Genomic DNA, 72,089 nt, shown 5'->3' with positions numbered 1-72,089 from the left:
GTATTATTAAAAAAGATTTTTTTAAAAAAAATAACTTTTGAAATCTGATAGTTAGCCAGATTTTAAATTTTCACCACCTAGCACCAGCTCAACTTCTTTACTTTTCGAAGTTGAGCTGGTGCTATTCATGCAGCTGTTCTCTCTGTGTGTTCAGAAGAGAAGCTTTCTGACTATATAAAGTACTGGGGAACATTCTTTTTAATGTAACCTTCCTCTTTGTGTATACATTACATGTCTTGGTTCAAGTAATTAAATCTAGTTTTACAACTCGATGATCCAACCAATGTAAGAGTTGTAGCCCTTTGGCCCCACTGCAGGACACTGCAACTGCACTTGTGTCCACTAGTTTCTCATTAGCCTACATTGTCCACAAAGAGGAAAGGGAAGGTCAATGCAGCATATAAAACAGCCTGCAGAAAATGACTTTGTTTTATTTATTTATTTATTTATTTGATTTATATACCGCCCTACTCCTAGAGGACTCAGGGCGGTGTACAGGGCAATAAAATAAGAATTGCCCATCAGAATAAGGTATGGCTTGTATCAATACTGGTTTTTGACTAAGCCAATAGCTGGCCAGATTCACATTAAGACGCTAAACCACAAACTACAGTTTTTAAATCATGACATAATGTGCTAAACACAAATTTAAAAAACTGGTCTCATTTGGTTTAAAATAAGCTGTGAATTATGAATCATAATTGCTAGATCATGTGTTTATTCTAAACCTCAAACAAATGAAGAACATTTTAGCTTCTTACTATATGAGAAATGTTTCTGCTTCCTTCCAGAGTTTAAGTGTTCTTACTTTTCAGAAAATTATTTTCTATGTTCCCATTATAGTACTCAATCAGAAAAGCAGAAACTTTTGAGATACTTTTAACCATATATTCTGAAAATGCTTTTGAGCCTCTCTAATTGAATTTTTGCTCAAAACTGAAGACTGCTAACACTACAGTTTGGGGGGGGGGGAAATTATCAAATGCACATTCTATGTAAGTTAGACATTCAAATGATAGGCAGGCCAAGTGGCTTGTGGAAACAACTTTAAATACATTTGGCCTGGTGACAGGAAATGGTTTTAATCAAGCTGAAATTGATTTGAAAGTTGCTTTACGTCTGACAATGTGGGCCCATTAATTTCTGTTTGTCTCTTTATTAGCAAACAGATTGGAAAGAAAGAATTTAAAACAAAACCTTGCCAAATCTGTTTTTTTTTTCAAGTTGCATACAGTTTAAATAGCAGCCTTCCCTCTCATAAGCCCTTTTTTCCACTTCTTACAGAGAAAGGCGAGAAAAATTAATCAGTGGTCTCTGATCTTGAGGCTGAATTAAGAGAACCATGGCTTTATCCTCTCGCTAACCAATGTTGTGAATGTAGCCAGCATACTAGTGACTTAGATTTCACATCCTGATGATGAGTGGCTTCTTATCAAATACCTCAAGCCAGATATTCCGTCTGCTGGGAAAAAAGTTTCTATCCTTGTAAAACAGGGAGCGAAGGCCATGGAAAGAGAATGAATAAGAAACAAGGTTTCCATCTCTCAACAATGTCTGATGAACATAGGGAGAAATTGGAGAGGCCCAGGAACCTTGAAACAGAAGATCATTCGCTTTAGGAATGTACAGTTAAAAATAGTTAAAACTCAGAGCCAGGAATTTATGCTAGGTTTTTTGTTTTCTGTGTTGTACTCAGTCTCAGATTCTTCATCTCTCTACGTATTCTGGAATTAGGTTTTTAATCATAACTTTTCTTCACATTTCAGACTGTGCAGGTAGTCCTTGACTTACGACCACAACTGAGCCTAAAATTTCTGTTGCTAAGCGAGACATTTCTTAGGTGGGTTTTGCCCCATTTTATGACCTTTCATGCCACAGCTGTTAAGTGAATCACTGCAATTATTAAGTTAACAAGGTGGTTGTTAAGTGAATGTGGCTTCCCCATTGACTTTGATTTCTCCATTGAAGATCACAAAATGTGGTCACATGACCCCAGGACACTGCAACTGTCATGAATATGAACAAGTTGCCAAGCATCTGAATTTTGATCACATGACCATGGGGATGCTGCAAAGGTCGTAAGTGTGAAAAACGGTTATAAGTCACTTTTTCCAATGCTGTTGTAACTATGAACAGTCACTAAACAAACTCTCATAAGTTGAGGACTGCCTGTATTCGCAAAGCTATAATTTTTTCTTTAGCATCTTTCTGTGATCTGTAATTGTTTGAACATTGCCTATAATTATTTAGGGTATACAATTCTTTATTTGTAGCAGACCTGCACTGTCTGGTAGTTTTCCAAAGTATCGTATTTTCTTTTTGGATTCTTAAAACTAATTTGCAAGCTGCTAGACTATCATCATCTGAGCATTTCCAGCACCTTCCACCCTGAATGCCTGTATTCTAATACCAAATTTTAAATGGGGGCAGATTACTTTTGTAGTAATAAAATGTGCTTTTATTTTCAGTCATATTGATATATCTCTCAAAGAACAAGGGATCTAGTAACAATCTCCCAATGTAGGTGGTGTTTGACTAACAACTAACAACTGAGCTGACTAAGAACTCAGTTGACTATCAACTGAGATGTGATCTCAGAACCACTGAACTATACTTGGAGCATCTGGGGACTACTAAAGGACTGGAAAAGAGCTGATGTAGTTCCCATCTTCATAAAAGGGGGCGGGAATAGATCCAGGAAACTTCAGACCTATCAGCCTGACCTCAATACATGGGAAGAGTCTGGAAAAGATAATCAAGCAACGAATCAGTGAACATCTAGAGGCAAACAAAGTCATGTCTAGTTTAATGAAGAGAAGGACGAGGGGTGACTTGATAGCAGTGTTCCAATCTCTCAGGGGCTGCCACAAAGAAGAGGGAGTCAAGCTATTCTCCAAAGCACCTGAAGGCAGGACAAGAAGCAATGGATGGAAACTAGTCAAGGAGAGAAGAAATCTAGAATGAAGGAGAAATTTCCTGACAGTTAGAACAATTAACCAGTGGAACAACCTGCCTCCAGAAGTGGTGAATGCTCCAACACTGGAAGATTTTAAGAAGAGACTGGACAGCCATTTGTCTGAAATGGTATAAGGTTTCCTGCCTGAGCAAGGGGTTGGACTAGATGACCTCCAACATCCCTTCCAACTGTAATATTACTACTACTACTACTACAATTGTTATTGTTGTTGTTGTTGTTGCAACTGGGACCAAAATTTCCTTTCCCAAGTAAAGCTATTTTTAAGCTAGTTGTGCCTGATTTTACTATTTTTTCTTGCCATAGCTGTTAAACTAATTGAGGCAGTTGTTAAACATGCTATTAAGAGAATCCAGCTTCCCCTATTGAGTTTGGATGTTGGAAGTCCACAGGGAAGATTGCAAATGCTGATCACATGACCCCGGGATACTGCAATTGTTGAAATGCATGGCAGTTGCCAACACCCGAATTTTGATCATGTCACTGCGACAGTTGTAAGGGCCAGGACTTGTCACAACATTTTTCAATGCCATTGTAACTTTGAACAATCGCTAAACAAATGGCTGTAAGTTGAGGACCACCTGTAATACTTGGCCAAGAGGTAGCATCACTGAATTGTTTTCAATTTTGCATTTTCACATTATCAGAAAAGCAACACATGTTGCACAAATCTCATCTCTCATATAGTGCAATTAGGGAGTAAACAATAGGTGAAATGGGCCATGAATGATATGTGCTGGGCACAGTAACTACTAAGTCATTACTCTAAGTCAAGGGTCTTCAAACTTGGCCCTTTTATGAATGTGGACTTCAACTCCCAGAATTCCTCAGTCAGCATGCCTGGCTGAGGAACTCTGGGAGTTGAAGTCCACAAGTCATAGAAGGGCCAAGTTTGAAGACCCCCTGCTCTGAGTCATTACTCTGGTGAGACCAGCGCATGGAGACCTAGAGAGCTTCCAAGACTTCCAGTTTTCCACTACAGATAGTCTTCAACTTACGATTGTGGTTGAGTCCAAATTTTCTGTTGGTAAGTGAGACAGTTGTTAACTGAATTTTGCCCTATTTTACGACCTTTCTTGCCACAGTAGTTAAGTGAATCACTGCAGTTGTTAGTAATCCAGTTGTTAAGTGAATCTGGCTTCCCCATTGACTTTGCTTGTCAGGAGGTCGCAAAAGGTGATCACATGACCTCAGGACATTGCGACCATCATAAATAGGAACCAATTGCCAAGTAGGTGAATTTTGATCACGTGAGCATGGGCATGCTGCAACATAAGTGTGAAAAACAGTCATAAGTCACTATTTTTAGTGTCATTGTAACTTTGAATGGTCACTGAATGAACTATTGTAACTTGAGGACTGCCTGCATGCTGGTCTCAAGGATGGTGACACCTGGCTTAGATACCTTCTGCATGTCTATGCTGCCAGAAATCAAACCACATTTGACAAGTGCTTAAGTCTTAAAAAATGGAAAAGAATTGCTTGTGTCAATCCAAATTAATCAACTAGGGACTGAAATTAAAAATCACCTTTCTTGCAACAATTTTTTTTTAAGTTTTGTGGAAGTTTTTAAGAAGAGACTGGACAGCCATTTGTCTGAAATGGTATAGGGTTTCCTGCCTGAGCAGGGCGTTGGACTAGATGACCTCCAAGGTCCCTTCCATCATCATCATCATCACTACCATCATCATCATTATTATTATCATCATCATCATCATCAATGTGGAAGGGAATAAGAAAGAAAAATCAGGTTCCAACTCACCATTTTACTATTCCTCTTGCTAATGTGACTAGGAGAGACAATGCCTAGGTTTCTAAAATCTATTTTCACTTTATTCACTAAACGGTGATTTATGCAATTGATCCATAATCAATCCAATTGATTATGTGGGGAGTAGGAATTACTCTCTCCCCAGCAATTCCTAATTTACAATTTACATCTGCAAAATTATTTCATTTGTGATGACTATGTACAAATGTATACCCCACATGATTCATGTTGCTTTCAGGATTGTTATTTTTCTTTTAGGCTTTTCTCTCTCAGCAGTTTTAATAACTATGCATATCCATGTTGGACCATAAGAAAGTTGGATCATAAGAAAGGCTGAGCGCCACAAAGAATTGAGGCCTTTGAACTATGGTGCTGGAGAAGACTCCTGTGAGTCCCTTGGACTGCAAGGCGATCAAACCGGTCAGTCCTAGAGGAGATCAACCCTGACTGCTCTTTAGAAGGCCAGATCCTGAAGTTGAAACTCAAATACTTTGGCCACCTAATGAGAAGGAAGGACTCACTGGAGAAGGGCCTAATGCTGGGAAAGGTTGAGGGCAATAGAAGAAGGGGACGACAGAGAATGAGGTGGCTGGATGAAATCACTGAAGCAGTTGGCGTGAGCTTAAATGGACTCCAGAAGATGGTAGAGGACAGGAAGGCCTGGAGGAACGTTGTCCATGGGGTCGCGATGGGTCGGAGACGACTTCGCAGCTAACAACACATATCCATTCATATATTCTTATTCATATTCATTCACACAGCCATCCAAGGTTAGTTATGATTTGGATGTGACCGCATTGCAAAGATAAGAAAGAGCAGGCCACTTCTGCTTCCTGCCCCACAAAATCTATTTTGTTTGAAATAAACCCTGTTTATTTCCAGGAAGATACATGCATATACATGCCCTATAAATGATGAAATGCTATCTATAAAGTGCTTTTCAACAAGCATCACCAAAGCAGTATATAATCAATTAGGTTAAAAGAAACAAAGCTAACCTTTCATCATCTTTATACTTCAGTGAATCTGAAGTCTATTCTCTAAAAATGAGGAGATAAGAACCATTTAAAATGTAAAGAGATACAGACAAATGCTACAACAATGGAGGCTTCAATCCTTATACCAGAAGAGACTTTATTCATTTGTCAGAAATGGGAGAGGTATACATTTTTCATGGGTCCCCACTGCAATTCCACTACTGCTGAGTTATCCTGCAGCTGCTGTTTACATTTCAAAACCTTGCATGTTAAGGTCATTTGCACATTCGACATGTCTGGTTTGTTTTTTTCAGTCAGACAGGTTATAAATTTGTATATTTTAAATTGTTCAGAATTTTTGTTTTCATAAATTACATGGCCACAGCTTCTCCGTCTGCTATTTATTAAAGGAACCCAACTTTTTTTTCAGGCTTCACATGAGGGGAGGGGGGAGGGGAGGGAAATACTGCTGCCTTAACTTATCCAGTCATTAAAAGATTGAAGTTTAAAGTTGAGACCATTTTTAAAGAAGCAGCACCTTGACTTCTGGCTCACACAAAAAGGCTAATGGGGCCGTGGGGGTGGGAGTCAGACTATTTTAATCCACAGCAAGGAGGTTCCAGAAGTAATAGCACAGCCTTTAAAAAAAGCATCAGGAGTTCAGCAAGGAGGTTCCAGAAGTAATACCACAGCCTTTAAAAAAGTATCAGGAGTTCAGCCTGGTCCTTCCTCTCAACTTTGCTGCCCTGGGTTGATTTACCAACATTGCAACCCTGTTTTCAGGAAAAGCCCTGTTTCTAAAAGGCCAAGGAACACAGAGGCCTCCAGCTCTGGATGGCAATGCCCGGGCCTTGTGAAAAACAGCCCATGGGACAGAATTAGCTTCCTCCATCAAGCCTTAATGACTACAGTAGTCAGAAAGGAATGCTTGGAGATTTATCTGAAAGAACTAGAGATCAAATAATGGATGCCTAGCTTGTAATGAAAAGTACCTTACAAACAGAGAAAGCCTGCTAAGTTGCCAAAGATAAAATGTCCTGCTTTTTTTTCTGTCAGGGCCTTTTCTCCCTGCCTAGTTCAAGTACCCTCCACGTATCCTTGAGCCAGCAGAAAACTAACTCTGCAAACAATTTTCTTATCCCCATTTTGTTGTTTAGTCGCTAAACAACATGGCCCCCCATGGACTATAGCATGCCAGCCCCCTCCCCCACCCATTCTCCACTGTCTCCCAGAATTTGCCCAAATCCATTTTTCATTGAGCCAATTACCAAGCCCAAGTGAGTCTGCTCCGGCTTGTGGCAGGGTTTCGGTGTATGGATTTTGCCTGTCTTGGACCTAGTACAGTAAGTGAAGCATTTGGTGGATTCCTCCAATATTGCTCTCCTCAGCAGGAGGGAAATCATCAACCAATCACAGCAGGTCTGTAAGCAGTTTGGCTTTACAGACCTGCAAATCATAAATATGAGAATTGGATTTAAAGTTACTTTTTTATTACTGTTGCAAAAGTGGTCATTGTATGAGGCAGTCACTAAGTGAGGACAACCTATTGCTCTCTTTGACTCTATGGCTATTTGCACATTGTTGCACATTCTGGTACAATCACTGCTTTGTACAAGCCCAGTTTTGCAGTCTGTTCTTGTTTATCTGTAGCCCCAGGCTATAATCGACCACATAGCCAATCAGAGGCCATCCTGGCCTTTGCTACCTTCCAGCTGGCTGGGTGATTGGGAATCTGGCATTCCTTACATGCTTCCTGCTTCTGTAACACGGGATATTCCAGTGGAGTTTTTGAGGACAAACAGCATCTGTTATGCCAACCTGCCTGGAAACAATGCCTGTGCCCTTGCGTGTTACTGCCAACATGGCTCATATAGCTCAGGAGCCAAACACTTAGCCGCAGCATGCTGGGAGATGACCATGATAGTTTAGTGAGTGCAGGCAAAGTTATATTACCAAGCGTGATCAAAAACTGGTGGTACAATATGTTTATCAGGCAAGCAATGATAATAAAAATCGGTAAGATGGCCTGGAAGTGCATAGTTTGGTTCATTTCCATAATTTATGTTAAGAAGTTACTTGTTTATCCAGCTCTAATAGGAGATAATGGGAAGAACCATAGGCTATGGCAGGGGTCGGCAACCGGAAAAACCAGTTCCATCACACAAACAAAAAAGTGGGAGCCGCAAAACTGCGCGCGCGTACGTCCACTCACGCGCATGCGCAAAAACATTTTGCGCATGGGCAAAATGGGAGGCACCTGCGCGGCGACAGGTCTCCCCTTTGGAGAGGTGCACGCCGTCCCGTTCGGAGACCTGCCGCGTTCGTCAAACATCGACGAACGCGGCAGCTGTGCAAACGGGATGGCGGCGGTTTGGAGAGTGCGCGCACACCTCTCCCAAGCCGCCGCTGTCCGGAGACCTGCCGCGTTCGTCAAACATGGACGAACGCGGCAGCTGTGCAAACGGGATGGCGGCGGTTTGGAGAGTGCGCGCGCACCTCTCCCAAGCCGCCGCTGTCCGGAGACCTGCCACGTTCGTCAAACATGGACGAACGCAGCAGCTGTGCACACGGGATGGCGGTGGTTTGTAGAGTGTGCGTGCACCTCTCCCAAGCCGCCGCCGTCCGGAGACCTGCCGCGTTCGTCAAACATGGACGAACGCGGCAGCTGTGCAAACAGGATGGCGGCGGTTTGGCGAGTGCGTGCGCACCTCTCCCAAGCCGCCGCCGTCCGTCGGCAGGTCTCTGGACGGCGGCAGTTTGGGAGAGGTGCGCACGCACTCTCCAAACCGCCGCCATCCCATTTGCACAGCTGCCGTGTTCGTCCATGTTTGACGAACGCGGCAGGTCTCCGGACGGGACGGCGGCGGCTTAGAGAGGTGCGCGCGCACCTCCACCCTTCAGAAAGGTGCACGTGCACCTCTCGGAACGGGTGGTGCCACTCTCCATTTGGAGAGGTGCACGCGCACCACTGCCCGTTCGAAGAGGTGCGCGCGCACCGGGCGGTTGGGAGCCGCAGGAGACGGCTCAAAGAGCCGCATGGGGCTCCGGAGCCGCGGGTTGCCGACCCGTGGGCTATGGGAACTGATAAAAGGCAGATGAGCCTCAAGCATTTCAGAAAGGACCCTCCTGAGATTCTTGGGTCTCAAAGGTGAAAGGAAGAAAAGTACATTCAGACTTGCAATATTCTGTTACTGTAAGTTTACAATGAAGTATATTTAGTTCATCTGGGCATGCTTCCTGTCTGGACATACCTGTTGTAAGGCTAACATCATCAACGTTTTGCTTTGTAAAATAATGTACAAAGAATGGGAAGTCCTGAGCTTTCAAAACAACTGACAGTAACTTCTAACGTGGCTCAGTTCTCAGTGCTTTCACCTGACCCGTTCTGACTTATTCAACAAGTCACAGCTGACTGCAATGTGCAAGTCCATCCCTGGTCTTAAGCCTAACTCAGGGGTCTTCAAACTTGGCCCTTTTATGACTTGTGGACTTCAACTCCCAGAATTCCTCAGCCAGTGTGCCTGGCTGAGGAATTCTGGGAGTTGAAGTCCACAAGTCATAAAAGGGCCAAGTTTGAATGCCCCTGGCCTAGCTGCTTGAATTCAACCTAAGCTCTCATTATTGGTTTGGCTTTGGCTTAGTGCAGGGGTAGGCAACCTCGGCTCTTTTATGACTCATGGACTTCAACTCCCAGAATTCCTGAGCTGACTCAGGAATTCTGGGAGTTAAAGACCATGAGTCATAAAAGAGCCGAGGTTGCCTACCCCTGGCTTAGTGTAACCCGGAAACTGTGGTTTGTAAATGGTTTAGCACAAAGTTGAAACCCATCAAATTTGGACAGCAGTGATTAAAAAAAAATCCAATCACTTAGCTCACTCAAAACAAAGGGAGTATGAGCATAAAGTAAGTATAGGCATGCTGCCTTAACATGTATTATCAGCAGCAGCTCAACAATAACTTTAGTGATGAAATCCAGTAAGTGTATCAAGTTATATTCTTATTTTTTGGACACAAAAGGCTATTTTGTACCATGTATGTTTACAGTGATCACTTTTAAACTTTCCAGCTTCTAGGAATTTGTGCCTTATGTTTTGCAGTGAGAAAAAAGAATTAATATACACCCAGAGTGGAAGTCACATAGAAACTTTTCGCTTATTTATCTTTTTTCAAGTGTTCAAGGATTTGGAGTAGTCTTAGCACTTTGAGCAGACAGGTGTGATGTATGTTTAATGGTGTTTTCAAAGGAATCCTATTAAAACGTCAGAAATATCCATGAAAACATATGGCTAGCCTCGGTAATTGCTAATACATCACTTTGCAGAGAGATACCAGTTGCAATGCTATGGCGTTTTCGGATAGATCCTGTATAAAACTCACAAGGAACCTTGCGGATCTGGCTTTTATTCAGATGTTCCTTTTGGAAGGATATTGGAAAAATAGACTCCTTGTAGTAGGCTTTACCTTAGTCACACGCCTGTTCTGTCCTTCCCTACAGTGTGCAATGAATGAGGCCTAGAAGAGGGGAGAGAAGGTGAGTTCTGGTAACCTGATCCCAAATTAAGGGAGCGTCTCTCTCCCTCTTCTCCAACCACCTCCAAAACTTTTAACAGTTCTTGCCTTGTCCAGATCTCTTGGCTAAGTCTCAAGTCAAATAAAGTAGATGGCTGGTTACAGCAAGCTGAGGTGATGCTGGGGGCTGCAGAACCACGCTAAGCAGCCCAGGAACAAGGGCCCCATTGAGGAAAGAGGCTTTATGTCCTCAGCTGGGCAAACACACAGGCTTCATGTCTGGCCAGATTGGACTTCTGGGGTTTGATGGGCAATGAGTTTGTGCAGAAATAGGAACCCAGGGCATACCTTAGAGTGTGTACTGCAATAACAGAAGGAAGAAAAACTGTTTTCTTTAACTGTAAAAGGCATGGCTCAGTTTCCAGGATGCCAATATGTAGCCCTCTCTTTCAAAGGATTCAACACAACTTGGCCCAACTTGGATTCTTTATATGTTTTGGTCTGTGTGGCAGATCACCCCAGTAATATGTCCAGTGAAAATGGAAGCTATAGGTCAAAACATCTGAAAGAACAAAAGCTAGTCCTAAGGCAAAAGCAAATTAGGGATGTATTTTGTTATCTCGGTGCAACTGCACTGGAAATCATTTTAAACCAGGAAAGAAAATCGAGTTCTGGGTGTTTCTGATTCTGTCCTCAACCTGAATTATGGGTTCTCTGCTGATTTTGCATGGCTATAAACTTTGTGGGGTCCTTGATGCTTTCTGAGCTTGATTGTTTGCTTCCAGACATTTCGTTACCAAACTAGGTAACATCATCAGTGCTGCAAGAAACAACCAAACTCAGAGAACACCATGGACCCCACAATTCAACCCTGAACTACAAATATTCTCTTCTATTGGCTAAATTTATTCTTTGTTCTTGTTATTTTAGAGAGGACAGCACTATTTTGTCTTTTCCACCACATTTTGTGTCCTCCATGCACTGAGCATGCCCAAGATGGCGGACGTGCTCGGCTAAGCTCCGTTTGGAGCTCCAGCAATGTGGCGACCCTGGGAGCCTCACAGGAACATTTTTTTCTGTGAAGGACTTTGATGGGGGACGAGGACGAGGTGAGCCTCTGTACTGCTATCTTTTGGCCCCGCGAGCCCTGAACTCTCCGAGGTTTTTCCATCTGAGCCCGGAAGAGTTTCTAGAGGCCTTAGAGGACGCGGAGGAGCTGAGCAGCGCCCTGTGTTGCACGATCAGCTGTTCGTCGGACCAGCTGTTTGTCGGGAGGCTTGCGGACTTGGCGAACTCTAATGGAGGCTGCTGGAGTGCCTGGAAGACCCAGATATTCTGCAGAGCTCTACTCTACGCGGTGCCGACCAGCTGACTGTTGGGGCCGGGAGTTTTTTGAGAGTTTTGAGAGCTTGATTAAGAACTTGTTGGAGCCGGGCGGAGGATTTTGGAGGCCTGCGTTCCGCTGACCAGCTGACTGTCGGCCCCTGATGGAGTTTGCGGATCCTGGAGGCGTTCTCGAAGCCTGTGGAGCCCGGGACAACTTTTTAGAGCTTGGCGGTGTTCCGGAGCGCCCTTCAGCTGCTTGGGGGAGCCGCGTGTTGACTGATTAACTATGAATCGCGGCTTGGAGCAGCGTTGGCGTGGAAGTGTTGAAGTGGTCGAGATATTGCCTGGTTGGTGTCTGAGATGGCTGGCGACGGAGAGAGTGGATTACCGCGGCCTTTCTGGTATGGCGACCTGGCCTGGTGGGGGAATGCGGACGCTGATGCCTCGGACGTCAATGAGACACAATTTAACCCCTGCGCCGCCAGAACTGACTAGACCATGTTTTGTGGTTCTGTTGAACTACCATGGTCTCGGTTTCCCTTCCCGGCTGACTATCATCTGGTCTTCCTACAATATGAAATTGAACTGTGTAACCGGAGCTCTCCCACCATTCTATGTCTCTACAGGCTTATCAGCCCTGATGTATTTCGCTGACTTTTTTGCTCTAATTCCCTCCTCTCTCCTCCGGGTTACAACCACTGTGGGAGAATGGTTGAGATCTTACATCTGCTGCCCCCAGAGGTGAGAGCTCTGGGTGGTATTGCTTCCCCCCGGTTGTATGTACCAGGCTGCTCCCCGGCCCCGACCGCCGTGAGAGGGCGGGATTCGATCTGTTCGGGGTTTCCCAGCTCTAGTGGCAGTGGAGCTGGGCCGGCACTCTGGTCACTTGCCTTCGACTTATGTTGAGATCCTCCCATATCGATCTGGTCTGCCTTGCTGCCTTTTTTGTCGGACTTGTTTAATAATCATCATGCGTCTGACTTATCCTAGCACAGTTTTGTTCGCCCTCAGGGGGGCCCCCCCATCCTGGGAGCGACCCGCCTTACTCTTTACACCTCCTCTTGATGAAAGGCCCGATTGTTGGGACCCTGAGAGATGGCTGGGCATGGGTAGGGGCCTCCGACATAAATCAACTAAGAGGCCCCTGGTTAATTTTTTGGCTAAATTTTTTAGGAGGTTAGGGAGGGGGGGTGGGAGCTTCTTTTGGTTGTTTGGATATGGGGGGTAGTCCAACAACCGTTGTTCAGGCCAGGTCCAGGATTGATCGCGGGGGGGAGGAGCTGGGGTCGGTTGCCCCCGGGGCTCCAGGGCAAGTCGTGGGATTACCTATTCCCACGACGTTAGGGAATGGCAGCAGGTGTAGGAACAGAGGGCCATATCAATCTCAGGGAAGGCCTCTCCGCTGCTTGCAAGCAGTGAGGCACTCCGACCCTCTTGTTCTGCCCCGAGGTCCCGGGAGTGAGGATGTGCAGCCTCCTGAGCTCCGGCTGGTGTATCTGAATGCCAGGTCTGTCGCTAACAAAGCTCCTCTCGTCCGCGACTTGGTTGAGTGTGAGCAGGCGGACCTGGCTTGCATCACGGAGACTTGGTTGGGCCCAGAGGGCGGTATTCCTCTGGTTGATCTTTGCCCACCAGGTTTCCGGGTGCTACACCGGCCTCGGGCTCAGGGTAGGGGTGGGGGAGTGGCTGTTGTTATGAGGGAGACCTTGTGCCCGCGGGAGGCCACCGTTCCTCAGATAGTCGGGTGTGAGTCTCTCTTTTTGAGATGCGGCCCTGGTGCGCACGTGGGCTTGCTGCTGGTGTACCTTTCGCCTAGTCACGCAGCAGCAGCCCTACCCGAGCTTCTCGATGTCCTCTCTGGGTTGGTGATTGAGTTCCCGAAACTTATAGTTTTGGGGGACTTCAATCTACCATCTCTGGGAGGATCATCTGAGTTGGCTCGGGAGTTCATGGCTTCCATGACGGCCATGGACCTGACGCAAGTAATTTCAGGACCGACTCATGAGGGAGGCCACACCCTTGACCTAGTTTTCTTATCTGGACGGTGGTTAGATGATCTTGGTGGGGGCTCCCCAACTGTTATGCCCCTGTCATGGACCGACCATCATCTCCTGCGGCTGGTCTTCCGTTTTGCTACCCCCCGCCGTGGGTGTGTGGAACCAATTAGATGGTACCGCCCCAGACGCTTAATGGATCCCGAGAGGTTCCAGGCAGCGCTGGGGTCCCCACCTGCCTCCGTCACTCATAGCTCGGCAGATGCCTTAGTGGAAGCCCGGGAAAGGGCAGCCACTGAGGCTCTTGACCGAGTTGTACCCTTGCGGCCCCTGACCCGGTGCAGATCCCGTCGAGCTCCATGGTTCTCCGCGGAGCTCCGGGAGATGAAGCGTCAGAGACGGGGCCTAGAGAGCGGTTGGAGGTCCAGCCAATCCGAATCCGACCGATTGCAACTAAGAACCTATGTTAGGTCTTATCTCACTGCGATAAGGGTGGCGAGGTCTAATCACTTCGCTACCCTTATCGCGTCCGCAGATAATCGCCCGGCTGCCCTGTTTAGGGTGACTCGCTCCCTCCTTAATCAGGAGGTGAGGGAGGAACCCTTGCAGGGTCGTGCCGAGGAGTTTAACCAACATCTGTCGGACAAAATTGCTCGGATTCGGACCGGTCTGGACTCTGACTGGGCAGAGTCTGAGGATCAGGACATGGGCGGTCTTGTCGATATTACCTGGGAGGAGTTTGATTCTGTGACTCTGGAGAAAGTGGACAGGATTATGGGGAGGCTGAGCTCCACCACATGTTTATTGGACCCGTGCCCTTCCTGGCTGGTTTATGCAGCCCGGGAGAGGACATGCAGCTGGTTCCAGGCAGTTATATCAGCTTCTTTGAGTGAGGGTAGCTTCCCTGCCATCTTGAAGGAGGCGGTGGTGAGGCCTCTCCTCAAGAAGCCTGCCTTGGACCCAGCTGTATTGAACAACTTTCGTCCGGTCTCCAACCTTCGCTTTCTTGCGAAGGTTGTTGAGAGTGTGGTGGCGCATCAGCTCCCTCTGGTCCTGGATGAAGCGGATTATCTAGACCCGTACCAATCGGGTTACAGGCCCGGGTACAGCACGGAGACGGCATTGGTCGCGCTGGTGAATGATCTCTGGAGGGCTCAGGACAGGGGGCATACCTCTGTTCTAGTCCTATTAGACCTCTCAGCGGCTTTCGATACCATCGACCATGGTATCCTGCTGCGGCGTCTCAGGGGATTGGGAGTGGGAGGCATGGTGTTACAGTGGTTCTCCTCCTATCTCCAGGGACGTTCGCAGTCGGTGTTGACAGGAGGGCAGAGGTCGACCGCGAGGTCTCTCGTTTGTGGAGTTCCTCAGGGGTCGGTCCTCTCGCCTCTCCTGTTCAACATCTATATGAAACCGCTGGGTGAGATCATTCGTGGCTTTGGAGTTGGGTATCATCAGTACGCTGATGATACCCAACTTTTTCTTTCGACCCCAAACCACCCCAGTGATGCCCTCAACGTGATGTCCCATTGCCTGGAGGCGGTTCGGGTCTGGATGGGGAGGAACAGACTTCAGCTCAACCCCGACAAGACTGAGTGGCTTTGCATACCTTCATCCCGGGTCTATTCGGATATTCCATCTCTTTCTATGGGGGGTGAATTATTACCCCCCGTAGATAGGGCTCGCAACTTGGGAGTCCTCCTAGATTCACGGCTCACCTTGGAAGATCACATGGTGGCTGTGACTAGGGGGCCTTTCGCCCAGGTTCGCCTGTTGTGCCAGTTGCGGCCCTATCTAAGCCGGGATGATTTATGCACGGTCACTCATGCGCTCATGACCTCTCGTCTGGACTACTGCAACGCTCTCTACATGGGGCTTCCCTTGAGGACCACCCGGAGGCTCCAACTGGTACAGAATGCAGCCGCGAGAGTTGTGTTGGGAGTCTCCCGATACTCCCACGTTACACCTCTGCTCCGTGAGCTGCATTGGTTGCCAGTTGTCTTCCGGGTGAGATTCAAGGTTTAAAGCCCTACATGGCAGGGGTCCGGAGTACCTTAGGGAACACCTGCTGCCGGCATCAACTTCCCTCCGCCCTGTGCGTTCCCACAGAGAGGGCCTCCTCAGGGTGCCACCGGTCAGAGAATGTAGATTGGTGGCCCCCAGGGGGAGATCTTTCTCTGTGGGTGCCCCAGAATTATGGAACCAGCTACCAGTTGAGCTCCGGACGGCGCCCGATCTCCGCTCCTTCCGCCGCGACCTAAAAACATACTTGTTCGAACAAGCCGGCCTGGCCTGAGGGGGGATTGGGGGGGGTTTATTATTATTTTATTGGTTTTTTTTATTATGTATTAATTGTTCTTTTAACGGGCATGTATTTAATTACTTTTAACTTTTGTAATTTTGTATTTTATTCTTGCCCTGTACACCGCCCTGAGTCCTTCGGGAGAAGGGCGGTATACAAATATTAATAAATTAAAATTAAATTAAATTTCCAGGTGCGACCACACACAGTAACTTACTCCCTTATACTCTTTATTAATTTGTAATATGTGAGAGCTGCAATGAAATGGATAAAGGTTATGTCTGATTCTCCTTGTAGTTCAAGTGATAGGAACAGAAGAGAACAGAATAACAGAGTTGGAAGGAACCTTGGGAGCTTCTAATCCAACCCCCTGCTCAAGCAGGAAACCGTATTCCATTTCAGACAAATACTGTAGTTGTCCTATCCCTTCTTAAAAACGTCCAGTGTTGGAGCACCTATAACTTCTGGAGGCAAGTCATTCCATTGATTAATTGTTCTAACTGTCAGGAAATTTCTCCTTAGTTCTAGGGGTTGTTTCTCTCTTTAACTAGTTTTTATCCGTTGCTTCTTGTCCTGCCTTCAGGTGCTTTGGAGAATAGCTTGACTCCCTCTTCTTTGTGGTAGCCCCTGAGATATTGGAACATTGCTATCATGTCACCCTTAGTCCTTCTTTTATTAAACTAGACATACCCAATTCCTGCATCTCTTCTTGTATGTTTTAATCTCCAGCCCTCTAATCATTCTTGTTGCTCATCTCTGCATGCTTTCTAGAGCCTCAACATCTTTTCTATATTGTGGCAATCAAAACTGGGTGCAGTATTCCAAGTGTGCTCTTACCAAGGCATCATAACGTGGTATTAACACTTCACGTGAACTTGATTCTATCCCTCTGTTAACACAGCCTAGGACTGTGTTGGCTTTTTTGGCAGCTGCAGCACACTTTGGCTCCTAGTTTTAAGTGATTTTCCACTCGGACTCCAAGACCCCTCTTACAGTTACTACTACTGAACCAGGTACCACTCATAGCAACGGCAAAGGAATGCAGGGCAAAGCAGGGTGATGATGATTTTTCCTCCTTATATACCTCTACTGCCTAGTGACCAATCACTGAGACTACTTCTGAACACATATAAAAAGCCCATTTTTTTCTGATCAGGCATGATGCAGGAGGCAACTGTCCAGGGAGGCAGATAATCCAATCTCTGCAGCAACCCAAGCCAAACTGGCCATGAAGGGCAGTGCCCAGAAAATGGAGGAGTTGCTCTTTGGCACCATCAGTTTTTGCTGGGCAGATTCCAGCCTAACTTTATTTTCACTAATGTCAATGAGTCATTGTAGATCATGTGCCTGGCAAAACTTGTGCTGGGAGAAGAGGGATGATAGTGCTTTATGAAGAGATAAGAATGCCTTCTTAAATGAACAGTGCAAAGAAATAGAAGAAAACAATAGAATAGAGAGGAGCAGAGATCTCTTTAAAAAAACTGGAGAGATGAAGGGAACGTTTCATGCAAAAATGGGCATGATAAAGGACTAAAATGGCAGGGACCTAACAGAGGCAGAAGAGATTAAGAAGAGGTGGCAAAATTACACAGAAGAACTATGCAAAAACGAGCTTAACATCCCTGATAACCACGATGAGGTGGTCACTGTCCTCGAGCCAGACATCTTGGAATGTGAAGTGAAGTGGGTCTTAGAAAAACTGAGCAACAACAAAGCTACTGGAGGTGACAGTATTTCAGCTGAGCTATTCAAAATCTTAAAAGACAATGCAGTAAAAGTGCTACACTTAATTTGCCAGCAAATTTGGAAAACTCAACAGTGGCCCCAGGATTGGAAAAGATCAGTTTACATTCCAATTCCAAAGAAAGGCAGTGCCAAAGAATTGTTCAAAGTATCACACCATTGCACTCATTTCACATGCTAGTAAAGTTATGCTTAAAATCCTACAAGCTAGACTCCAGCAGTATGTGGATCGAGAACTACCAGAAGTACAGGCAGGATTTCGAAGAGGCAGAGGAACTAGAGATCAAATTGCCAACATACGCTGGATCATGGAGAAAGCTAGGGAGTTCCAAAAAAACATCTACTTCTGCTTCATTGACTATGATAAAGCCTTTGATTGTGTGGATCACAACAAACTGTGGCAAGTTCTTAAAGAGATGGGAGTACCAGACTATCTTATTTGTCTCTTGAGAAACCTATATGCGGGTCAAGAAGCAACAGTGAGAACTGGGCACGGAACCACTGATTGGTTCAAAATTGGGAAAGGAGTCCGGCAAGGCTGTATACTGTCACCCTGCCTATTTAACTGATATGCAGAGCACATCATGAGAAAGGCAGGGCTAGATGAATCAAAAGTTGGAATTAAGATTGCCGGGAGAAATATCAACAACCTAAAATATGCTTAAATGAGCTTAAATGGACTCCAGAAGATGGTAGAAGACAGAAAGGCCCGGAGGAACGTTGTCCATGGGGTCGCGATGGGTCGGACACGACTTTGCAGCTAACAACAACAAAGTGCTTTAAATCCAAACACTTAAAGACAAATGTGTAAGTTACCTATGTTTCAGGCTGAGGAGGAGATGAAATGATGAGACCATCTCCATACCACAGTTAATGGGACATGAGGATGAGCTTTCATTGTATCATGAGAACACAGCAGAAGTGGAGGTACACAGATAAGCTAGCAGTCAGCTAATAATAGACAAGTGACCAGGAACCACTGAGGTAGTCTGTGAATTTAGATTATTCTATTTGTGTATAATAGTTGCAAAACCCCTTTAAAGAGGAAAGGAATATTATTGTGGCCTTCACTGGCCTCTAGTGGTGAACAGAGGCCATTACAGTTGCAAAAAGCTAACTGCCAACCATAAACCACTTGCCTGAAATTAAATGCAATATAAATCCTGCTTTGGGACATTTTTAGAAATGAAAAAAGGATAAAAATGTAATAAATACACTATTTATATCATCTTAAAAAATATGGGAAGATCTTCAGAGAAGCAAAAACCCGGGATATGGAGGAGTGATGACTGAAATAGCTCAGCCTAAATCAGAGGTAGGCAACCTTGGCTCTTTTATGACTCATGGACTTCAACTCCCAGAATTCCTGAGAGCTATGCTGACTTAGGAATTCTGGGAGTTGAAGTCCATGAGTCATAAAAGAGCCAAGGTTGCCTTCCCCTGGCCTAAATCATTATTAACAATATTAATACCTCCCACTTAAGCAGTTCCTAATGTTTAACTCAGGAGAACGGCAGGCATTGCCTTTTTTAGAATGGCCAGGAATATTTCTAATGCAAATCTTCTCAATACAGATATTACAAATACACATTTCAGAATTCTGGGCAAAGGCTTTCATAGGAAAGACAAGTACTGGGCCTCCATCATTCCTTTTCCTTCAGGCATCCGAATTTGTTTTCCTGGAGGGTAGGGGATGCTGCACAATCCAGGGTGGATTCAAAATCAGCAAGTTGATGGTTGCACTGTTGCAATCTAAAGGTCTTTTGTCCATAGAAAAGAGATGGAACTTGGATCGCAGTGCTGCTCTCACCCTGTGGCAAATTTAGATCCCCTCTTCCCTGTGCACAGGCTGGATATTAGTGTGTTTGCATGCAGGCAGGCACATCCTTGTGCATCATCTGTCACGTTACTATCTAACATTTTCAAATAGCCCTGAAACTGCTTCGAGGTTTTGCATATATTGATAGTATTACAAATAATAGAGAATATTCATTATGCCTGCCCAGGGGCATTGGTTTTTTTTTGTCATAGAATGCCCAGAACAGAGTTCCAGCACCTTTTTTTGCATGGAACCTTGTAGGGTAGGCAAGGCAGGTTGTATGACATGTGTGTGTTCCGGCACCTTTTTCTTTTACAAAAAAAGCACTGCGCCTGCCCATTTCAAACTGAAAACACCCTAATAAGAGAGCTTGGGGAGGAGTCTTCTAAACAGTTATTTAAAATATGGTCTCTAGGCAGAAAATCTTACCTAAAGGAATCCTACAAGGTCTACCTGTCTATGGAGGTTCTCAGTCATCCAGGTTACGGTTGTCTGAAAGGTGCCTTTTCAAGAAGCTTCTTGAATGAGAAGCGAAACGTCTTCAAAGAAAAATGAGAAAGTCCAGTTGCCTCTTGAAGAATACAAGGTCTACCAAACTTATTTCTTTCTAAAAACTAGACTTATTACTGCTGGGATTGTATTTTAATCTTTTTTCATTGAGACATTGTATGGTATTGACAGTGGAGCTACACGCCTTGCTTGATGAGAGCAACAATGACCATAATTCTGGCCTCAGTTGTGGTTGCGAGTCAAAGACTACCTACTGTAGCTCGTTGTATTCTTTTTTCTTCAGCCTTAAGAATTTGTTTTGAGGGAATGCAGTGCTTGACACCGTATAAGACTGCTCTCATGCTCACGTCTGGAAAAAAATAACTCTTAAATGCATAAACCAAACATGGACAGAGCCAGAACGAAAGTAAAGTCTCATACTTTAGGTCTTTGTTAACCATCATTGGTTCTAGATCAGATGGCACAGCTTTGGGACTATTTAGATCATAGACCCTTGTAAAAAAAAAAACCAATAAAGACTTATTTGAAGAACTGGAAAATTTACACGAATTTTTTGTTGCAGGAAGAAAAGACTATATTGATGATTTACGGATTTGGGGAATAAAAAGGATTAAAGAGGGAGGAGAAAGCATAAATGGGAACTACTACATAGAAGGGTGGAAATCATAATCCCATATTTTTTCTTATTTTCTATCTTCTCTTTTTCTTATTTTTCTTTTTTTAATACTTTTATTGTATTCAAAAATTCTAATTAAATTCTAATTTAAAAAATAAATCAAGGATCCCAGAATCGATCTGTGCAGTTGTCCTATCATGGATACAAGATGAAGTTTTGTGACAAGTTAGACCATGCCCCCAAGTATTTTGATAGGCAGATGTTCAACAGAGGAGTCCTATTCCTGGAGGGTTATTCTACTAATCATGAAGGTGATTGCCATCAGAGATGGCACCCAGCAGATATTTGGAAAATCTGCAGTAGTTCATCAGGAATATCTGAATTAGTTTAACATTACTGTAGCATCCACCTGCCTCACACGGTAAATTATTTTGCTGATATTAATAAATCAGGAGTGTGTTTCTTTTCTCAGTTCTAAACTCTACACCAGCGGCCCCCAACTTTTTGGGCACCAGGGACCAGTTCCACGGAGAGGTTTTTCCACAGATCAGAGGGGCCATGGTTTTGTGTGCTGCCTGCAACCCGCTGATGGGGCTTTGCTTGTTCGCGCGGCTCAGTTGTTGGCATGCTGCAGCCCAGTGCCAATCTACCGACCGGGGATTGGGGATCCTGCTCTACGCCAATATCTGGGCTCCAAATGTTTGGGTTTTGTAATAAGGTCCCCTTGGCCGAACTCAATGTTCCAGCACAATGGTTCTCATCCTGTGGTCCGCTGACCTCTGGTGGTGGGGAGGGGAGGAAACCACAATGTTGTCACAGGAGGTCTAATGAAGGCTTGAAGAAATTATTTAAATATTAAGTCGTGGAGGTCCATGCCATGTTCTATGGCCACAAAAGGCATTTAAAAGAGGTACGTGGTGAAGAAAAGGTTGAGAACCATCCTTCTAGCATAAAGCCAAATCTGTTCAGTTCTGCATTATTAAGCCTCCAGAGGGTATCAGTCTGCTTCTGTAGATTGGTTGTTGGGGAACAAGACAGAGGGCTACTGCGGTCCTGAATTGCTTGCCTGATTCCAAGGATCACCTGGTTGCAAGTTTGGTACTACCGGTGACGCAGGAGCCTATCTCAAGACTGTGAATCTTGGAACCCTTTTTTGTCACAGTCCTAACTCCTGAGCACAAGAAGGACAGAAAGCTTGTACTGTTAGCAAATATTTATTTTATTTATCTCTTTCATGTATTTATTGCACTTCAATTTTAGACAAAAAATAAATTCTCTCTTTTCTCTGCCTTGCCAGCATCTTTTACGAGTCTTTTGGACTCCCAGCAGTAGCAGCAGCAGCAGCAGCAGCAAATAAACCCCTCTCCATTTTCCCATTGCAGCAAATATACTTCAGTTTAGGGAGGGGACTCTCTTTGTTCCTACATACATCTCTAAGAAAGTGCAACGTTTGGTTTCATTTTCAAAGCAGTGTTGAACAGCAGCAGCAAGTGTCCCTCCCACCCTGCAAAGAACATCAAATATTCCCCACATCATGCATCAGGAGGGTGATCAAAACATGCTATGAGACCTCCTGTAAATGGGATGGAAAACCTGTCATATATCAATGTAGAGAACCAGGCAGGGCTGACCACAACCAGACAGGGACACTGGGAGATCCTACTGGAGAGAAGAGGGAGTCCAGGATCCCTTTTTTTTTGGTCATCTCCTAGTCTTTTAAAAACATCCCAATGGGTCGGCTTCTTCTTTTAAATCTGTAATTCGATATGGGGAAAAATAGTTCCTAGGTTCTCAAGGCCTAGAGCGCTCAAGTGTATTAAACATGTGGATCTGCCGTTCCATCTCCTTTTGAGCACAGAATGTGGATCTACAGAAGTTAGCATCCTGCACATCTCCTCTTTCCTTCTGTTATTTGTCGTGGGGAAATACATTTTCTATTCTTTCAAGGTTGGGCTTCAGCAAAATCCAAGTCCCAAAATACATCAGAGCCATTTCTCCAATGCTGTGTCACAATCGGGCATAAATAAAAAACAACACAGAATGCAATTGAATATACACACCCATGTGACCCTTTGGTGCTTCAAACCATATATATATTGATCGGGACACTGATGTGCCATTGTGATGTACAGTCTCAGAAACCCAGAAAAACCGTAACAAGAGTTTTTAAGAGATCAGAGGGTGGAGCTAACTTCAGTATGCATAGCTTCCAATGCCACCTTCACTTTCATTGTCCGTGACTAGTGGAAGCAGAGTAAATTATGCAAAATAAACTAATATGGCATCTGTTTAAGTTGAATAATTTACTCAGGTCATAATTTACACATTTCTTGGCACAGAATCTGGTTGCTTAAAAAAAAAGTAATATAAAGTGCAAAGAACACCTAAGGAAGGCAGTCCACTGATGACTGGGTGAATCAGCCAAAAAAATTGGGGTTTACATGGGAAATCTATAATAAAAGACGGTGCTGAATATAATAAGAAAGGCAGCTTGGAAAGTGCTTGGGATTCCTGGCCCCATCCTTAAAAAGGAATGGGATTTGGATGTCGAAATGAGAGGCCAAGGGTTTTTAGGAGAAAATACCCCAAACTTCATTGTTTAGGGGGAACAGATAGGAAAGCACCAAAGCCCAGAAAGTAATCAGAAAAGTTGAGCAGAAAGGTCTTGGAGTGTTTGCTTCACTTCGGCCTTTCTTCCTCATGGCTGGACCTTATAGGAAAAGGAAGACTGGCTAACCCAAATCGTTTTCTCTCTTCCAATCCAGGTAGTTCTCAACTTACGACCACAACTGAGACATGTTAGCGAGTTTTGCCCCATTTTATGACCTTTCTTGCCACAATTAAGTGAATCACTGCAGTTGTTCAGTTAGTCACATGGTTGTTAGGCGACATCTGGCTTTCCCATTGACCTTGTCAGGACCTGAGAACACTGCAACCGTCATAAATATGAACCGGCTGCTAAGCCTCTGAATTTTGATCACATGACCATGAGGATGCTTCAGTGGTCATTGTGTGAAAAATGATCATAAGTCATTTTGTTCAGTGCCATTGCAACTTTGAACTGTTGTAAGTTGAGGACTACTTGTAGTTCTTTCAAGTCATCCAACTACAATCAATTTCCTATCACTTGCTGAAAAACTAGACTTCTGATCAACTGATAGTATCTCCATAGCTTTCCTCCCCTTACCGCCTCTTTAATCTGCTGTATCCACAGATTATGGAGAACCAATCTGTCACAAACTGATGGAAGACCTGTTGTATGTTTGTTTGAGATCTTTATGAAATATGTATTATCTAGACACTCATACCCAACAAGATGAAACAGAACTGGGATGTCACTTAAAACAGTTGCCAAGATGAGGTGGGGGTGGGGGTGGAGGTGGAAAGCTTAAGTAGTTCTATTTCCTCTTTGATCAGACCATCTACTCAGTAAAATCTCTTTTCTTTGTGTGTACCCACATACGTACACACTTTCTGAAAATAGCAGCAAAGGAACAGAGGCCAACAAAGGAAAAGAAAAAAAGTTTTGAGACTTGGGACTTCACTAGCGTGCAGATTAAGGAAGCTAGATTTTGCAGTAACTGCCTTGCCAGGTGGTCCTACGTTTGCCCACCCTCAAGAGCTACCAAGGATTACTCTTATGTACAATGTAGATGGTGCATTTATATACAGGGTAGAGCCTCAAAACAACACCGTATGGAAATATATGTGTGAATATATGCATGCGTGTGTATACACACCCACACCCGTTTAGAAACAACAGATGTGTCCAGTTTGTTTGCCTGATCTCTCTTGGCACGTAAATGATCTTCAGTCTGCATTGTGCTGTGGAGAGCGCTATCTGGGAAATGCATCCTTCCTTCCTTTATCCCATCTCTCTCCTCACTGGATCTACTCCAACAAGCTGCCAGGGGCTATAGGCTTCCTGCCTTTGTCGTATCCTTTCTACACCTCTTATTTCATCATTACGGTCATTTCCCAAAGAGCAACATTTAGTCCGCTGCAGTAAATTTACTTGATGGTGGATTTTTTTTTCTTTCCTGAAGTCTTAGGGCTTATGAGATTGATGTGCTGGAATTAAGGGCTGATCCGGAAGGCAAGAGGTTTCTCTGAATGCTGCTTGTTCAGAGTTCTCAAGTCGGGGAGACGGAGAAGCAGCTTGGGGAAAAGCGTGGAGTCATCTGGATGCTTCTTGATTACTAGAGTTCTCAAGGCCCGGATTAAAGTCTCCTGAAGAATTTCAACAGCCTCCACATCGGAGATCCCAGAGCGATCTGAAAACCAAAACAAAGGTGTTAAAAATTAAGAGAAATAAAGAAGATATGGAAAAAAGAGGGGACGGGTTTAGCTGTCTTGGAAAAATGACAACACATTAGGGAGAATTAAACCACTTAACGGTAGCCCTCAGCTTACAAACAAAATGGAGGCTGGAACTGCAGTTGTAAGTCATTGTAGTCATAAGTCGAGTTGCCACATGACTGAACTCAATTTTACAACCATTTTTACAATTTCATAAAGTGTGTCATCATGGTCATTAAATAAATCATATGGTTGTTAAGCCAACCCCCTGGCCCTTAATTGAATCCAGCATATCCAAGGGCTATTTTTTTTGCTTAAAATCAGTGAGTCACAAACCACAGTCACATGACCGTGGGACACTGCAACCAATCGTAAATATGAGCCCTAGTTGCCAAGCTCCCAAAATCTGATCATATGAACCATGAAAGAGGGGGAGACAGCAGTTGTAACTTTAAGAACAGGTTGTAAGCAGCTTTTTGAAATCTGCCATTGCTTCCAATAGTTATTAATTAACCAGTCATAAATCAAGGACTAACTGCACTATTTCACTAGATTTCTCAATATAAAATGCATTGTCAAATATAAAATACAAAATGTGAAAGTGATCTGTGTTCTACATAAGATGATGTACAATGCAAAGTATACGCATGCATGGACTATATCTATAATTGCAGTTTATCTAATTATATTATATTGCATTGTACTGTTTTTTACCCTTCATAGTCTGGTTCTTCTACTGTAAATGCACAAAAAGGACAGAACAGACTCTTCTGACAAATTTAATACTTGTTGGACTTCTGAAATTTCAATAGATATTTCTCGCATACCTACTTGCTGACTGGATAGAGGAATTTTAATGGAATTCTAAGAAATTATTCTTTTTTTTTATTTAAAAAGTTTTACAATACATTTTGACTTTAATCCCCCCCTCCCCCACCCTATCTAACCCTCCCTATCCCTCTCCCCCTTCCCTCCTCCCCCCCCCCGACTTCCCAGAGCTAAATACAGGGTATAAAATCGTAAAACAAACGTAAGCACCCCTATGTTATCAACAATAAACTATTAATTCTATCTCCCTCTAGCTCATATAAAATGAATACAAACAATATTAATATGACAAATAAAGTAAAAAAGAAAAAGAGGAAAACAGAAAATGAGCTTTACTCAGAATAGATTTTCTTAATCCCAGTCCTTATTCATATTAATTTCAAAAAAAAGGAAAAGAAAAAAAAACTTTCACCTGCTATTTGCATTCTCCCACCTTTCTCTAATTTCTAAACAAATTCTCAGTTACGCGCCAAAAGCGCCTATCTCTGTTAACCTTAATAATCTCCGACCAAACTAAACTATGATCAAAAATAGTTCTTGCATGTATAACACCAAATGTCTCGCAGTTCCAAATCATCCTTGAGTTCAAATAAAAAGAGTAAAAAAAAAGGTTTAGGCAGTCTCTAAGACAACTTATTGTTAATTAGGAGCTTACGTACCCATTCTTAGTTCAACACATACTTTTAGTCCATAACCCTAACATACTTTTCTAGCAAGCAAATAACATCAATCTTAAATTGTGTTAAATATTAAAAAAAAAACTTTCTTTCTCCTCTATAATAAATTTACTCCATTGACATTCTAATTTAAAAATTTAATCAGCAATCTTGACGCCCCAAAACTTTTGGAGCACGTCTGTCATGACCCCCAAAACTTCTTTAGACCGCTCCCCTCCCACATCTTCACTGTAAGCATGCTTTGGAGATTCCATAACTTTCTGCTGGTCTTGCTCTTGCTCTCGTCTCGCTCTTCTTAGGGCGGCACGCGTCATCTTCTGGCCTCCTGCAACCACCAATGAGACTGTGACTTGATCCCCTCCAACACCATTGTCCTCTGTCTGGCTATCTGCAACATCTTGAAGCTTTCCCTCAGCGTATCCCTTTACAGCTTCCAAAAATGATAGGGGGGTTGCTTTTAACACATTGCTATAAAAATCACGTGCCTGAGCCACAGTAACCAAACGATGTCTTTTACCTTCGTGCGTCACCACCAGTCCATCTGGAATCTCCCATCTAAACTTAATATCACGTTTCTTAAGTTCCTGTACTAGAAATGCAAAATCTTTCCTTCTCCTTAGGATCTTCGGAGGAATCTCTTTTAAAACCAAGACTTCTTGCTCAGCCACTACCAATTTGGTATCATAAGCAGCTTGAATGACTTCATCTCTAATTACTCTCTTTGTAAAATAGACCACCACATCTCTGGGTAACTTCCTCTGTCTTGCAATCCATGAATTTACACGAAAAACTTAGTCCATATTTCCTTCAATTTCAGATGCTGGCTGGCCCAGTACCCCTTCCAGAGCCTCGGAAATCAGCTGCTTTAAATCTTCTTTACCATTCTCCTTTAAACCCCTGATTCTAATAGCATACTGCATCTGATGATACTGAACAAGGCTCAATTCTCCGTCCATTTTATCCCTTATATTTTCATTTTCTAATACCTTTGCTTCTAATATAGAGTTCTTTTGACTGAGATCCTCCACTTTTATATCCAGCTGTTGCACACATTCAGCTACGGATTCAATCATAGACAACATGTCCACCCTCATTGCTCTAAACTTCTCTTCCATCTTCTTCTCCAATTTCTCCATTTTCTCCTCCATTTTCTCCTCCAGCTTTTTCAACTTTTCATCCATCATATCAGACATCAATTGTGAATGCTTTTCAAGAGCATCTTGTAAATCCTTAAGCGTCAATACCGGAGGAGATGCAGGAGGAAGCAGAGCTTGCAATGAGGTCTGTTGCACCAAGGAAGACCCCGCATTCCGAAGAGCTTTAGAAGTTTTAGCCGCCATCTTCCCCCACTTTCACTTATTGCGCACTTTCACTTTAAAGCTATAAAATCCATTGAGCTAGAGAGTAAAAATAAGAGTCCACATCACCTTGACCTCCTGTACCGCTCTGCCTGCATCTTGATAATCAAAAGTATTTCCTTTTGGCAGGGGTGGTTGCTAACGCCTGGTTCTGCTCCAAAAATCCCGGAGCAGAGGCGCTGCGCAGCTCGGAGCAACCCAGGCTTCGGGGGGGCTCATCCTTCAGCCGCCTAAACTCTCAGCTCAGGCGGCCCCGGAGAGCTCAACCCCTACCTGGGGCCTCACCCCCTCCTCTTCTCCCGAGGAGGAGGCTTCCAATCCATCTAAACAGCTGATCGGCGCTGTTTACGATGGAAATACACAGCTGCGGAGTGGGCAGCCCGAAAACGGCTGTCTTCGGCGTCGCGTCACCACCGGAAGTCCCCGAATTCTAAGAAATTATTCTTGTACCCAATGCCACAGCTATAGGATAATCACAAAAGAGCCTTGGTGGAGCAGTGAGCTAATGCCTCTTTAAGTAACACCAGCTGCCTGCAATTAGTGCAGGTTCGCATCCCACCAGGCTCAAGGTTGACTCAGCCTTCCATCCTTCCGAGGTAGGTAAAATGAGGACCCAGATTGTTGGGGGCAATTAAGCTGACTTTGTAATAATGCCGCTTGGGGTGTGTGTGAAAAACCTAATAAGCAGGCATATACATAGAATGAAGGCTACTGCTAAGCTTGTAAGCCTCCCTGAGTCTTCGGAGAAGGGCGAGATATAAATGGAATTAAAATAAAAAAAATAAAAAAATTGCATCCACATTTCTAAATGGTAAAAAAAATTCATTAGAATTCATAAGCCCCTATGCTGAGAAAATGTTTCATTGTACTATTTTAAGTATCTTCCTTCTCACCAGAAAATGTCAAAAAAGCAACTCAATTGCCCATTTCACTGGGATGCACTGGGGGGCTATTTTTTTCTCCCCAGATTCCAGCTGGATCTATTTCTTAACCCATCCTTCCTTCTGCAAGCTTCTTCCATCATATCAAATTGGGTTCCATTCTGTTCTGGTTACAGAAAGGCACATAGACTCCATCTAAATGATCCTCCAGCAAGGCAGGTGATCCTTGACTTAAAACCACAATTGAGCCAAAAATTTCCATTACTAAGCAAGACAGTTGGTTAAGTGAGTTTTGCCCATTTAACAACCTTTTTTGCCACAGTTCTTAGTAACAAGGATGTCATATGAATCTGGCTTCCCCACTGACTTTGTCAGGTTGCAGAAGGTGATCACTGGGACACTACGTGCGAATTGCCAAACATCCAAAATTTGATTATGTGATCATCATAATGATAATGGTCATATGTTACTTTTTTTTCAGTGCTGTTGTAACTTCGGTCACTAAACGAATGGTTGTTAAGTCGAGGACTACCTATACAGTCTCCATCACAGGATTACAGCGAGAAGAAAGGCCTTTAGTAAAAGTTACAAGAGCTCTTGCCACAAGTATGTCTCACTTCCCAAAGCCTTAGTCTGGTTGTAACACCAGCTTACACCCACCTGCTGAAACAAGGACCACAGCCATGAAGAGGGCCATCTCCTGTGCATCTAGCCCCAACGAACTGAGCTTCTCGCTGAACTCAAACATGGCATCCAGCAGAGAGCCCATGCCCATGGAACGTAGGCTGCAGAGTGAATATGTTTCCCCACTCAGAAATGTTACTTTCTTCTCCTTGGGACTGAAGAGGGTGGAGAAGCGTACCATCAGCACCTATGAAAGGACAAATGGTGGAACAGTGTCACATTAAGCAAAGACACATCTTTTTGACAAACACACTCTCCACTGAATGAAGATACACAGCTAGCAACTCATAATTTCCCAGAGCAAACTCGTTATCATCTCCATCTGCATCTGAAGAACCACAAAGAAATTTGGAAGAAAAAAAAAAGGTGCCCAGCCTGGAAAAGCGAGGCAACATCTACGTGCGTGCTGTTTGCATCATGGAAGCAAGCCAAAGGCCTAACAAGTAATCTACTTCAAGTGTAAAATTGATAAGATTTGTAGGTACAACTTTCTTGTCCTTACTTGCATTTTCCACAGTTGGGCAACTGCTGGGACACAAGAATGCTATTTGGAAAGAGTTCCAAATTCTGAGAAGAGAGTGTCTTAATTATTAAGGAAAATTCCCTACTCCAACACTAAAAGCAATAAGGAGGCAGTCTGCAGGGAGGTTTCAACTTCAGCTCCAGTGAAACCTTGCCAGCAAGATTTATGTTCTCCAGATGATAGCAAAGCTATTTGACAATTAAAAGGCAATTCCGTAACACTTGAGAGACTGTGGAAAACAAACCCATCCCCAAGAGTCACTCTCTTTGTACTTCCTCATCCTTGCTGTGTACCCTCATAGCTTCTCTCCAAAACAAACAAACAAAAGTCATTCTGAGCACCATTGCAATGCAGAAAAGAACTTGAGGCTGACTAAGTTTGCATCCATCATTTTTTGCACAGATTTGGGGAAAGAACGCACCCAACACTGACCTGGAAAGTGCCCGCTTTGAGGAGCATCACTTGATCCTGCTGGCAGAGTGACTGGAAGCCCGGGATGCTCTTGGCAAACTCGACCACCTCCTTGACAGCTGGTGTGAAGCACTGTAAGAACTCTTCCCACACTTGCTGACTGCTCTTGCCACTGCCACAATAAGGGGTGGCATTCAGAGGACAAGCCTACATGCCACAAAGAGATTGACAGAAAGAGGGATGTTTGGTCAAGCAAAGCTCTTTGCAAAAGTTCCATTTTAACACTCAAATAGTATTATTTAATACTTTTAAAAGATGCTTGTTCTCTCAGCACATAAACAGGGTGGCTTTGTGACTAGAATGCAAAGTAAACTAGCTTAACCCAAAGGCACATCCAGATATAAGGATAGAATTTGTAAAAGGAGAGGGAGAGAGAAAAATGATTAAAAGGGTAATTTGCCTAACTGGCCATTCTTTTGGATAAAAGAATATTCGTAACTTTCCTTCTTCCAGTTGAGGTTATTTCCAAAAATGATCCTCCAGTGGAATAAAACGTTTTTAAAAAGTATCTGGGATTAGTAGAAAGCATTGCTGGAAAGTAAGAGGGGTCAATTTGCAATTCTTCACTTGAAAGCCCTTCCATAGGCCACCATTTCGAACCGTTTTAGCAGTAAACTCAGTAGCTTGCCAATGTGGACCTGCCATCACAACTAATTGTCATTTAAAAACTGTAATTGAGAAGTGGCCCAAATGATTTTACTAAAACAATGGATTGGCTAAAAAAAACACTAGAATTTTTCATGAACTCATGCAGATAATGATTTTACGTCTTACTTTCTTTGGTAAAACTAAGAGCCACAAACAATTGTTTGAAATCACCAGGAGCTATTTTGCATTTGTGGTGGCAACTGGTTGTGGCACACAGTGCTTTGCTTTGTACTGTTTGATCTGGACATGGCCATTCCATCTGGAGGGCACCACTTTTACTATTTATTCCTGTGGTTCATGGTCTTAAAAATTAGAACAAGAGCAGTTCCTTATTTAAAAGAGGGGCAAGAACAGGAAATGGCCATGGGAACCACAGATACCATGGCAGCTTGTCCTGCCAATCCAAGGATCCAAGGAGAGCAAAGTCTGTTTGGTTTTTCTTTTTTCCACTGCACTACCAATACTTTACAGCAGAGGGACATCAAGGATTTGAAAATCAGCTTTCTTTTTGGCAAAGCCTATCTTTTTATCCGAGATCCAAGGAAGTAGACCCAAATCCATGCTCTGCAGGCTTTCCTCAACTGTAATATCTAAGATTTTAAACTTCCAGAAAGAGACACAATGTGGCTCCAAGGTGACCAGCAGTGACACCAGAGTGTCTTAATGCTAGTTGGCTGAGTTCTGGTTGAACAGAAATTCTTTGGGACAAGATGGCATCAGTCATCCTCTGCAATTTCCCCCAATCGTTTGCAGGAAATAAACCCAAAGGGTGCATGCAGAGCGATTATATCAAGAAAGCTGCTTGTATGCTGATGGATATCTCCACGTCCCCAGTCACCACTCCCCAGTATAAGACTGGCCTACTCACAATGCCCCTTCTGGTGGTTCCCCGCCATGGACAGCTCCTCTGGACATCTCCCTCAGAATAACCAAAATCAAAGGGTGGGTAGCATCCGGCATTTTGAAGATAACTGGTCTGCTGGTTCTGGAAGATCTCATTGCCATAACAGGAGGGACTGTTGTCAACGTAACAGGGTGGTTCTTGAGGGTTGTAGCTGGAGAGGCGAAGAGTGGCTGATTCGTATCGCCCATAACCCAGGGAATGATTCAGCTGCGGCTGTTCGTTGTAGTTGGTCAAAGGGGCAGCCTCGGCCCCTGGGGAGCTACTACGCCTGCCTAGACGGTCCTGCCCGCTGAGGAAGATGTCATGGTAAGCCCTGGAGATGGCATTTATTGCCTCCTCTTCCTGCGTATTAGGACTGGGTGGAGCATCCACCTCAGAGCTCAGGCCCACATCCATGGGGACTTCGTTCAGGCTGCTCATGTAGCTTTGCATCTCATCCAACAGGCGCTGCTTCTCTCGCTTAGGGATGCGACCAAAACGCACAGCTGTGGAAGGGAAGAAGGAGCGTGACAATCTGAGGGTCAAGGAGACATTACGCTGTAACAAGCAGCAATAAAGGAACTGAACAGGTAGAACTTTCTTCTGTGCCATAACCCTACAGGAGGAGAAGCTGCACCCTAACACGATTCCACCGAAGGTGGCATTTCTAGCTGGGGTAACAAGGAAAGCTGCACGATTCTTAAAATTCACTTAATACAAACACAATGATGCTCAGGAAAACCCGTCCAAACTCTCAGACGCACAAACGTACAGTATGATGGTCTTCTCCAATTCAGGAGGTTGTGGCAAGCGATTTATCTTTATTCATTCTTCCCCAGCAAAGAAAGAGAGGATCAGATCCAACCCTCCTTCCCAAGCCAGCAGTGCCACCACAAAGCCAACATTATAAGCAGTTTATAATTAGGCCTCTGGGTCATGTACTTGGGAGAGCCACTGTGCCATTAATCAAAGGACATTGCTTGGTCTCTGCATGCAAGTGGCTCTTCCCCATCTTTCTCTCCTGCTCTGCAAATTCTGACACAAAAGCATTAATCAGCCCAGGGTTTCATTTATCAACCAAGCATTTGCTGACACTGTACCTTTGTGAGAGAGTGACTGCAGGGACAGCACTACAGGCCAAGAGCTGGGGCTAAGGTTTTATCTCTTTAAATACATTAACACTGAAACATGTCTTGGTATCAGCCCAGCCTTTGCTTGTTTCCCTACCACCCTCTGCCATGTCCTAATCATTTTTAGCAATGGCAACCATCAAGTTATTGTTCCTTAAAAAAAAGGGGTGAACAGCCTTCCCAATGCTAGGGACCACTGTGGTTTATGACACTGGGCAAAGGGCAGAAGAAGCATACGGGAGGCAAATTTCTCATTTTCATCATTGAAGAGCTTCAAAACAAATCATTCTGCCAAAATTCAGTAGCTAAATCTAGGCAGTGCAATTTGAGGACATGGGAGGATGGAGCTGAGCGGTTTTTTTCCAAGGATGGAAATGGGAGCACGTTGCCTTCCAGAGGCTTTCCTGCTTCATGTTTTCTGTCTCGGAGCTATTCAAGAAAAGGGAATCCACGTGAATGGCTCTCAGTGTCAGCCAGTTAATTCTAATGTGCTTGATCATGAAGCAAACATTCATGACTACAGATTGTCAATCAAACTGAATTCATTACAGTTGCTTTCAAGCCTTTAATTACAGACCCACACCGACGCAAAGAGGGACCAGCCCTACCCAGATGCTGCTTACCATCTCTTGACATGCCCACTGCCAGACACTTCTTGAAGCGGCAATGCTGGCAGCGGTTGCGATTCATACGCATGATCATGCAATTTTCGTTCTTCACGCACATCTTGTAGTTGATGTTCTGCTGGATGCTCCGGCGGAAAAAACCCTGAAGGCACCAGGAAAGAGGAGGTGAGCCAACAAATGGACACATGTAAAAAATGAGTCTACTGGTTTTTAGCTTTCTACTCTGCTTGGTGTCAGCTTTGGAGTATCCCTCATGCCTTTTTTTTTCTTAATGTTGGCTGAAGACATCTAAGAAGACAAAAGCTAGTTTATCCCCCCTTGGATTCCAGAGAGTCAACTGAACAACTGGCAAGTTGGTAGGGTCTAGCTACCTGGAAGAAAATACATGGCTGAAACATTCCTTGTTTTGCCAACTGAATTGCTGAAGGACTGGTGGATGCTGGACAGTGCTACTGCTTAGCAGTGGAAATTCTGGTTGTAAGTCAAGCATTATTGGTATTGTGGTTCTTATTTTAGAGAAATCAAACACCTAACGGAGAATCCAACTTGTGGATTAATAAATTAATCCAATTTGTGTGTTAATGGAGACTCCAACTAAACTAATTTCTCTTTAGCCTGGGATCAAAACCGAAACTCAGTATGGATTCAAGTTGCACATGCCGCCAACAGGTCTGCCAGTGTAGGATTTTATATTAGGTATCCTAAATATTTTGGACTTTGAAAGAGCAGGGTAATTGATTCTTTTGAACATGGGTGTTGAAAAGGCTCCCGAGTGCACTAATGGATAGCTAAGAAAACAGGCTAGTGGGTCATCAAATAAAACAACCCAGAGTTTTCAGCAGAGACTGAAGCGACCAGATTCAAATTATCACACTATGGAAACTTATATCCTGGGAAAGATAGCAAGAAAGATAAGAAAAGAATGAGTAGCATCAAGCTTGAGGGACTTAGTTTTTATAGTGATAATGGGTACACTGGAAGATCTGAAGGACCAGATGAAGAAAAGATCAACCTGGAGATAATCCCATCTACATTGTCACTAAAAACTGACATGGCCTTCAGGGCACATGATCAATCAATCCATCTTGAGCATTTCAACTTGAACTATTTTTAAACAAAGATGTTTTTAAGTCTTCTACAGTCTTGTCATAATAGGAACAAACAAAAGAGGAAGAAAGCAAGAAGATGCACCTACCTTACATCCTTCACAAGCATGAACGCCATAGTGGAAGCCTGAAGCAATGTCTCCACAAACTTTGCAAAGCAACACCATCCCACCAGTCTCTGCAAAGGAAGAGAAGAAGTGATCTTAATTCCCTGCCAGGCCCAAGTTTCTCATCCAACCTCCCTCTTCTCTGTCCTAGCCCACTGAAGTAACTTTTCCTAACTTGTCTATGGAGCTTCTCAATCACCCAAGTCATGCTTGTCCCAAGGGTGTTTTTTTCCATAAGGCAGCCGGACTTTCTTCTTCTTTTCTTTTTTTAGTATGAAAACATTTTGCATCTCATCTAAGAAGCTTCTTTGGTTCAGAATGGAACGTTTTCAAAGAAAAAACCCAAGAAAGTCCAAATGCCATTTGGGAAAAGGACCTTTGGGTTTCCCCAACTTGCTGTCCTCCAGACGCAATACACGTCAACTCCTCTAATCCCAGTCAGCATGCCTGTAGGATTTGGAAATGGAAGTTCAGCAGACTTAGAGAATAACAGTTGGGAAGGGCTGACAGTGACAAACTGGCTCCATCAGAATGGCATCCATCTGAACTTTTATTTAAAATGGAAATAACAATGGTCACGTGCACACCTGTACAGAAAGACTTTGCACGTTGGACTACCACCTGTTTAAACATGTTTTACTGACTAATTCACAACTGACTAAATTCACCTCTCACATTCAGCAGAACCCAAAATTCAAAAGCCATGATTCACTATTGTCATAAGGGACCAAACCAAATTAAAACAAATCACAGCTTAGTACTGCATGGGAACCTTGTCCAATATATTTGCAAAAGGTTACTGTAAGTAAAACAATACTAGACCTCCAATAAGGAGGGTTTCATAATTTCAAGGGACTGGGTGGATCTATGCCCTCTTTAATGGTTCGCTTTTTTGTTTGAAGCAAAATGGTTTTGAGCAAGGGGCGATTTTTAACATTTGATTTAAATCAGAAAATGAGTACACCCAAAAGAGCAGTAATTACCCTTCAAGGAGAATAACAGTTCTCTTGGTCTTTCTAACAGGTCTCTAGGTTCGAACCAAACCCAATGGAATGATTATTAAATATCTTGAATAGTAGGTTTGATAGAAATAATCTCCCTGACAAGATCGGATGGCTTTTGAGCTTCTAGATCTGAGACTTTAATCCATCTGATTCAGGATGAGGTCGCACTCCCGCAGATAGACCCAGTTCTCAACTTGACTGATCTCCTGGATTTGTGATCCCTCCTCCAAGACCAAGTGGCACTCACGGGAGGAGAGCCTTTGTACAACTTCAGTTGGTGCTCCAGTTGCAGCCTTTCCTGAATCAGGAGTCCCTGCACTCAGTCATTCAATCCCCGTCATTTCACGTACGGACTGCTGCAAAGGGGTCTACGTGGGGTTATCCTTGAAGAGCATTCGGAAGCTTCAAGCTTCAAACAAATCCATACAAACACTTTTCTACCATTATTCCTTACTGCAGAAAGAGCAGGGTTGAGACTACAGGGAAAAGAACCTGTGGCCTCCTTAAGACTGCCTAGCAAGCACAGCCTTTCTCGTAACTCAGATCCTTAAGGCTCAATTCTCAGCCATCACTTCCAGAATCACCTTGCAGCCCTAAGATTTTCCTTTCTTTGCTCTTAAAGCAGAAAATGCAGAAAAATAAGAAACCGAGCATTGGGTTCAATCTAAGACTTTATTCCATCTCTTCTTGTATGCCAGAGAACCTATACCAAACTGAGGAGATATATGTGGAAGAACCACTTACTTGTGAAAGTGCTGGTGGCTCCATTCTGCTTGGCGGCAGGCACCTTATTTGATGCTGGGGGTAGCTGGCCCTTGCTGGGGTAGCAGACCCCTTCAGGAAACTGGAAGGCTACCTTGGGTGAAGAGGGGGAGCTGGCCTGCTGTGGCTTGATGGCTCCAATCTCGGTGAGGGTCAGCTCTTCTAACGAGGATGGCAGTGAGTGTTGGGGTGAAGACACCAGATATCCACTGGGAGGGCTGCCTGGAGTGGGGCTGGAGCCAGCTGTTGAACCCACATAGAGGATCACGCCACCTGGTGTATGAGAAGGAAGAGGGAAGTTGAACCCAGTGCAGAATAAGAAAGATGACTGTGATGGAGACAGGCAGGAACTATTTACCAAGGCAAAACATATTTAAAGTCCAGAACAACAAAATTGCATTTGGGAGGAGGTCAGGCAGAGACCTCCCTAATTTGGAGGAGGAGGAGGAGGAGGAGGAGGAGGAGGAGGAGGAGGAGGAGGAACAACAAGATTCTACTTATTATAGCCAATCTCAGTAAAAGTAGTTTTAGCCTTCCCGAGGAGTCAATTCCTGATACGTCTAGGGCTGATAACCAGGAACTATGGATGGCACTGCAGAGGGAGATAAGAAGAAACTGCAAAAAAATGGCTGCCTTCTAAGTCAGTATTGTGGCTGGAAATCTCTGCAAGAGCACACATGTGGGGAAGATAAAGAGCCACTGAATCCATATCCTGTCCAATGATGATGCTACCCATACCCCACTGATTTAACTCACACTATTCCGACCACGGTTTGCCTCAAGCATGTCACGTAGTTCAAACAAAATAAAGATAGTCTATTCATAGAGAGATGTGTTACTATCAAGCCCACCATCAATCTGATCATCCCACTGGGTTATGCCTCCATGATTTATGTCTGACCAAAGCAAATACCTGTGAAGCACATACTATAGCTGGCCTGCTAGATGCCTCCCCTGCCTTCATTACAATTCAAAGCAAGCAGACAGGCAAGTTGTTTCTGAAACAAGACTGGTAGGTTGTGTTTGCTGGATGGGTCCATAAGCTATGCAAGCTTCCAGTAGTCTGTTGAAAGAAATAAGACCTGCGTTTCTAGGTCACCTGTTCAAGAAACACAAGTTCCTACATATGAAAGAGCAAAGGACATTTCCAAGCAACAAGAAAGTATACCTGAAAAGCTACAACCTTCATTTTCTAGCTTTGCATACTGGCCAAAGAAAAGCAGGATCCTTGCACTTAGAACAGGGGTGTCAAACTGTCAGCCCACGGGCCTGATGCATCATGCTGAAACCGCACCCACCCCAGCTCCATCAATGAGGGAAAAATCGCGATATGTCGCGACACGTCACATGACTTAGAAGGTCTCACTGTCTGTGGGTAAGCAGAGACAGAGAATGGAAGCAGTTTCTACAATTGCCGGCACTGCTGTGTTGCATTTCCACAGGTCTTAACAGCCTGCCTACACAAATCACATTCTTAGTTGGAGCATACAGAGGTCAAGAATCTGCATTCACATTATCACTGAGCGCTTCCAGACAAAGCCTTGAGTATGCAATTCCTGTGAGTTGTTCACAGCTCTTGGGGGGGGGGGGGAATGGGGGATATAAGCAGCCAAGCCACAGCATCTTCTCACTTTCAACCTTCTTGCATTCCTTTTAATTTTTTTTAAAAAAATAAGGATAATGCAATAATAACTGCACAAAACGCCACAAAGCAAATAGATCCTTCTTATTCCTCAACTGCCATTTAGAAATGGCAAACAAACAACAAACAACCCCCACCCTAAGCCTGGCACTGCTACAGAGACCACAGAAAAGCGATGACTCCATCTCTCCTGTTGCAGCTTGGAAAGGCCTCTACAAAGACGGTAGGCCACCAACAGAGTTCAGCCTTTATGCTGCCGAACTGCCACTCAGTCCTAGCACAAACAAAAATAAAGATTCTGCTATGTACCCAGATGGCAAGCTTTCCTGCCCAAGAGGGACCCTGCCATACACTACAAGCTGTAGTAGAGGAGATATTCACAGCTAAATTGCAACATGAGCATTTATTCGGCACTCGTGATTTAAGGCCACCCTTCTTATTCCTGCCCCTGGTAAGACACACAGTAAACAAGTGTCTCATTTTTCCAGTCTTCTTTGTGCCAACAGGTTGGCCTGCCAAACTATATATGGGATGTCAGAGAAGAGGAAGTTGAGAAACTGGATTTGAACTAGGTCACTGCCACCCAAAATCATCATTTCTCCCCCCTCCCCACTTTTTACCCTGAAAAATATCTCTTTAGGCATGGCTCTGATCTGCTCTGTGGTTGTTGCCAAGTACGTCTCAAGGTACAAAGCCAATGACCAGCTGAACGCATGCAGGCTCCATGTGACTCCTGGACAAGGCCAGGGAAACAGCCGGAAAAGCGTGGCCCAAGAGGCCCCAGTATGTAGAAAACTAGGGCAAACGAATGGCACAAACAAACACCCAAACCCCAGATCTCTGCAGAAAATCATTCTAGAAAATAACCCCTAAGCCAGCATTGCTTTTGGTTCTGGGCAGAGCTTTTCACCCTGGTTCCAGGGAATAATTAAAAATGGTAGGAATACCATTCCATAATTTTAGATAGCAATCTATTCTATTGGATAATAAAGCAACAGCCTGTCATGAAGTTGCAAATAGAGGAATATCAAGATGGAGCTCCAGCTTGCACAGACATCCAGCCAAAGCAAGGAATTAACTAGGGGAGGTCAACTCACAACAAAAGTAGTCCAAGCCAGGTGAAAGTCCTTTATCTGATAAAGGCTATTAGGTCAGATTTGCAGGCTAACCTGTGCTCCTAAGGCCTCTCTTCCTCAGTTCCACATAAGTGTAGCATAACAAGCTCCAGTAACCACTTGGGGGGCTGACATATCTTTGCGAGATTACTTTTGTCTCATCTTCAGTTATTGATGGAAGCACCTTAGTCACTCTTAGCTGCTCCAGTTTTAAAGTAGCATTTTCTCTCTTTTCCTAACACAATATTTTGGTTCACTGTTGATACGGTTGTTGACATCAAGGCTAGGATATGCCCAGCTTCAACTCACCCCTTTAGGCTGCTGCAGGCCTCACCTTTCCCTTCTGATCATTGGATGTGACTTGGGCTGTAGGCAAAGTCTAATACCTAGCTTCTGCCTGGGTAATGCTTAACTGGCATTTTTTATAGCACTTGTCTTCTTAAAAGTACAGGGCTTAGTTCTTTTCTGAGAGCGCATTGGTCTTGGTTTTTTTTTTAAAAAAAAAACACCAACTAGTGCTCTCTTGAGGCCTAGCCCTATAATGTACAGTTCAATTTAAACCAGGAAACAGACTTGGTTTGCTGTGTGCTGTGTGTTCTATCAACATTGGGTGTATTACAGGTTTTCCACTACTTTTGCCAAAAGATAGGCTTTGAATGACCGTATTTTTGTTATTTCTGAGACTTTCACACAAGCACCAGAACGGTTGCATTTAAGTTGTCCTAAGTGGGTAGGGAAAAGGCACCATTTTGCCTATTCCATTCTGGCTCGGCAACACTCAGTGCCATGGTGATAAATGCTATTTCATGGAACCTTTCACAATTATATGTTCTACCCGTTCTTTCCAGTCACTGCCTGCCGTGAGGTCAGAACTGCCCTCTTTGGTCATTCACTGCCAGCCAGCACTACCATTCCTTGGCGGAACAAATCAAGGAGTCAGCTCACTTGTTGATTGCTCCCTCCCACTTCACCTCCAGCATGGCTAAGATCTATCAGCTGGACTATTTTTAAACATGGATTTCGCTCTCTTTGAGGTGTGCAGGAGGTGATACACCAAGCAGAAGCCTCAGGAGGGCATCCACCTGCATCAGCCTGCACCTGCCACCCAATTTTGGGGCAACATGACAGGTAGTTAAGCCTATTATTTCCAGCATCTGGTTAGGTTGTCCTAACTGCCTACTCAAAAGGAGTGGTTAACAGCATGTTAAAGCAAGTCTTCTGAAAAACCCTCAGATTTCAATCTGGATGAACAGGAACAGATCTAACCATTTCTCCATCCAGCCCAATATTGCATGCTCTAGGCATTTCTTCAGGGTATGAACCTGGTAAGATCTTCCATATTATCTGCAACATGATCTTCCCTAACTACAGAGATGTCAGGGAAACAAAACATGTGCCCTTCCCACCTAGGTCTGGCCCTACCCCACAGACTGCTCTCCCTTTTGCTTCTTGGACCCTCCCTCTCCCCTCCACCCTTACATTATAATTTGTCATATTCTTTTGCTACCTCCAATTTTTTTCATCCCCTATATAAATACTTTGTAAAATGGGCCTCAGAGGTTTAGCAGAAGCCAATCTTCCCCTTACATCTGTGTCTAAACCTAACACATCCACAAGGAACCCACAGCAAAACTGGAAATGTACTTTCCATGTGAACCTCTCCACACTGATCTTCCCACTGACAGGAGTTTCAACCGCCTCCACAACCAATTGTCGCCAGTCAACTCTGTCTTGCAAAACCTCTGACTTGAAAAACATGTGCCCAAAATAATCAGCCTTTCTTTTCCATTTTCACAGGCATAGTGGGGCTTAAAAGGGCTTCAGTGAATGCTGCCAACTTTAAAACCATTTTGGCCTTGTATCCAACAAGAACATGCTCAGAGAGCAGCTGTGAGGCATCAGGAGTCTTTCTGCTTTGGCCTCAAGCATACGTGAACACCGCCTCCTTGGATCAGAAAGACGGTCCAACCATCTTCAAATGCACAACAATAAACTCAAATAATAAGAAAGCTCAGCAATAACAAAGCAGAAACAATAAAGCTCTTGGCCTCAGTGTTAATGAGTTATCCCTTGATTTTACTGTCAGGTTTGCAGTGATCAAGGAAGCAAATTGTTCCTAACCCTGAGAAGGTCTAAGGATCACTTTGGAAGCACCAGAGATGCTAACACAAGGGCAGATATGTAATATTTTCAGTAATTTTGAAGCCATGGGAGAAAACAATTGGGGTATTTTTTTGCCTGGAAAAGAAAAAGAAAAAACATACATGGAAACTTTAAAATGTTGTAATTTTTGTCTCTAACTATTAGCCGCAGAATCCTAAGAAACCTAAGCTTTCTTAATTTGATCAGTTTGACAAACCAGAAAACAGCAACAATAAAGGAAGAAATAAACCACATGAACATAAAACAAAATTATGTCCTCTGATGCCTAATGGCAAACAGAGCCAACAACCTCCAAAATAAAGTATTATCAGCAAACAATCCCATAAACAAACAGGGAGCTGAATCCTTGGGGGGGGCGGGTGTCTGAAATCAGTTCACACTTCAACCTAAGAGCTGAATTGTCCTCCTTGTGGTATATTTTCAAAAAAATAGCACTCTGGAATCTGAGATAAAACTTAGTACAATTTAATAGAAAACATGTGGAAGGAATAAAGGATAGCAATCCATAATACGCTGCATTCACTCTTCCAAAGAAATTTCATTGGTGGCTTTTTATTCTTGCCATCATTTTTTTTACTTTTCCTGATTTTTTTTAAAAAAAAGACGGGGGGGGGGGGATAAAAATTTCCCTTTTCTCATTTTTTTCTTCTACTATTTGCACTTCTAAACAAGAGAATAAGTCTATTCTCTTAGTTCTTGGAATAAGTCCAAGGAAATTTTTCCTCCCACACGTTTATCACTTGATTTGGTGAAGTACACTAGCACTGCCCAGAAATTACCTCAAATTCTTTTCTAAAGTAATGTTTGAGAGACCATGGGCAAACAATAGGCACCAACTGCTTAGGATGTTGCATTCCATTGCAGAAAGGCATTACAGGGGACCTACAACCCCAACTGGGACCAAAATTTCCATTGCTAAGTAAGGTGGTTAAGTGAATTATGCCCAACCTGGCCACTTTTGTCATTATCGTTAAGCAAAATCACTGCAGTTAAGTAACTCCAGTTTCCCCCATTGCTTTTCAGAAGCTGGCTGGAAAGGTTGCAAATCACAATCACGTGACCCCAGGACACTGCAACTAAGTACATGCCAGTTGCCAAGCACCATGACTGTGGGGATGCTGCAATGGTGGTAAGTCCCTTTTTTCAGTGCCACTGTAACTTTGAATAGTCACCAAATGAGTGGTTGTTAAGCTGCCTATATCAGCTCACTTTAATAGAGGGATGTTCTACTACACCAGGGGTCTTCAAACTTGGCCCTTTTATGACTTGTGGACTTCAACTCCCAGAATTCCTCAGCCAGGCACACTAGCTAAGGAATTCTGGGAGTTGAAGTCCACAAGTCATAAAAGGGCCCAAGCTTGAAGACCTCTGTACTACACCTTTCTGCAATGGAATGCAACATCCTTACCATAGTAGATGCCTACGTGGGGGCCACTGCCTTTCATCAATTATTGTGATCCCTTAAGGAAATCAAGGATAGACTAGCAGGTTTATAAAATATCAGAAATCGTTTGTGGACTTTTTGCTGAAAAATGGATACAACCGAGTTAAATACTTTGAATTCGCAATTGAAAAGGGCTAGATATGGGAAGAAGTGATTTATGCAATGTAACTTTAAGGGTGACGGGGAGTGATATTTTTCCAAATGCTGTAAATATTAGAAATTACTTCTTTAAATACTTTTTTATTTCTCCTCTATTACTTTTTGCGCATTCTATTTTTCTTTATATCCCTTTTTTCTTTTAAACTCATTTTGTATTATTTTTTATTACTGTTAAAACAATCAAAAATTACTTGGGGGGAAAAATAGGGTACCAAGTTAAAAAACCTAGCGATCAAATTTAGGGAAGGTTGAGCCTTCATGAAATTCCATTCATTCTAGTAGGGAAATGAAGCATATACAATACTAAATTAAGTCCTTAGCATGGAATTAATGATACTTAACCTTCATCCTCCTTTTCTTCAGAGGAAATAATACTGCATGAAAAAAGCATATTAAATCACAGGAAACCACACAAAATACAAAAACGACATAGGGGGAAAGGGGCAGATTTGCACTGAGCTCAGAGATAATTTGTGTGTGTGTGTGTGTGAGAAAGAGAGAAAGAAATATTACTCAAACTGAGCTCTCCTCATGCTGACTATATATGTAGGGGGTTTTTTAGCAGTGTGACCAAGTGGTTTGACCCTATCTTCTTTTGGTAAGTTTTTTCAACTTCCTACTCCAGTCCACAACTCTAGCTCCTCCCCATCAAAGGACTAACACAGGCTAAATCTTAGTTTCTGAGAGTAGCCAAGGTTAGTTAGATGCTGCCATCTGCTGAGATGAGGATGTGTAAAGGCTACCTTAAAAAAAGAAAGAAAGGATAACCAATAAGGAAATTCTATTTCTGCTGCTCCTTTCACGCTAACTTTCTACTTCCAGGATGTTGCTGTTTTAAATATAATATAAATAACATCTCTCACCTCCAAGAGTAAAAAAAACAAACCCAGTTTATTATATTTTTGTACAGCAGTATCTGCTAGTTCATTCTGCTGTAGAAATCCAAACTTTGGACAAAGTACTATTTAATGGAATTCACTTTGAAGCAGGCATGCAAAAGAACCATTGAGAGAGTCAGTCAGTTGAGTGTAGGTGACATAACAGAAACAGAGATTGAGTTCTAGTTCCACTTTAGGCACAACACCAGCTGGGTGACCTTAGGTCCACCCCTCTCTCGTAACCCTAGAAAGGAGGCAAGGGCAAAGTGCTTTTAAAAAACCATGCCAAGAAAACTGCAGGGACCAATACGTAGTTCCAGATATTCAATATGGCCTTGTAGGCATAAACACACACACCAAAAAGGGCATGCATAAGTTTTGGTGAAAAATTGAGACAAACACTAAACAAAACCAAGCCACCTTGGGTTTTCAACCCCTAATTCCTAATCTAATGGTACATCCTGTACAAATTTATACATAATTGCTATCTGCTTTTAAATCATGCCCAGCTAACAATAGTTTAATGAACTCTAATTATGGCAGACCAGTTACTAATTGTAGAACTGGTGTATCTGGCTGGAGGCAGATAAACTCCATTTTTATTTAAACTCCATTTTGTCTGTGTTTTTGGGTCTTCACTCTGCCTGTATATTCCTGGATCATGTGGTATCATTATCAGAGAACTCCACACCCAGAGAAGCAGCTGATTTAGGATTAACTCCTTTTTCTTGTTGTGGATAAATTATGTAAACGTTTTTTCATACTTAACGTCTAGCGGCTAGACTCTAGCCTTATCAGTTAGTTATAGAAGGAACCTATCTTCAGGGAGAGCCATCCTCTATTAGGGGTGTGAATATTTTTCTGCTTTGAGAATTGCTTGTTCATAATTGGGTTTTTTGTTCTTCAGAAGTTTTATAAAAATTTGCAAATTGTGATTTGTGATTGGGTCCTGGGAACACCTCTTTGTTTCTCTACAGAATCTATAAGTTGCTATTTCCCTGCCTTGTGGGATAATTGTTCCATTGAACCAGGAAAAATGATCCCAGCATTTGATTGGGCCAATCTACAGTTTGGCCAACATTTAATATCTGCACAAGAGAGCACTAGCAAGAATCAGGAGTGGAGGAGAAGCTGAAAAAGCCCAAGAAGGCAAGGATGGAAAACTGCTATTGCAAGGAAAACAGTGCAGATGTAACCCTATAGTAAGGTAAAGCTAAAGGTTCGCCCACACATGCGTGCTAGTCGTTTTCGACTCTAGGGGCCAGTGCTCGTCTCCATTTCAAAGCCAGCGCTTGTCTGAGGACGTCTCCGTGGTCATCTGGCCGGCATGACTAGACGCCAAAGGTGCATGGAACGCTGTTACCTTCCCACCATAGTGGTCCCTATTTTTCTACTTGCATTTTTTACGTGCTTTCGAACTGGTAGGTTGGCAGAAGCTGGGACGAGTAACAGGCGCTCACTCTGTTACGCGGCACTCGGGATGTGACCCGCCAAACTGCCAATCTTCTGATCGACAAGCTCAGCGTCCTAACCCACTGAGCCACCGCGTCCCTTTTAACCCTATAGTAGGGGTGCACAATTAATTTTCCCAAGGCGCCATATGAGAAGCTGGGACTGTTGTGGATGGCTCAACCAATAGATTCAATACACTACTGTGAAGTATGAACTATGCACATATGTAAATTGAAAAAAATAGTCACCTTCAAAATAACAGCAATGCAGTTCTATTTGCATGCATGGTGTATACTTATTTACATTTCATATTTAATTTCCAACTGATCTCATTTGGGTCAGACAGGGGCAACCAAAGGGCAGGATGTAGCCCAGGGGCAGTAAAATGTCCAGTTCTGCCCTACAGTGACCAGGTGAGCTTGGCTTGATGGTATCTTCTTGAAAATAAATCTTCATCCACTGCAGTATGGATTGTTTATGCTGTCCAGGCATTCTAGGAGATGCTGTCTTCAGGCACGCCTTTGGAGACCAAGTAAGGAAAGCTACCTTAATGGCTTGCGGGCTGTTTTGTATTTGGAACACATTTTATTTGCAGCAACAGCTGCTTCAAATGCATCTTGGTAGAGGAAATTTCTCTGATTTCTGTTCCTAACAGAAGGAACAGGCTCTTCAAAGGGGGGAAAAAAAGTAAACACAATTTTCTATCTTCAAAATAGAACATACGGATTCCCCTATCTTCTTTACTCTATGAGTAAAGCTCAGCATTATGAAAGGCTTGCGATGACCTAGTTGAGAATTTAGCAATTTAACTTTCATATTCCCAATTCCAGTTAACCCCCAGCCAAGGGATACTCTGCATTAAAAAAAAAATCTTGTAAACAAATCCTCCCTCATCATTTGCTGCTCTCATTTTCACCTCTTAACCAATTCTGACCTATTTAAAATCCCTCTCCCTTGCCCCCCCCCCAAAGCGACCACAGTACTGACCCGCTTTTATGCAACAGGGCTGGGGCATGAGGTTAATCAAGGCTAACGGCACCACTCAGAACTGTCCTGGTGTTTGCGGTGAGTCAGTGCCAAGGGAGAAGCTTTAAGTGCTGGTTATTTTTAGCCTCTGCCGATAGCTGGAGAAAAGTTTGGACTGCGGGTGAGGGAGCAGGTTGCAAAAAAGAAAAAAGAAAAAAGAAAAAAAGAGCTCCGGTTCCCAGCTCTTCTTTGCCTCCAAATTCGGGTCAGCGCCTCACGTGTCCTCATCTCGCTCTAGTTGAACGAGTATCAGGAACAGGCAACGTGCTGGAGTCCAGCCAAAGCGGGGCGAGGAGACACCTGACTCACGATTCACGTGGCTCGGCGGCGCAGGCCATTCCGATGGCAGGCGGGGGCTTTTTCGCCCGAATCGCTCGGGATGCAAAAGGAAGGAGAGGGAGGGAGAAGAGGAAAAAAAGCCTCTGAGACTTAAACGCTTTAACTACGCCTAGAAAGGAACCCAAAAATATCACGGAAGGTGGAATCCTGGAACCCCGAAATGAAATTGGGGGTGGGGGGTAGGAATTCAGCAACAGAGAGGCGCTTTTGCATTTGCTAACAGCTTTATTGTATCTTATGTAATCAACTTGGTTAAAATAGGGTTGCCTCGTTTGTAGTTCAGTGTGTTGCGCAAAAAGGGCCGAAATATGGCACAGCAGCTGCAGAGAACTGCACGATCCCAAGAAAAGAAGCAGATGCTTCCCCACGTTGCAGGCAGCTGCCACGGTATACACGCGCGCGCGCTATTAATCGCTATTCTATTGGCACTTTTGTGTTTCACAAAATGGGCTCCTTAAAGCAGCAGTACCTTCCCCCCAAAAAGTCTGAAGAAATCGGCCTATAATAATTTAATAAATACCGGAAAGGAGCTGTGGTCTGCCATGTCCGAAGCAAAGTTAATAGCCCCAGCTGCTTCCAGATGTGTAACTTAAGCTGTCACCTCCCATTTTCCCCACTGTTTTGCAATTCAGCTAATCTACCAGTGAGAATCCAAAATAGTAGGATGAGTTCATATATCACACTAGGGATGTGTTTGAAGCTGAATGTAGTCACCTAAGTCTACAAACCATGGTTTAGCATGAGGTAATTTGTTACTTGTAAAGATTATGTTGCAATAAGTGGTAATTTCTAGTCAAGCGTCCCTGATTCTTACTAAAAGATAAACTGGGATCAGTCCTATTTGGATGGGATACACTAGGAAATTCCTCACTATACAATTCACTGGGAAATTGGGAAAAATATCCCAGAATGTTTTGAAATATTTCAAAGAACCATTTCTGATGTCACTCAGATGTCACACAAATTCTGGGTTTGTTATTCACTGAAACTGTCCATCTTTCTTCAGGCCTGAAAAAAATGCAGCTGCATTAAGGAATCTACAACTTTTAAAGCAAGTTTTGATTTACATAGAAGCCTGAAAAAAGGTGAGGTGCTTTAATAAGTAGCATTACTGCTGTGTTAACATAAGGGCTGAAGCACGTCCAAATCATCATCAAAGCTTGTGTGGCTCTATATTGGTGCCAAGAAAGCTATTCATTTAATAATCAGGAGTCAAAACTAACTTGAGGAATCCTCAATATTTTACTATTCTTTTATCCCGTTTCATTATTAAAAACAATCCCCAAATCAGATTGTCATTTAGCACTATTATTTAAACGATACAACCAAAGATAGATAAAGCATGCAAATACTGATTGGCAGACAATCTGGAAAAAATAATATGGGAAGAAACCCAATGCACACAACTGGAATACAAGGAAGTGATAGCAACAGTGGACATTTTACCATAAATAATTCAAGGTGGTGAACATATACAATACCTCTTCCTTCTTCTTTTCCTCTAAAATAACAACTCTTGTGAGGTAAGTTGGGCTGAGAATGACTGGCCCAAAGTCTCCCAGCCAGCTTTCTTGCCTATTGCAGGACTAGAACTCACAGTCTCCTGGTTTATAAGCTATTACCCTTCACCATTACAAGCAAGAGCAGGGGGTCTCCATACTTGGCAACTTTGTGACTTGTGGATTTGGTGGCTTGGGTGGCTGAGGAATTCTGGCAGTTAAAAGTCCACAAGTCTTAAAAGTTGCCAAGTTTGGAGATCCCTGACTAAGAGGCTTGGAGACTATAAACTTTTGCTAATTTATAATCTAGGGAGTGTTAGCAGAGCAACCTATATCTAATTCTGAAATTGGTATTTAAGTTGCATTTTTCTCTGTCCATCTCCCCCATGACAAAAAGATGAAAAATGCTTGTTGCTTATAAATGCTGGGCATTAATATACCGTAGTATTCTTAGCCATCAAGCCAGAGTACACTTCCCAGCATTCCATCAGAGCAGGTTTTCCCAATATCTACTCCCAAGGCTGTATGGGACTGTCTATTGCTGCTGTTGTGTTATTATTTGCAGTACTATTAGTTAAAGTAGTATTTATTACTTTCAAACAATAACCTTTTGGGGGTTGATAAACAATCCAAAACTTAATTAAGGGGTTGATGGGCTGAAAAGTTTAAGGACTTCTGCATTAAATTAAAAATCAGTCTACTGGTTCCATACAGAGCCAGTTCAATCAGGAAGGATACTTTTATTTAACAGCCCTGGTGGAGCAGTGGTTAGAATGCAGTATTGCAGGAAAACTCTGCCCACAGCCTGGAGTTCAATCCTGACCAGCTCAAGGTTCAGCCTTCCCCCCTTCTGAGATTGGACCCAGATTGTTGGGGACAATATGCTGACTCTGTAAACTGCTCAGAGGGTACTGCAAAGCATTATGAAGTGGTAGATAAATCTAAGCGCTACTGCTATTAACCTTCAAAAAGCTTTAAACCTGTATATGAGTGAACCCATTATAAAATGGCCTTGCAAACAGACATACCAACTGAGCATATATGTCATACCAAGCCAAAATTATGGTTTAATATGAGGTAGAACTCCCCTCCCCCCATTTTCTTCTAATAGATCAAACTATGGCCCCTTTATGATTTGTAGGCTTCAACTCCCAGAATTCCTGAGCCAGCAATGGTTCAATTCTGGGAGTTGAAGGCCACAAGTCATAAAAGGGCCATAAGTTCCCCACCCCTGTAATAGATGTATGCTTACAGTTCAACACAAAGTAGGACTTGTTTTTGCCTTATGTTGAACTACAAGTACAGGAGTCTTATAACCATTTTTTAATGGCCATGCAAAGTTATGATACTGCTGAAAAAAGTGACTCGTAGCCAGTCTTCATACTTATGACCGTCACAGCAGTCAGATCATCAAAATTTGGGAGTTTGGCAACTGGTATATATTTATGGTGGTTGCAGCATCCCAGAGTATGACATAAATGCCACTTACAATCTTCTCAGGGGGCTTCAGACAAGCAAAGTCAAATGGGGGAACCCTGGTTCACTTATAACTATGATTCACCTAACAACCGTGCCTTAAAAAGGTCATAACATCAGATACAACTTAATGACATCACTTATCAATGGAAGTTGCAATCCCAACTGTGGTCCTAATAGGACAAAGTAGCAATATCCTTGGCTGGTGGTGTTGTCAAGGAAGGACTTGGAAAACAAGTTCTCCTTTGAAGCTGAATGAGCACCCATTAGCTACTAAGGCGGGGTCTCCGTAAGACCATTTTGTCCACAGAGTCTTAAAATATGGAATTGCATGGCTGCTTGCAACTTGTCAAAGTGAATTGCTATACACAAGGTCAGTACATCTGGTCAGTGTATCTTCACAGCTGTCAGCAATTCTAATTTCTACACTGACTTGCAAGTTTTTAAAACCTGCCTTTTTAAAAATTTTATTGCAGCTTTTTTGTAGCAAATGGCCCTCTCTGCAGAAGCAATCTCCTTGCTGCATTGCCCTTCTCTCAGTTGCATGATTTTCAACCATGTTGCATCTGCCTCATCCATCACCCACCATTACAGGATTTGTGCTGCTGATACTGCAGTTTGTTTGTATGCAGCAGTGTGGAAGAAGGAAGCAGTGGCAGCCAACGCAGACAATTTCTGAACATCCAGCAAGCAAAGAATAGGTATGGCACCTTACATGTTTCAGCAAGAAAAAGAATTACAGTTGCAGAGAGATCAATCTGTGGCAACCTCCAGAACTGACATGCTAAAGATAGCTGCTGTACTGCTTGTTTTGGGTGACCTGAATTTACCTGATAAAGGCAAATTCAGCTGTGCTCTGAATTGCCTTTAAAGCTAACAACAGCTGGGGGGAGTCCTGCCTTATGTCAGAATGTAGGCCAAGAAAACTGCTTTTTCCCTCCACCCACCTCTTTTTGTTTTTTATGTTTTTGAAAAACAGCAAATCTGATTTCCCTCCTCTGCAGATATGAGAGATGGCCTTATTTTGAGCTCATATGAGAATCACTTTGAAGCTGACCTTTGCATTCCTCATCTCTAAATACTGCAGTTCAACAGGAAAGAAAAATTACTCAAATTTTGCTTACTTAGCTGAATAACAGAAACAGCAACCCCAGTCAATTTTTAATAGGGAAATTCCTGGTCCAAATTTGGAAACTATCTTCCACCAAAAATAACAAAAAAGATTTCACTGAAAGAATGGGACACTTTTTCAGCCTCTGTACTCCCTAGCATAACAACTTCACCACAGGATTGTCAGGTGGCAGACAAAATTAAAGAAAATCAAAAGGAGCTGATAATAAGATTGAGATTAAAAGCTTATTAAAAGGCGGGGGAAGATCCTCCTTGTAATTTATCAAAAATTCTTTTCCAACTCTTCGGGCTAGTTATAAAAGAATTGACAGTGTTGTCACCCAAGTACCAAACACGAATGCATTCTTTTTTACTTTACCTTAACTAGGATATACACATATACATCCCAAAGAGAATAATTTCTTTTTTTTGTCCTAATATAGTCCTTATTTTTTCCTCTGCAGCAAAAAGCCTTTAAAGCAAATAGCTTTATTCTTCCCCATCCATCTCCTCTCATATGTTCAATCCAGCGCCACAAGTTTTCATCCTACAGAAGAAATGGCTTGGCATCCAAATCCTGGCTCTTTATTACCCAGTCATGAGAAGTCCCGTGTAAAGCAATAAATCAATAATGATGACTCCTGCATAATTTAAGAAAGTAACAAGGAGTTTTGGTGCTATGAAAGACAACTCTCCCAAGCGTGCACCCAGGGCTTTGACATATAGAAGGCAGAAATCAGCACATCAAGATGTGTCATCTATCAGTTATAACCAACCACCTGGAACTAAGTCAGCCAAGAAAAATCAGTATTTAGCTGGCATTGAGTCTTTCCCTTGCTCATCCCATTCCCTCTAATATGGAAAGATGTGACAATTAGGGAGAATGTGACAATGTTCTCCTTATAAGATGGGACCAGGACTACATACAAATGATGCATGAGCTGAGAAGCGTCTCAGGTGAAGTATGTCAGGAGACATCAGCAACACATTCAGATATTTAATATGTCTACACCCGCCATCAGTGGAACAAGGATAGGAGCAATAAAAGGGGGCAGTAGTTCAGGGTTTTTTGCCTTTAAATAGGTTAGGTTAAACAAATCAGAGTACATCCATGAGCTTGTCAGAAATGTAACCGCATTCGTAGATGCCTAAGAAATAAATGTGATAGTAAAGAAACTTGTTTTCCTAATAGGGCCAGATATCCCTTCAGTAACATAGTTTAGATGAATCTAGGTTTCCAATCCAAGGATCCAGTATTTGCAGTATTTTTCCTATATGTTACTCTAAAGGCCAGATTAAAGCTCCAAACGAGCTATCCTTGTATCTAACCTGATTCTACAAAGTGCTGAGAAGTTGGAACACTTTATAAAGAAGAGTGTTGTGAGAATTTATTCTATACTATGTTTGAATATCTAGCCTAGTTTGTACTGGCCGCCCTGACTGCAGTAGTCATGAATCTCCAGAATTGCAAGTATAAGGCTTTTACAGGCCTACCTACAGAATTCCCTACAATCGTATGGCATGTGTAGTATGTATGAACTGCTGCTACTATATGACGTCGTGGGAAAATCCATTCTCTAGCTTATGTATTTGAGCTTCTATGAAATCTGAAGACAGCAGAATCCAGCTTGCTCCCAGTGTGACCAGAGAGATTGTTCAAGTTCACTGGTAAAATTCAACTAGGGGAAATGCTGTAGGCAACAGTTTACTGCAAGTATCTTTGAATCATTTTTATTTTGTTTTATTGCATTATAGAATGCAACTAAATCAAGTTGACTTTTGGTGGTTGGCTTCCAAAGAAGCTCAAGGTAAGAACTGGGACTAGAGAGACTGTGGCCAAGAACTCATCCTTGGACAAGATTCCCAAAAGATTCTAATAGTGAACACTTCATTTCCTATTATTATGCAGAAATTGCTGTAAAAAATCCTGACAGTTTATTCTAGGTCAAGAAGTAGGCTTTGTTGAGCTACAAGCCCCAAATACTCTTAACCAACCTTGCTCTTAGAGAAAGATAGAAAGAATTGGTCAGCAACATCTGGAAAAGTATACAGGTAGCCTTCAATTGAGCCCATACTTTCTGCTGCTAAACAAGGCAGTTGTTAAGTGAGTTTTGCCCCATTTTATGATATTTTGGTGGCAGTTGTTAAGTGAATCATGTGGTCATTAAGCAAATCTAGCTTCCCACATTGACTCTGCTTCTTGGAAGCCAGCTGGGAAAGTAACAAATGGTGATCACGTGACCCTCAAAACAGCACAACTGTCATAAAGACATGCCAGTTGCCAAGTGTCTGAATTTTGATCGTGTGATTGTAGGGATGCTGCAACAGTCGTAAGTGTGAAAAACGGTCATAAATCTTTTTTTTTCTTTTTCCATTTCTGTAGTAACTTCAAAAGGTCACTAAACAAATGGTTGGTAAGTCGGGAACAACCTGTACATTCCCCATTGCTGTTCTAAGTGACACAGTCTTGTACCTGTAAATTAAATTTAGCCTTGCATTTCTAGTCCTCGTTGTTCCACTTCACAGACCTCACTGCTTCTAAATTAAGCTCTGAGGGTATCTCCTTTTCACACAACACATCTGTCAAATGCTGTTTGCTCATAAGTCCTAACCAGAAAGAACGAAAAAGAGGACTGGGCTTATCCTGTCCTTTCTTCCCTTCAGCTTCTCTCACACTCCAGCAAAGCTTTTTCTGATGCTCAAATGCTACCAAAGCCCACAACGTTTCCTGCAAAGGTAAGCCACATTTGATTCTGCTGAATCGAAGAAGTTCAACGTAGGTGGCAGGCCTCTGTCCACCCAGAGCTGGCCTGTGCTCCTAGGTTGCCATAGCTTGCCTGCTGCAATACATTATAGCTTTGATCTCAGTCTCTCTGGCACCTATGTAAGTGTTGTTGATGCCTGCAGTCAGCAAAGTAGGTCAAAGTCACCCACAATGGGAGAAAGGGCAGGATGAAGTGGCAGAACTCTAAGTTGGGAAGGAAAGAGTATTTTTGATATGCAAAAACCAGCTATCTGTAAGAATCCAATGGGAATAAGAAACTAAAGCAACCTTATACCCTGTTGTTCACTCGAGAAAACCAAGCATCAAGCTCACTTGACAAGGCTGTAAACCAAAGAGTATTGTCTAATAAACAACAAGCAACTCTTTTCCAATTTATAAAACCTATTTGCTCTTCTTTGCTTGTTTGCCCAGAATTGATGCTAACTCACTAAAAGTGTTCAGGTAGTTCTCAACTTACGACCACAATTGAGCCCAACATCTCTGTTGCTAAGTGAGACACTTGTTAAGTGAGTTTTGCCCCATTTTATGACTTTTCTTGCCCCAGTTGTTAGGTGAATCACTGCACTTATTAAATTAGTAACACAGTTGTTAAGTGAATCTGGCTTCCCCATTGATGTTTGCTCATCAAAAGGTTGCAAAAAGTGATCACATCACACCTGCAACCATCATAAATATGAGTGTTGCCAAGCATCTGAAATTTGATCATGTGACCATGGGGATGCTGTAACAATTGTTAAATGTGAAAAAAGGTTATAAGTCACTTTTTCAGTGATGTAACTTCAAACGGTCACTAAACAAACTGTTGTAAGTCGAGGACTACCTGTATAACTAATCACAAGCCTGGCTTGGATTCATATTTATATTTAAGGCAGAGGTTCCTTTCTTTCTTTCAAAGTTTCTCTCCCTCCCTTTTCAGGCTGTCATCATGCCTCAAATGCATAAACTTTGTGTGGAGGAGTTTGCCGATTTACTTACAAATCTGAATTCTGCATGTTGCCCAAGTAATGCTACTGATCATAGGCAGTCTGTACTTGGGGGTGCCATTCTTGTGTAAGTATTGATCCCATTTTATATTTGGGGAAAATATCAGGGCAACCTTTTTTTAAAAAAATCTGCTGATATGACCTTAGTGCCTTAAAATCTTTCTCATTTGAACCCAGTAGAGCTGTCATAGCAGGATTCTAGGCTAGAAAAGTGGAGACCATCTTGACAGAATGACCAAAAGGATCTTCAAAACCAGTTGTGTTGATTTCTTCCATATAAAAATTGCACAAATATACGTTGCCTCCTAAAGAGGCATGGCAATGAGACAGCTGGGTGATCAATACAATAGCACAGAAGTGCAAAGCAAGCTGTTATAATACTAACATCACTTAAAAATTGCCAGAAAAATATACATAAAACAGATAAAATAAAGAACTGAGCCCCAGCTTTTTTCAGCAGAGACAATTACAAAATATGGCAACCTTTAAGTTTGAAGTTTGCCATATTTCATAATTGTCTCCACTGGAAAAAGTTGGAGCTCACTTCTTTATTTGTTTTATGGATATATTTTTCTGGCACTTTTTAATCTTTCCCTTTTATCCCCTTCCCTTTCTTTCATTTATGTTAGCTTGTATTTTATTGTTTTGTTGAATTTTAATAAAGCTATGTGGAAAAACCCCTTAATATCACCATCTAATTCCAGACCCATAAATGGCATGCCTGTTGGCATTATCTATATCATTCCATCACCCAACTTGTTATATTTTGTGTCCCCTCCCCCTGCCCTGATCAAATTGCGAGGGCATTTTTGCTTCCCTTCAAGAAAATGGGCTGTGGGGTAATCAACGTAACATACAAATATGTAATCAGTGATGAGGTTTTCAAATTCTTGGATAAATCCGAAGAAGCCAAGGTGGATAATAATCAATGACTTTTTAAAAAAAATATCCAAAAAATCAGATTTTTTTTAATTTAAATCGGGTTTTTTTATTTTTATCTACTTTATTTGAATGAAATGCTTTTGGAGTAAAAATCTATCTAAAGATAGTTTTCTATTTAAGATACATTAATAATTTAGTTTATTCACCATGAAATGGAGTTTAGTTATGTAGCATGAGGCTGTATATTTACATTTTGCAAGCTGAGCTAACATACACTGCATTGATGTATTCACACAATTTCACAGAAACCATGAGATAAATCATAAAGTTTAGGAATATTCCTTTATCCCATTGTTTTGCTGAGACTCCATCTATTATTCCCTACCAACTGCAGTATCAGCTCAGTAAAATTAATTGCTGAGAAAAATTGTCAATGTTCTTGACTGCCCAAACTCTGTAATTTACACAGAAGTCTAATAGTATATGCAAACAGAAGGGGGGGAGAAGAGTGAAGCATTTGGTATATGTGGAAGTATGTACTGTGATGTGATTTGTAGAACCACGAACTAAACACACAGTGCATTTACTTCATTGTACTAGCTGAGACTATAGCTCTGAGAGAACATGTTATTTTGAGCATGCAGAGAGGTCAAGGATCTATGGGGAAAGGACAAAACACTAGTTAATTTTCTCCTTAAGAAGAAAGCTATCTATGAAAACCACTGATTATTAGAAACTGAATGGATTCTGGAAAAACAGCAGGAGATTCCTGGTTTGTATACCCAAAATAAAACAGCCTATGGAAGAAAACGTCAACAACGTCCAATGCAGAAAACAATATTTTGAACACACCTAAGTTCCATGTACGGTTTCTACTGAAAACACAGAGAAAACTCTTTGAAAAGAATGGGGATATGTTGGCACAATAGGGTATTCTGTGCTGAAGTTTTGGTGCAAATGATATTGGGACCAGAAAGCTAGAAATATTTCTTTAGCACCTGGAAAATAGTAACACCAGCATATGAATTTGTATAGCATTATAGTTCAAATTTTAAACAAAACTTCCTTGTTAAAAGGAAAAGACTCCTAAGGCTACAGATAACAGTCTGGCAGCAATGGTGGGTGAAAAGAATGGTTTAATGAAACACAGGTTTCCTTTAGTAGCTGCAATGGTTTCGGGTTAGCAAAAGGCCACATTCCACTAGTAAATGGCTGAAAATTGTGCAGCTACTATATACTCCAGATTGTAGCCTGGAATCAAAAGGATACTTTGAAGCAGAACTCAGATACCACATCTTTCCAAATATTTACAGCCCAAGCTCCATCCATGAGCTCTCCTATCAGATCTACCTAATACCCATGAAAGGATTAACATAGTTTTAAAAATAGATTTACAGAATATACGTTATAGTCCTCGACTTACAACCGTTTAGCACTGAAAAAAGTGACTTATGATCATTTTTCACATTCATGACCATTGCAGCATCCCCACGGTCACGTGATCAAAATTCGGATGCTTGGCAATTAGTTCAAATTTATGAAGGTTGCCGTTTCCTAGGGGCCACGTGAACCTCTTTTGTGACCTTTTGACAAGCAAAGTCAATGGGGAAGCCAGATTCACTTAACAACTGTGTTACTAACTGAACAACTGCAGTGATTCACTTAAAAATTGTGGCAAGAGAGGTTGTAAAATGGGGCAAAACTCGCTTAACAATTATCTCACTTAGCAACAGAAATTTTGGGCTCAATTGCGGTCGTAAGTCGAGGACTACTTGTATAAGGCACTGTTCTGTATCTTAAATATCTGTGACTACAACAATGTAGAGCCAGCATGAGGAAAAGAAAAAATGTTTTTATTTCCAGAATTTCCAGAATGGTATAAACACAGGATAAGCAAGTGCCAGCCCAGAGGAACAATCTGGTCCTAGATATGGCCATTATTATGAGTTCAGCACAAACACACACACCTAGTGTGATTTAAGAGAGGCAAAAATCCTAGAATACACAGGTTTATTCATTTCCATTTTCTATTCCCATTGTGTCTCCTTCCAAGGAAAGCAGAATCAAGCTTTGAAACATACATCTTCAGCAAGAACCAAAGGTGAGAGAAAGACTTGATTCTTTGCCTCTGAAATCCAATTTAAATCTGTTTGCAAACCAGTCTATTCGCTAAGCACTGGCATCGCGGTGTTTCTGTTTCTCTTGCTTCCGAGTCAGTTGTACCTCTTAAGCAGGAATTAATTTTGAATGCTTCTTCATAGGACAGGTCATTTTCCAGTAGAACTGACATACAGGATGCTACACTAAGCACAGCATCCTCTGACAACTTGGGCATTTTTGAAAGCTCATAGCTTCTATCTACTCCTGTGGCAGAAAAGGCAGCAGCAACAATTCCTTTTACAATTGTCAAGCGTTTTCCTCCTTCACTAGATGTGTCCGGCAGTTCTCTAGGTTTGCCATATAGGTGCAGAAGGCAGGGGGCAAACTAAACATCATTTTACACAACGTTTCCAAAGACAACCCAGAGCATAGTCTTAAGACTTCCGCAATTCAGATGGCGGGTGCTGAACTAAGCAGGAATCACAGCAGCAAAAGATGACACTTGAAGCCAAACTACCTGAAGGTCCCATCTGAAAGCCGCTTCTAAAGCACTGGAAATAGCCTGCCTTTCCTATGTTTTGTCCTTCCCAAAACTTTTTTTAATTTATTATTTGTAGCCCACCTTTATTATTTTAATATAAACAACTCAAGGCAGAGCGTATATCTAATACTCCTTCCTTCTCCCATTTTCCCCCACAACAACAACCGTGATAGGTGAGGTGGGCTGAGAGAGAATGACCTGCCCATGGTCTCCCAGCTGGCTTTCATGGCTATGATAAGACTAGAACTCACGATCACCCGGTTTCTAGCCTGATGCCTTAACCATTAGAGCAAACTGGCTTTCTTCTAAAGCTTACACCCATCGCTAGTAAGGGTGAAGCCCAAATTGGGGCAGGGAGAAGGGAAGGCCATATCCATTTCTCCAACAAAGCAGAGGAGAGACCTGCAGAATCCACATTCCACCAGATGCGGAAGCACACGAGTGAGTGAAAATAATCACTTCCCAAAACTGTAGACAACCAACATTTTTGTTTCCCAGCCATATCAACAGCTGCTTTGGAGCCAGCAACTATGCTTGATGGCAAAGATGGAGGAAACCCTTGTTAAAGAAGACATACAGCTTTGTCCTTCAGTCACTTTGTGTGATTGTTCCCGTATTACTTGAAGAAGTACGGGTAGTCCTTGACTTACCACAATGAGCCCAAAATTCCCATTGCTATGCAAGACAGTTGTTAAATGAGTCAGGCCCCATTTTATGATCTTTTTCTCTTTTTTGCTGCAGTTGTTAAGCAAATCACTGCAGTTGTTCAGTGAATTTAGCTTCTCCTGTTGCCTTTGCTTCTCGGAAGCCAACTGGGAAGGTTACAAACAGTGTTCACATGACCCTAGGATAGTGCAACTGTCATAATTACATGTCAGTTGCCAAACGCCCAAATTTGGATCACGTGACCATGAGGATGCTACGATCATAAGTATGAAAATCAGTCATAAATCACTTTTTTCAGCACTGAAAAACTGAAGTTCAAACGGCCACTAAGTGAATGGTTTTAAGTCGAGGACTGCCTGTAAGATGTACATGCCCATGGTATGCTTCTATTCCGGCAGAAATCAACAGGCAACGCCCATTTTACGAACATGAAAATGCAAGAATTTTCTTTGCTGTTTCCCATCCCTTATGTAGATTTTAGAGAATTTCACTGTCAAAAACATAGATGGAAGCCTTATCCTAATCTTATACCTAACAAGACATAAACTTCCAATGTTATCCCATCCAAAATTTGTACCCAGTTCCCAATTCTGATCATTTCTTGGCCTACAATATAAAACACTGCTATCTTTGACATGCTTGACATGTTTATCCATACATTAACCTCACGTTCTGGGTTACCGTATCATACTGAATTATAAAATATCCACCTAGTGACTGCATTATCTAGAAGGCTAGCAGAGAGTTGAATTCAGTTTGAATTCAGTGTGCTCTGCCAACACAGGCATCATAAATGCCACAAGAACTAGTATGTATAAAAGAATTTCAACTCCTTAGGCTGCCTGAGACGGTTGGGTTCATCCTAGGATCAGCTGCTCCCAGCTGGAATCTCCACTGCAGATTCTTCTCTGCCAACAGAATGGCTTTCCAGATCCTGTGGATCCTCCCTCAGAATTCCATTAGCCACGATGACTAAGGTTTTCAATTCTAACACAAGGTATCTGACTAAGGAATGCTGCCACAGAGGTTGGGATCCCTTATTTTACAGTGTACAGTGAATTAGTTACCATATCCTAATTCTGAAGCTTTGCTTATCTGGCCCAAAGCTGTCTACTCTGAGAAACATCCTAATGATAACCTGCAGAAAACTGCACCCATTCCACAAAGTATGAAAAACATGAAAAGAACAGTTGCATGAACTGGGTATGGCTGGTCTAGTGAAAAGAAGGACTAGGGGGGACATGATAGCTGTATTCCAGCATTTGAGGGGCTGCCACAAAGAAGAGAGGGGTCAAGCTATTTTCCAAAGCAGCAGAAGGCAAGACAAGAAACAATGGATGGAAACAAGAGAGAAGCAACCTGGAATTAAGGAGAAACTCCCTAACAGTGAGGACAATTAATCAGTGGAACAGCTTGTCTTCAAAAGTTGTGGGTACTTCATCACTGGAGGTTTTTAAGAAGAGACTGGACAACCACTTATCTGAAATGGTATAGGGTCTCTTGCTTGAGCAGGGGGTTGGACTAGAAGATCTCCAAGGTCCCTTCCAGGTCTATTCTGATTGAAGGTATATGGCCTTGCATTGAATGTGGACATTCAGCAGGACTGCCTGGAATGGAGGCAAAATGGGAGATATGCTAACTGTATCAGGGAACAACTTAATCCTTCCAAGTCCTATCCGACCATGAATATCCCCTACAACTTTCTTTTTTGGCTTAGCAGAAGCCTGTGTCTTACCTAAGCCAGCCAGCGAGGAGAGGAATCTGAGGAGTAAACTATGAACTTCCCCTGAGCTGCAGATGGATGTATCTGCCTTGCATAACCTTAGTCCTTATAAATAGAATCCACCAAAGACTGTTTTGGTAAGTAAGACATTCCTGACCTGTTCTGCCAGCCTTCAAAAGACTGCTCCTAGCCCCTGAGGGCAGATGTAACTATGTTTGGCTCCTCTTTCTCAGTGAGTCACTTTGTGATTAACTGGAGGAATTCTTGGGCACGTGCAGATGCCAGGCCTGCGTTGTTAGAGGATTGCACTCAGGATTAGTTGGTATACAAACATATTTTCAGCCCCCACCTATGTCCTGAAGAAAGTCTTTCAAATACAAAAGCTGACCCACTTCAAGAAAAGAGAAGTCTGGCACCCATTCAGTTACTAGTTGATGATTGCTGCTCTTGCAAAATTCCTATTTGAGAACAGGGTCATCCCCAAAAGAATCAATATTGAATGACAGCCCTCCAACAAAAAGCACACTAACATCACAAATCTACAAATGTGATTTGTATGAGTTGTCAATACAATGGTACACTCATCGTGAATTGGTTCTGGGAGGTGCCATGAATACCAAAAAGGATGAGTATGAAACAAATTTTTCCCATAAGGAATAATGTAATGAGTCACAAGGCCGCTGACATCGGCAGGTTCTAGCTTGTGTGTTGAATACCAAACAAACAATATGAATCAGGACAAAACTTTCTGTCAAAATGTGTTGAGTACCAAATTCAATGAGTTTCAAAGCAGTAGGTTACCAAGGTACCACTGTAGTTGGCAAAGGACTTGAGTTGCATGTCAATGTGAAACCAGAAATTATGATGAATGGACCCCCAGGAATGTCAAAGAGGTTAAAAAGGCTACATATCGTTGCAGGGAAGAGCAAGTAATTGGAAAAATTAAAATTTCTGCATCTTAGGAATAAAGGATTATGTCCCATTATTCTGCAGGGTTCATATATCATGTCAAACCGTGGCTTGCTTAACTGTGCTACTTAATCACCAAGTGACTGGGTTCACACACTTAAGTCAAAACCAAACAACCCAAAATATGGCCTAGCGCAATGTACAAACTGGGTCACTAGTGAAATTGCTTGCTCAATACTGTCAGCTCAGCACGCAGTACTGTTGCAGGGAACTCCAAAACTTCTGAGAACAGTTTTTTCCCCAACCCTCCCTGATGTTGGAAGGATTGGCCACTAAAGCTTCCTCCAGTAAAACTAGTGCTCTACCAGCAAGCCATGAACAGCCCCACAAACAACTGTCCTTTGCAGTGGATCAATTCAGATACAAGACAGAACGCTGCAGATATCAAATCTCTGCTCAGAAATAGGCTGAGTCCTCACATCTGTCCCTACCTCCTGTTTGGGGGCAGCAGCTTAGCAATTCCTATTGCCATCATCTCTGTCTCCAAGGGCCCCATGCATTTGAGAGAGAGAAGGTTCTCCCCAACAGTACTTTAACCAATATACACAATCTGGGTTGGGGAGATAGGAGATGGAGCACCAGGAAGTCATCGCATTCTAATGCTTTAAAAATTCCCCATATGGAACTGAAAAGGCAACTTTAAGATATATGAGCTTCAATTCCCAGAATTCCCCAGCAAAAGCATGTTGGATGGAGAATTCTGGGTCCACATATATTAAAGTTACCAAGGTTGGGAAACACTGATCAGAGGGATCTTTTATCTGGAGAGAGATAAATGCACCATACTGTAAAAAGACAGCAGAGGTGAGAACTTCTACCCCAGTTCTCCTGCACATTTCAAAACTTTGCAGCACATTTAATAACAATAGCACTTAAGACTTATATACTGCTTCACAGTGTTTTACAGCCCTCTCCAAGCAGTTTACAGCCAGCATATTGCCCACAACAATCTGGGTCCTCATTTTACCGACTTCAGAAGGCTGGAAGGATGAAATTTAAGAAACTCTGCAAGGAAGACATCATTACATGGAAGTTTATTCTTTGCAATAATATGCAAATCTCCAGCAGCAAAAGATAAATGTCACCTGCACAAAACACACACATATACTTATTCTGCCCATCTTTTGTATCTACAGTGTTCTGCTTCTGAAAAATCAGCACCCAAGTTGCTTTGCAGATCAATGAAGCTACGGCTCCTTAAAATCTTGCTTAAATCACCCTCTTGCTGCAGAAATTTAATCAAAATCTATCTTCAATGCAGTAAGGACCAGAAACCTGCCTTTTTAAAACAGCAGAATACTTAATTCTGCCCAGGCATTCCTTTCTCCCTTTTCTTTTCTCCATGCTGGCTGGGGAATTCTGGGAATTGAAGTCTACCCATCTTCAAGTTGTCACGGTTGAGAAACTCTGTTCTGAATGGTTTGGACTAGATTCTCAGTATGTCTGAACTCAGCTTACGGGAGTTACAATCCACACCTGCTGCAGGGCATCAGATTCAAAAAGTGTGTGTGGGGGGGTGTTAGACTAGCCCAGTAACCTAGTTTATCTGAAAATAGTGACTTTCCTTGCCTCAACACTTTCCCAGTTTTGCTTTTGACTATGGACTGCAAACTCTTCTCCTACATTCCACAACAGTCGTCAAAGCGCACTGACCCCACCTAACCTCTCCCGCATCCATACAAAAGGCGGCTGGCTGTAGGGAGCCCTTTCCCCCCGTTCTTCTAGCCGAGGATAACACAAAAACAAGAAGCCACTTTCCAGAATCATCCATCGCTTGGTTTGTTTACTGAGAAGCACAAATGCAGCGACACTCATGTGACCGCTTCATTGTACACAAATTAAACCGATTTTGAACAGCGATTCTCACCACCACCACCACCACCACCCCAAGCCCGGGTCCCTCGCCCAGTCCCAGTAATGAAAGATCCGCATTCTCCAATAATTTGCATTGCACCAATAAGTCCCCTCTTTCTTTGTACTGCATAAATCTCCAATTGGCTGTTTGTAACTCCCTTTTTCTCTTCCACAACCATTTCAGTATCAACAGAAACTATTATTCCGACTCCTCTTCCTTCGCGTACTGAGGTGGTGTTTTTTTAGGGGCGGGGGGGGGAAATCCACAGCGAAAGCCCTTTTCTGATCCCGTTTCCAAAGACCCAAAAAAGGCTAACAAGCTAAACAGAATGCAAAAGAATGCATTTCCTGGTTGTTGTTGTTTTTTTAAAAAGCAAAATGAATTAAACCCGACTTAGACGCTCCTTCCGGTACTGTAGTGAGCTACGGTATAGTGCGCAAGCTAAGAAGGAGTGGAAAACGTTAAAAAAAAAAAATCGGCCGTGATGGCATAAAAATACAAAACACCGTTCAACAACGCAGCGAGGTTCCTGGCTACTTCATTTCCTCGTTCGACCTCCTTTGGTTCGCGCCCATCAACCCACTTGCAAAGGACTGAAATCCGGAGCGGGGTGGGGGTGGGGGAGGGAGAGAGAGGAGAATAAAAACTGCAGCAGAAAACAGGCTTACCGGAATTATTATCCATGCTGGGTCTCTCTCGCCGCCCTCCCGTTATTAATGCAAACCTGGTTCTCGGGTTGCAGGGGGAAGAAAGGGTGGCGGTGGTAAGGAATCGCCTCGAGGAAGGCAATGAAGAGTTGCGCGTTGGGTTCGCTTGCTTGCTTTCGTAGCGAGGACTGGGCTCTCCCAAATGAGCAAAAATAACTAGAAAGGGGGCGATGGGTAGCAAGCCGGCTGTGCGCGGTGAGGGAATCCTCTCCACCGACCCACCCCCCTCTTCTGCCGGCGTGTGTGTGTGTGTGTGTGTGTGTGTGTGAGAGAGAGAGAGAGAGAGAGAGAGCGAAAGAGCGCGCGCGCGTGCTTGCTGACTCCTGAGCCACCGCGCTCTGCAAAATGGTTTGTGCTTTCAGCAGGCAAGCGTCGTGTTCTCGGCTGCGACTTCCACGTGCTTTCTGAAGCAAGGCTCGGCAAAAGGCTCTGAAACCGACTCGCTCCCCTCCCCAACCCAGTTCCCTTAATTCGAGGCTTATGTGGGTGAGCTTTCCTGCTGCGGCTGGGGTTTTTTTTTCTTTTCTTTCTTTTCCTTTTTTTTTTTTTGCTCGTTCAACTCCAGAAAACGCTCTTGTTTTCTAGCCAGGCCAGGCGCGGGGGAGTTAGGATCTGGCGTAGCTCCGCGGCTGGCTCATGTGTAGCCTGCATGTGACAGAAGCAAAGGCTTGCCCCACTGACACACATTCGGGCAGCCCAAGCGATGACATCAGCTCCGCGGCTGCACATGGGCAGGAGGCGGGGCGGGAGGAGGGAACGCAGTGGAGCTGTGGCTGCGCGCCTTGTGGTCCCCCTGCTTGGGATGGGGAAGAAATTCACATACACGCACCTGCCTGGCACCGTCCCAGGTGGGACGTAGTCGAACGGTAGGGTCAGGCTTTTGTTAGGGTAGAAAACGGACCAGGTATTTCGCTGCGAAGCAGGAGCTCCAGCGAGGATAAGAAAAACAAAATATGCTCGAGGCGCACCGGTTTTACGACTTCTGCTAAGCGTGTGTAGGGGCGCTGCAAAAAGGCAAAGCTGTGCCTCTTTTATTACCTCTTACGTAGAGGTTTCTGGTTTGCCCCCTTCCTCAGCTTCTTCGGGTGGGAGGAGGCACAGCTTTCTACAGCACTTTGTTGTAAACCACTTTATGATAGTTGGGAGGCCTACAAGTTTAATAAATTATTACCTTATTATGGTTGGTCACACTCAGCCAGATGTTTAGACTCGATTTGACATTTTTATCATCCAATAGAATCCTTCCCAAGGACTTGGGACAGGCAGATGTTTTATTTGGAAGAAAGCTACACATGTTGACTTTGTTATGGTACAGCTGTTAGGTGTGCCTTTGTGCATATGTTAGGAAAAGAGAGATAACACTCTTCTATAATCTGCAAGTTTTGCCCTATGGACATGATTTAGCAGAATTATGGAAAAAGAGTTGTACTGTCTGCTAAACATGTTATTTTTCAGAGAAGGGTTTAATTAGGCTATAGATGTATAAACTTACCTGAATGTATGCTTCACTTCACCTAATTAGACTCACTTTTGAGAAGACACACGAAGAATTTAATGGGAGTTCCAGGATTAAGAGAATTCCTTAATTCTCTTAATTTCTCTAGGACTAAGGATGGATACCAACAGCTAAACCACCACAGGAACATCTATTAAAGGTGAACTGATGCACAAGAGAAATTAAAGTCACTCCTACACTTGCTCACTGCAGCCTGTAATGCTCTTGAAAGATATATACATATGCCCTAGTTTTGCTAACTTGAGGATGGGAAATGGGAAACTGTCATCCTAATTTCTAAATCCTAGTCCACAATCCCTGTAACCACTGATAAAAATCTGCCTAATCTTTCCTTTCAGGTTTGGGAAAAGAAAAGAGATTCCAAAAAAGGTTTGTTTTTGCCTCTGATCCCACTGTTCCTTTGCTTCTCTTCTACCTATCATTCGGCTATAATACATTACACCTGAGGGAAGGGGCCTTCAGCAAAAAACTGTGTTTCCTGTTATAATGAAAGGAAGACTGAAGACTGGCCATTTTAAGAGCCCATGGAGCCTATTCCAAAGGAACCAGAGCATCTTTAAATGTTTTAATGCTCGGAATGGCAAGCATTTCTCCACATAATCACTAGGAACAGAATGTAATGTTTCCTGTTAGTGAAATAAACTTGCTTTACATAAAAATAGCCAGAGAGAGACAGACTGACTGTATGCATATGTCTATGTGTATATGTAGTCCTCAACTTATGACAATTGGGACCAGAATTTCTGTTGCTAAGGTGGTTAAGTGACTTGCACTCAATTTGTTGCCATGGTTATTAAGTAAATCACTGCAGTTGTTAAGTGAATCATGTTATTAAGGAAATCTGGCTTTCCCCATTGATTCTGCTTGTTGGAAGTTGGCTGGGAAGGTTGTAAATGGCAATCACATGACCCTGGGATGCTGCAACCATCATAAATGCGTATTACCCAACTGGCAATCACATGACCACGAGGATGCTGCAACGTTCATAAGTTCAAGGACTAGTTTTAGTCACTTTTTCCCGTGCAATTGAAACTTCAAATGGTTGCTAAGCAAATGCTTATAAGTCAAGGACCACGTATATATAAAAATAGGCTAAATGTGTTCCTCATGAGCAGACAGACTACAGGAAGTAGGCTAGCTCCATTTTTTAGTCCACAGTACTCCCCAAGATCATGCTACTGAAATTCAGTGGCTGAACACTGATTTTCAGCAGTGCAATTTTTCTTTTAATTAAATCAGGCCTTAAATAGGCATATAAGCCTCTGTGTAGTTTAACATACTTATTTGATCTTATTTCCACCCCAAAAGCTGAAAACGTCAATCCGTTCACTCTAATGACGTTGTCACATCTTCCTTCAATCCTTGAGACTGTTCTCCTAGTTGTTGTTTTTTTTAAAAAATCATGGTCTGTGCCACAAAAAGATTATACATTCTCTGTAGACCTATGTGCTGTTTTGCCAGTAAGCATTGCCATATTTATTGGAAACCCCCAAATCTATACAGTAGAACAGAAATTGAGCAGCATAGGCAAACCTTCTCATCAGGTAGAAGGATATTTGTTTGTCTCCCTATCTATTTATTTATGAATACAATTTATATGGCAGGAATGATGAACAAAAGACTAAAACCAAGAAAAACCAAACATCATGATTAATAAAAAAATAAGTTCAAAACTACCAATACATAGGGTGCCTTGAAGAGCATTCAGAAGCTGTAATTAATCCAGAATGTAGCAGTGGGGGCAATTGGAGCATTTCATGATATGCTCATAAAAATGTGACATGAGCCTTGTGGCGCAGTGGTTAGAATGCAGTATTGCAGGCTAATTTGCTGACTGCCGACTGCCAGCAGTTCGGCAGTTCAATCCTCACTGGGTCAAGGTTGACTCAGCCCTCCATCCTTCCAAGGTCAGTAAAATGAGGACCCAGATTGTTGGGGGGCAATATGCTGGCTTTGTAAACTGCTTAGAGAGGACTAAAGCGCTGTGAAGCAGTATATAAGTCTAAGTGTTATTGCTATTCCATAAGCCACTTGACTTCTAGTGATCTTCTGAGTGCAATTCAAGATGCTGGTTATCATCTACAAAACAGGACATGACTGAGATTTGAAAAAAGAAAATCATTCCATTCCTTAAGCAATAAAAAGACATCAGCCAAACAATGCAGCCACCAGTTTATTTAGCATTCCAGTCCAAGTGCCTGAAAGAACAACCAAATCTTTAACACTGTACAAAAGGACAACAGGACAGGGCTATCCAAAATTCAAGGGGGTGTTGACTCCTGCATGCTGCTTAATTGAAGGAATGCCAAGCGTGCCCACCTGATTGGCTCGGGTGGGGAACGCTGAAACAGAGACTAGCAGTTTCACAAATAACCTGATCCTGTGCCTTGGATTTTGTATAACCAACATCTTGTATTGAATTCAGAAGATTGCTAGAAGCCAGCTTGGCTTATGGAGTAATGGTGTTATACGAGTATCATGAAATGCCCAAAACTGCCTACACTGCTGCATGCTGGATTAATTGCAGCTTATGAATGCTCTTCAACAACACCCTATATTAGCGATGGCGAACCTTGTAGAGACCGAGTGTGCAAAAACCAGCCTCGCCCCCTGCTCCGCTCCCCTCCCTGCCCTCTCCATCCCACCCCATACACTCCACCCCTGCTCCACCCCCACCCCACCTGCCCACAGGGCCACCCACCCCTCCACAGCCTGCTGCAGATTGCCCAGGCGGCCCAGCAGTGCCATGGCAGCCACGCCCTCCGCCTGCACCCCGCAATATCAGATGTGTGTGACAGGCTGTGAGGGCGCAGTCTTATCCCCACTTCCCGACTGCCATGTCCTTGGCTGTGCTGCTCCGCGTGGGCTGCGGTCGGGGGCGACTGTCCTCCAGGGGGCTGCTTGTGAGGAGGGGGGGCTGGGGCAATGGCGCACGTGCCCACAGAGAAGGCTCTGAGTGCCGCCTCTGGCACGTGTGCCATAGGTTCACCACCACTGCCCTATATACAGTATATTATAAGCAGGCATATACATAGAATGAAGGCTACTGCTAAGCTTGTAAGCCGCCCTGAGTCTTCGGAGAAGGGCGGGATATAAATGGAATTTTAAAAAAAAATTCAAACAGGAGGTGAGAAGTGTAAATTACAGTGAACTAGACTAGAGCAAAGGACGCTGAGCTTGTCGATCAGAAGGTTGGCAGTTTGGCGGATTAAATCCTGAGTGCCACGTAACAGAGTGAGCGCCTGTTACTCATCCCAGCTTCTGCCAACCTAGCAGTTCGAAAGCACGTAAAAATGCAAGTAGAAAAATAGGGACCACTATGGTGGGAAGGTAACAGCGTTCCGTGCGCCTTTGGCGTCTAGTCATGCTGGCCACATGACCACAGTGACGTCCTTGGACAAGCGCTGGTTCTTCGGCTTTGAAATGGAGTTGAGCACCGGCCCCTAGAGTCGGAAATGACTAGCATGCATGTGCAGGGGAACCTTTACCTTTACCTTTAGACTAGAGCATCCTGATTGAGAAATGGACACAACTGATGCACGACATGCACCTGGGCAAAGGCTCTCCTAGCCATAGCTGCCACCTGCTGTAAAATGTAAATCCAAGGCACAGCAATTCCATCAGGTCCTTCAACTACTAACCACTGCATCTTATTAAAAGATAAGGCCACTAATTCCACTGCAACACAGAACATATACAATAAAATCATTACTAAAAACACAAAACCATAGGTATCAGGAGAAAGATTATTCATTCTGTATACAATGCAACCCCAGGAGCCACCACCCAGTTTAACCCAAGGACTGTGGGAAGAGCCAGATATAAAGGCTCTCTTAATCATGATCAGAATGGGGTCAGAGCAATCTCATCAGGGAAATTGTTCCAGAGAGCAAGCATGTCACAGATAAGGCATGCTTCTTAGATCTCATTAGGGGATACAGGTTAATGGATGGGACTTGGAACATGCTCACTCTGCCATATCAGGCAGGATGAGCAGAAACTATGGAAGGTGCTTTCTTAGATGTTAGCAGCCTGATACCATTATGGGCTATTTAGTTTATAATTGGTACCTTGAATTACTCAAATAAGGAATACTGTAATTGGTAATCAGTACAGCTCATGAAGCAAATCTGTTACATGGTCATCAGCGGTCCCCAACCTTTATGGTTTGGCAGCCCTGCAGGGTGATGGAGAGGGGAACCAGCACACTGCTTGTGCAAGTCAAGCTGCGCGTGCATGCACGTGCGCACCAGCCTGTCACTTTTAAATTATAATTATTATAATTATAATTATTATAATTATAATAATTATAATAAGTTGGAGGGGACCTTGGAGGTCATCTAGTCCAACCCCCTGCTAAGGCAGGAAACCCATTTCAGACAAATGGCTGTCCAGTCTCTTCTTAAAAACTTCCAGTGTTGGAGCATTCACCACTTCTGGAGGCAGGTTGTTCCACTGATTAATTGTTCTAACTGTCAGGAAGTTTCTCCTTAGTTCTAGGTTGCTTCTCCTTGACTAGTTTCCATCCATTGCTTCTTGTCCTGCTTTCAGGTGCTTTGGAGAATAGCTTGGCTCCCTCTTCTTTGTGGCAGCCCCTGAGATATTGGAACACTGCTATCATGTCACCCCTCACCCTTCTCTTCATTAAACTACACATACCCAATTCCAGCAACTTACGCAAGTCAGGCTGCACGAAACGTGCACATGCAACAGCCAGCCGGTCAATCAGTCCAGTTCCGAACGGGCCACAGCCTGGATCCCAGGGGTTGGGGACCGCTACCTATAATTGTCTGTGTGAGTGCATCTGGATCAACTGTATCTTCCAAGTGGTTTTTCAAGGGTAGCCCTGTGTAGAGTATATTTATTTTATTTATATATCATACTTAAGAAACATCCATCTCTCTCTCAGAAGGTTTCTGGGCAGGGTAGAATATTTCAGTAGTCCAGGAATAAGGTTTGTCAAAACATGAGTAATTATCTGAAGGGTTCCTTGGTTCAAAAGAGAGCACAATTGGCACACAACATGGATTTGTGCAAAGGCCCTTTTAGCTTTTATTTATTTATTTTTATTTATTTATTAAATTTTTTATACCGCCCTTCTCCTGAAGGACTCAGGGCGGTGAACAGGGCATATCTTAAAACTACAAAAGTACAAAAATTTAAAAAAGAATTAAATTATTGCCCACAATAAAAACAATAAAAAATATATATAAATATTAATAACCCTAAATGATTCCCCATCAGGCCAGGCCAGCTTGTTCAAATAAATGGGTCTTTAACCCGCGCCGGAAGGAGCGGAGATCCGGTGCCATCCGGTGCCATCCGGAGCTCAACCGGCAGCTCAACCGGCAACTGCTACCTGCTCCTGTAGCAAAAACAGTAAATCTAAAAAGACCTTCACAGTGTGTACTCGTCCTGAAGAGGAAAGTGCAAACCCATTCTTGACTAATATGGAAAATCACCAGTCCCACGGATTGTAAAAACCCACAACCACTCAGCTTTTGTTAAGGTTGAACCTGAGTCTGTTTTTCCCCATCCAGGCTTCCATAGCCTCTGGATACTTAAGACATGACATCATCACCTAATCAGCCTGGAGTTGAGATGTACAATTTGGTATCATCATCATCCTAACTGACCGCAAATTGATGGATGACCTCATCCAGTGGCTTCATATAGAAGCTAAACAGAATATAGAGCCTTGAAACATTCCACAAATTAGGGGCTTCAGATAATGCTTGAGCAATGGGAAAACGTGTAGACTAAAGGTTTAAATTTTACATTAAATTATAATTTAAAAGAAAAAAATTCTAAGATGATATACCATTGGTTTTTAACACCAGACAAATTGTCAAGAATGTATAAAGGTACCTCAAATGAATATTGGAAATGTAAATGTAAAGAAGAAACTTTTTATCATTTATGGTGGACATATGACAAAGCAAAGAAATATTACAGTAGGATTCACATCTTAATACATTAGATTCTTAAAGTGAATATAAAGATAACTTTTCATTTAGGCTTAGTGGATAAAGAACTTGAAAAAAAATTGAACTTTGATGTTATATATGCTGTTAGCAGTAAGAATGTTCTATGCACAGAAATGGAAGGATACTATGATTCCCACAATGGACGAATGGCTTGAAGAAGATGGTGCAGTTAGCAGAGATGGATAAATTGACTGCTTTGATTAAAGAAAAAAATACAATTAATTTTGTTTTTGCTTGGAAAGCGCTTTTAGACTTTGTGTTTGAGGTAGGAAAAAAAAGAAACTTTGATTTTGGGTTTTGCTGATTAGTTAGGTTTGTTGTGATAGAAATGGCTAATATGCATTATTATATAAAAGTAAACAGTTGATGTTTTATGTTATTTCCTTATTCTACTATGCGAAAGAGAGTTGGAAGTCAATGCCTTTTCTTTTCTCTTTTACCCTACACTTTTTTCTTTCCCTTTCCATTCACTATTTTCACACTATCTTTATTTTTCTTTGTATTTATGTATTTTATATTTTGATAAACTAATAAAGATATTTAA

The 72,089-nt window shown here is 42.8% G+C and overlaps 1 protein-coding gene and 1 long non-coding RNA gene across 2 annotated transcripts; one reads left to right on the top strand and one right to left on the bottom strand.

The window, feature by feature from the left end:
• Positions 1-21,742: 21,742 nt before the first annotated feature.
• On the bottom strand, positions 21,743-64,860 carry LOC310634571 (nuclear receptor subfamily 1 group D member 1-like). The gene is made up of 8 exons (XM_083353040.1): positions 64,004-64,860; positions 36,511-36,801; positions 34,745-34,833; positions 33,547-33,691; positions 31,779-32,299; positions 30,224-30,409; positions 29,245-29,455; positions 21,743-24,815 (listed from the first exon to the last, which is right to left on the bottom strand). Exons 1-8 carry the CDS (start codon positions 64,017-64,019, stop codon positions 24,619-24,621), a joined length of 1,656 nt encoding a protein of 551 aa, XP_083209166.1. The 5' UTR covers positions 64,020-64,860; the 3' UTR covers positions 21,743-24,618.
• Positions 53,166-55,369, top strand: LOC310634075. Its single transcript, XR_014491151.1, has 3 exons — positions 53,166-53,245; positions 54,533-54,666; positions 54,780-55,369. It is a non-coding gene; the product is annotated as an uncharacterized lncRNA (long non-coding RNA).
• Positions 64,861-72,089: the final 7,229 nt, after the last annotated feature.

The sequence above is a fragment of the Vipera ursinii genome, assembly GCF_947247035.1.
Source record: "Vipera ursinii genome assembly, chromosome: 2".
Lineage (NCBI taxonomy): Eukaryota > Metazoa > Chordata > Lepidosauria > Squamata > Viperidae > Vipera > Vipera ursinii.
The sequence above is the reverse complement of the archived record's forward strand: the minus strand, read 5'-3'. Positions and strand labels throughout refer to the sequence as shown.

What these genes read in the sequence shown, in the direction of transcription:
- LOC310634571 (XM_083353040.1), bottom strand. An exon ending in AGCCACCAGCACTTTCACAA is followed by an intron (nt 34,834 to 36,510) that starts GTAAGTGGTTCT and finishes CTTCCTTTGCAG; the next exon opens with AGACTGGTGGGATGGTGTTG. An exon ending in ATGCTTGTGAAGGATGTAAG is followed by an intron (nt 33,692 to 34,744) that starts GTAGGTGCATCT and finishes TGGTGCCTTCAG; the next exon opens with GGTTTTTTCCGCCGGAGCAT.